The following is a 72,089-nucleotide window of genomic DNA, read 5'->3' as shown; positions in this document are numbered from 1 at the left end:
CCAGGAAATTGATTTGATTTAAAATATCTCATCTATCTTACCAATATGTATTAGTGTCAATATGCTTGGCCCTATAGGGCTTTGGCCCTACTTTATAGGGCCAAAAGAACAAATGGCCGTATACTGAATATGGCCAAATTTTCAAAAAACCTTGCAAGGCCAAAAGCCCTCATGGGCCAAACATCGTAGGGCCAGCTCATGGATAATCCTCTTTTTTGTTGCTTTTTTAATTTCTATTTCAACAATCTCTATCCTATTTAAACAATCAAACTCCATTAACAAGGTCCACAAAATAAACTCTATTTACAAAGTCAAAAATAAAATAATATTCAAAATCAAATTTTCTAAATATTGACACTTTTACTAAACTGGTTTATTCTTCAAAAACTAAAATGATATTCCAAATCAAATTTTCCAAACAATCAAATTTTTACTAAACTGGTTTATTCTAATTTCCTATTATATTGACAAAGATGGCTTAAAATATCGGGTACAAGATGCTATCCTAAACTGAACTATATCACCCAAACGATAAAAGATACCTAACTAAATCAAGACTTCGATAGCCTTACTGTTGATCAAACCCTTACATACCTAACTAAATCAAGACTTCGATAGCCTTACTGTTGATCAAACCCTTACTGTTGTTCTCTCTGCCTCCCATTTTCCACATCAGTCTAAAAATATTTGGTCCTACAGAAGCAATCAAGTAAAAGCACTATCTATAACAACTACTACAATAAAGAACCAAATATAACACCACTGTCTTCTTCCAACAAAGCTATCTACGCAGTGTCCTTTCTTGTGTGTATTGACAGAGCTTTTCTTTGATCTGCCAGTTTTCACTGTCCATTTTTTACTGGGATCAACAACACAGTCCTCTTTGACATGGTCGGTAGCACCGTACTTTTCACATTGTAAGTTTTGTGATCCATTTTTAGGTACCGCGGGAAATGGCAGTCCATTATCGTCAAGTACATAAATATTTATGGCACGTGTCCCGCCCGAATTATATTTGGCAAGATTGTAATGAACTTCTGTGTAAACCTCAAGAATACGATTATCAAGTTGATCCTCTCCGAAAAAAGGTAAGATGGTCCCTGTTGTCATAGGGTATTATTACCCCTTGTTGATTCTGATCGTACACAGACACTCTCCCGTAGAGAGGTTTATCCAAGTATTCCGATATGTTTTAAAAAAATAGAGGAAGGGAAAAGTATAGAAGGATATATAGACTTAAGAGAGCAGAGGGAGGAAGAAGAAGGGGGAATTTGGTGAGTTATATCATAAAGAGTGCGAGAGTAGAAGGGAGGAAGAAGAAGGGCGAAGTTGGTGAGTTATATCATAAAGAGTGTGAGAGTAGAAGGAGAAAGATGAAAGGGAAAACTGAAAAATTGATATGATTTAAAAGATCTCCTCTATCTTACCAATATGTATTAGTGTCAATATGCTTGGCCCTAGAGGACTTTGGCCCTACTTTATAGTGCCAAAAGAACAAAAAGCCCTATACTCAATAGGGCCAAATTTTCAAAAAACCTTACAGGGCCAAAAGTCCTCATGAGCCAAACATCATATGGCAAGCCCATGGATAATCCTCTTTTTTGTTGCTTTTTCAATCTCTATTTCAACAATCTATATCATATTTAAACAATCAAAACTCCATTGATAAGGTCCACAAAATAAACTCTATTTACAAAGTAAAAAAAATGAAACAATATTCCAAATCAAATTTTCTAAACATTCAAATTTTTACTAAACTGGTTTATTCTTCGAAAACTAAAACGATATTCCAAATCAAATTTTTCAAACAATCAAATTTTTACTAAATCGGTTTATTCTAATTTTCTATTATATTGACAAAGATTGCTTAAAATATCGGGTACAAGATGCTACCCTAAACTAAACTATATCACCCAAACGATGAAACATATTTAACCAAATCAACACTTCGATAACCTTACTGTTGATCAAATCCTTACTGTTGTTCTCTCTGCATCCCATTTTCCACATCAGTCTAAAAAATATTTGGTTCTAAAGAAGCAGTCAAGTGAAAGCACTAACTACAACAACTACTAAATCAAAGAACCAAAGAAAATAGCACCCTCTTCTTCTAACAAAGCTATCTACGCCCGTGTCCTTTTTTGTGTGTATTGACAGAGCTTTTCTTTGATCTGCCAGTTGTCACTGTCCATTTTTGACTGAGATCAACAACACAATCCTCTTTGACATGGCCGGTAGCACCGCATTTTTCACACTGTAAGTTTTGTGATCCATCTTTAGGTACCGCGGGAAATGGCATTCCATTATCGTCAAGTACATAAATATTTATGGCACGTGTCCCGCCCGAATTATCTTTGGCAAGGTTGTTCTGAACTTCTATGGAAACCTCAAGAAGACGATTATTAAGTTGATCCTCTCCGAAAAAGGGAAGATGGTCCCTGTTGTCATAGGGTATTATTACCCCTTGTTGATTCCGATCGTACACACTCACTCTCCCGTAGAGAGGTTTATCCAAGTATTCCGACATGTTTTAAGAAAATAGAGGAAGGAGAAAGTATAAAAAAGGTATATAGACTTAAGAGAGCATAGGAAGGAAGAAGAAGGGAGAAGTTGCTGAGTTATATCATAAAGAGTGCGAGAGTAGAAGGAGAAAGATGAAAGGGGAAACCGAAAAATTGATATGATTTAAAAGATCTCCTCTATCTTACCAATATGTATTAGTATCAATATGCATGGCCCTATAGGGCTTTGGCCCTACTTTATAAGGCCAAATGAACAAATAGCCCTATACTAAGTAGGGCCAAATTTTCAAAAAACCTTGCAGGGCCAAAAGCCTTCATGGGCCAAACATCGTAGGGCTAGCTCATGGATAATCCTCTTTTTTGTTGCTTTTTCAATCTCTATTTCAACAATCTCTATCCTATTTAAACAATCAAAACTCCATTGACAAGGTCCACAAAATAAACTCTATTTACAAAGTCAAAAAATAAAACAATATTCAAAATCAAATTTTCTAAACATTGAAACTTTTACTAAACTGATTTATTCTTCAAAAACTAAAATGATATTCTAAATCAAATTTTCCAAACAATCAATTTTTTACTAAACTGGTTTATTCTAATTTCCTATTATATTGACAAAGATGGCTTAAAATATCGGGTACAAGATGCTACCCTAAACTGAACTATATCACCCAAACGATGAAACATACCTAACTAAATAAAGACTTCGATAGCCTTACTGTTGATCAAACCCTCACTGTTGTTCTCTCTGCCTACCATTTTCCACATCAGTCTAAAAAATATTTGGTCCTACAGAAGCAATCAAGTGAAAGCACTAACTAGAACAACTACTACAACAAAGAACCAAAGATGACACCACCGTCTTCTTCCAACAAAGCTATCTACGCCAGTGTCCTTTCTTCTGTACATTGATAGAGCTTTTCTTTGATCTGCTAGTTGCCATTGTCTATTTTTTACTAGGATCAACAACACAGTTCTCTTTGACATTGCCGGTAGCACCACACTTTTCAAATTGTAAGTTTTGTGATCCATCTTTAGGTACCGCCGGAAATGGCAGTCCATTATCGTCAAGTACAGAAATATTTATGGCAGTGTCCCGCCCGAATTATCTTTGGCAAGGTTGTAATGAACTTCTGTGGAAACCGCAAGAATACGATTATCAAGTTGATCCTCTCCGAAAAAGGGAGGATGGTCCCTGTTGTCATAGGGTATTATTACCCCTTGTTGATTCCGATCGTACACAGTCACTCTCCCGTAGAGAGGTTTATCCAAGTATTCTGACATGTTTTAAGAAAATAGAGAAAGGAAAAAGTATAGAAAGTTATATAGACTTAAGAGAGCAGAGGAATGAAGAAGAAGGGGGAAGTTGGTTAGTTATATCATAAAGAGTGTGAGAGTAGAAGGAGAAAGATGAAAGGGAAAACCGGGAAATTGATATGATTTAAAAGATCTCCTCTATCTTACGAATATGTATTAGTGTCAATATGCATAGCCCTATAGGGCTTTGGCCCTACTTTATAGGGTCAAAAGAACAAATGACCCTATACTGAATAGGGCCAAATTTTCAAAAAATCTTGCAGGGCCAAAAGCCCTTATGAGCCAAACATCGTAGTGCTAGCTCATGGATAATCCTATTTTTTGTTGCTTTTTCAATCTCTATTTCAACAATCTCTATCCTATTTAAACAATCAAAACTCCATTGACAAGGTCCACAAAATAAACTTTATTTACAAAGTCAAAAAATAAAACAATATTCAAAATCAAATTTTCTAAACATTGACACTTTTACTAAACTGGTTTATTCTTCAAAAACTAAAATGATATTCCAAATCAAATTTTTCAAACAATTAAATTTTTACTAAACTGGTTTATTCTAACTTCTTATTATACTTACAAAGATGGCTTAAAATATCGGGTGCAAGATGCTACCCTAAACTGAACTATATCACCCAAACGATGAAACATACCTAACTAAATCAAGTCTTCGAAAGCCTTACTGTTGATCAAACCCTTACTGTTGTTTTCTCTGCCTCCTATTTTTCACATCAGTCTAAAAAATATTTGGTCCTACAGAATCAATCAAGTGAAAGCACTAACTAGAACAACTACTAAAACAAAGAACCAAAGATAACACCATCGTCTTCTTCCAACAAAGCTATCTATACCAGTGTCCTTTCTTGTGTACATTGATAGAGCTTTTCTTTGATCTGCCAGTTGTCATTGTCTATTTTTTACTGGGATCAACAACACAGTCCTCTTTGACATGGCCGGTAGCACCGCACTTTTCACATTGTAAGTTTTGTGATCCATCTTTAGGTATCGCGGGAAATGGCAGTCCGTTATCATCAAGTACATAAATATTTATGGCACGTGTCCTGCTCGAATTATCTTTGGCAAGGTTGTAATGAACTTCTGTGAAAACCGCAAGAATACGATTATCAAGTTGATCCTCTCCGAAAAAGGAAAGATGGTCCCTGTTGTCATAGGGCATTATTACACCTTGTTGATTCTGATCGTACACAGTCACTCTCCCGTAGAGAGGTTTATTCAAGTATTCCGACATGTTTTAAGAAAATAGAGGAAGGGGAAAGTATAGAAAGGTATATAGACTTAAGAGAGCAGAGAGAGGAAGAAGAAGGGGAAAGTTGGGGAGTTATATCATAAAGAGTGCGAGAGTAGAAGGAAGGAAGAAGAAGGAGGAAGTTGGTGAGTTATATCATAAAGAGTGTGAGAGTAGAAGGAGAAAGTTGAAAGGGAAAACCGAAAAATTGATATAATTTAAAAGATCTCCTCTATCTTACCAATATGTATTAGTGTCAATATGCTTGGCCCTATAGGGCTTTGGCCCTACTTTATAGGGCCAAAATAAACAAAAGGCCCTATACTCAACAGGGCCAAATTTTCAAAAAACCTTGCAGGGCCAAAAGCCCTCGTGGGTCAAACATCGTAGGGTAAGCCCATGGATAATCCTCTTTTTTTGTTGCTTTTTAAATCTCTATTTCAACAATCTCTATCATATTTAAACAATCAAAACTCCATTGACAAGGTCTACAAAATAAACTCTTTTTACAAAGTCAAAAAATAAAACAATATTCCAAATCAAATTTTCTAAACATTCAAATTTTTACTAAACTGGTTTATTCTTCGAAAACTAAAACGATATTCCAAATCAAATTTTTCAAACAATCAAAATTTTTACTAAATTGGTTTATTCTAATTTCCTATTATATTGACAAAGATGGCTTAAAATATTGGGTACAAGATGCTACCCTAAACTGAACTATATCACCCAAACGATGAAACATACTTAACCAAATTAAGACTTCGACAGCCTTACTGTTGATCAAACTCTTACTGTTGTTCTCTCTACCTCCCATTTTTCACATCAGTCTAAAAAATATTTGATCCTACAGAAGCAATCAAGTGAAAGCACTAACTAGAACAATTACTACAACAAAGAACCAAAGATAACACCACCGTCTTCTTCCAACAAAACTATCTACGATAGTGTCCTTTCTTCTGTGTATTGATAGAGCTTTTCTATGATCTGCTAGTTGCCATTGTCTATTTTTTACTAGGATCAACAACACAGTCCTCTTTGACATGGCCGGTAGCACCGCACTTTTCACATTGTAAGTTTTGTGATCCATCTTTAGGTACCGCGGGAAATGGCAGTCCATTATCGGCAAGTACATAAATATTTATGGCACGTGTCCCGCCCGAATTATCTTTGGCAAGGTTGTAATGAACTTCTGTGGAAACTGCAAGAATACGATTATCAAGTTGATCCTCACCGAAAAAGGGAAGATGGTCCCTGTTGTCATAGGGTATTATTACCCCTTGTTGATTCCGATCGTACACAGTCACTCTTCCGTAGAGAGGTTTATCCAAGTATTCTGACATGTTTTAAGAAAATAGAGGAAGGAGAAAGTATAGAAAGTTATATAGACTTAAGAGAGCAGAGGAAGGAAGAAGAAGGGGGAAGTTGGTGAGTTATATCATAAAGAGTGCGAGAGTAGAAGGAGAAAGATGAAAGGAGAAACCGGGAAATTGATATGATTTAAAAGATCTCCTCTATCTTACCAATATGTATTAGTGTCAATATGCTTGGCCCTATAGGGCTTTGTCCCTACTTTATAGGGCCAAAAGAACAATTGATCCTATACTGAATAGGGCCAAATTTTCAAAAAACCTTTCAGGGCCAAAAGCTTTCATGGGCCAAACATCGTAGGGCTAGCTCATGGATAATCCTATTTTTTATTATTTTTTCAATCTCTATTTCCACAATCTCTATCCTATTTAAACAATCAAAACTCCATTGACAAGGTCCACAAAATAAACTTTATTTACAAAGTCAAAAAATAAAACAATATTCAAAATCAAATTTTCTAAACATTGTCACTTTTACTAAATTGGTTTATTCTTCAAAAACTAAAATGATATTCCAAATCAAATTTTCCAAACAATCAAATTTTTACTAAACTGGTTTATTCTAATTTCCTATTATATTGACAAAGATGGCTTAAAATATTGGGTGCAAGATGCTACCCTAAACTGAACTATATCACCCAAACGATGAAATATACCTAACTAAATCAAGACTTCGATAGCCTTACTGTTGATCAAACCCTTACTGTTGTTCTCTCTGCCTCCCATTTTTTACATCAGTCTAAAAAATATTTGGTCTTACAGAAGCAATCAAGTGAAAGCACTAACTAGAACAACTACTACAACAAAGAACCAAAGATAACACCATCGTCTTCTTCCAACAGCTATCTATACCAGTGTCCTTTCTTGTGTGCATTGATAGAGCTTTTCTTTGATCTGCCAGTTGTCATTGTCTATTTTTTACTGGGATCAACAACACAATCCTCTTTGACATGGCCGGTAGCACCGCACTTTTCACATTGTAAGTTTTGTGATCCATCTTTAGGTACCGCGGGAAATGGCACTCTATTATCGTCAAGTACATAAATATTTATGGCACGTGTCCTGCCCGAATTATCTTTGGCAAGGTTGTAATGAACTTCTGTGGAAACCGCAAGAATACGATTATCAAGTTGATCCTCTCCGAAAAAGGGAAGATGGTCCCTGTTGTCATAGGGTATTATTACCCCTTGTTGATTCTGATCGTACACAGTCACTCTCCCGTTGAGGGGTTTATCCAAGTATTCCAAGATGTTTTAAGAAAATAGAGGAATGGGAAAGTATAGAATAGTATATAGACTTAAGAGAGCAGAGGGAGGAAGAAGAAGGAGAAAGTTGGGGAGTTATATCATAAAGAGTGCGAGAGTAGAAGGAAGGAAGAAGAAGGGGGAAGTTGGTGAGTTATATCATAAAGAGTGTCAGAGTAGAAGGAGAAAGTTGAAAGGGGAAACCGGAAAATTGATATGATTTAAAAGATCTCCTCTATCTTACCAATATGTATTAGTGTCAATATGCTTGGCCCTATAGGGCTTTGGCCCTACTTTATATGGCCAAAAGAACAAAAGGCCCTATACTCAATAGGGCCAAATTTTAAAAAACCTTGCAGGGCCAAAAGCCCTCGTGGGCCAAACATCGTAGAGCAAGCCCATGGATAATCCTCTTTTTTTGTTGTTTTTTCAATCTCTATTTCAACAATCTCTATCATATTTAAACAATCAAAACTCCATTGACAAGGTCCATAAAATAAACTCTATTTACAAAGTCAAAAAATAAAACAATATTCCAAATCAAATTTTCTAAACATTCAAATTTTTACTAAACTTGTTTATTCTTCGAAAACTAAAACGATATTCCAAATCAAATTTTTCAAACAATCAAAATTTTTACTAAACTGGTTTATTCTAATTTCCTATTATATTGACAAAGATGGCTTAAAATATCGGGTACAAGATGCTACCCTAAACTGAACTATATCACCCAAACGATGAAACATACTTAACCAAATTAAGACTTCGACAGCCTTACTGTTGATCAAACCCTTACTGTTGTTCTCTCTGCATCCCATTTTTCACATCAGTCTAAAAAATATTTGTTCCTAAAGAAGCAGTCAAGTGAAAGCACTAACTAGAACAACTACTAAATCAAAGAACCAAAGATAACACCACCATCTTCTTCCAAAAAGCTATCTATGCCCGTGTCCTTTCTTGTGTGCATTGACAGAGCTTTTCTTTGATCTGCCAGTTGCCACAGTCTATTTTTGACTGGGATCAACAACACAGTCCTCTTTGACATGGCCGGTAGCACCGCACTTTTCAAATTATAAGTTTTGTGATCCATCTTTAGGTACCGCGAAAAATGGCAGTACATTATCGTCAAGTACATAAATATTTATGGCACGTGTCCCGCCCAAAATATCTTTGGCAAGGTTGTACTGAACTTCTGTGGAAACCTCAAGAATATGATTATCAAGTTGATCCTCTCCGGAAAAGGAAAGATGGTCCCTGTTGTCATAGGGTATTATTACCCCATGTTGATTCCGATCGTACACAGTCACTCTCTCGTAGAGAGGTTTATCCAACTATTCCGGTATGTTTTAAGAAAATAGAGGAAGGAGAAAGTATAAAAAGGTATATAGACTTAAGAGAGTAGAGGAAGGAAGAAGAAGGGGGAAGTTAGTGAGTTATATCATAAAGAGTGCAAGAGTAATAAAAGGAGAAAGATGAAAGGGGAAACTGGGAAATTGATATGATTTAAAAGATCTCCTCTATCTTACCAATATGTATTAGTGTCAATATGCTTGGCCCTATAGGGCTTTGTCCCTACTTTATAGGGCCAAAAGAACAAATGACCCTATACTGAATAGGGCCAAATTTTCAAAAAACCTTGAAGGGCCAAAAGCCCTCATGGGCCAAACATCGTAGGGCTAGCTCATGGATAATCCTCTTTTTTTTTTTTGCTTTATTAATCTCTATTTCAACAATCTTTATCCTATTTAAACAATCAAAACTCCATTGACAAGGTCCACAAAATAAACTCTATTTACAAAGTCAAAAAATAAAACAATATTCAAAATCAAATTTTCTAAACATTGACACTTTTACTAAATTGGTTTATTCTTCAAAAACTAAAATGATATTCCAAATCAAAGTTTCTAAACCATCAAATTTTTACTAAAATGGTTTTTCTAATTTCCTATTATATTGACAAAGATGGCTTAAAATATCGGGTACAAGATGCTACCCTAAACTGAACTATATCACCCAAACGATAAAACATACCTAACTAAATCAAGACTTCGATAGCCTTACTGTTGATCAAATCCTTACTGTTGTTCTCTCTGCCTCCCATTTTCCACATCAGTCTAAAAAATATTTGGTCCTACAGAAGCAATCAAGTGAAAGCACTAACTAGAACAACTACTACAACAAAGAACCAAAGATAACCCCACCGTCTTCTTCCAACAAAGCTATCTACGCCAGTGTCCTTTCTTCTGTGCATTGATAGAGCTTTTCTTTGATATGCTAGTTGCCATTGTCTATTTTTTACTAGGATCAACAACACAGTCCTCTTTGACATGGCCGGTAGCAACGCACTTTTCACATTGTAAGTTTTGTGATCCATCTTTAGGTACCGCGGGAAATGGTAGTCCATTATCGTCAAGTACATAAATATTTATGGCACGTGTCCCGCCCGAATTATCTTTGGCAAGGTTGTAATGAACTTCTGTGGAAACCGCAAGAATACGATTATCAAGTTGATCCTATCCGAAAAAGGGAAGATGGCCCCTGTTGTCATAGGGTATTATTACCCCTTGTTGATTCTGATCGTACACAGTCACTCTCCCGTAGAGAGTTTTATCCATGTATTCCGACATGTTTTAAGAAAACAGAGGAAGGAAAAAGTATAGAAGGGTATATAGACTTAAGAGAGCAGAGGGAGGAAGAAGAAGGGAAAAGTTGGGGAGTTATATCATAAAGAGTGCGAGAGTAGAAGGGAGGAAGAAGAAGGGGGAAGTTGGTGAGTTATATCATAAAGAGTGTGAGAGTAGTAGGAGAAAGTTGAAAGGGGAAACAAGAAAATTGATATGATTTAAAAGATTTCCTCTATCTTACCAATATGTATTAGTGTCAATATGCTTGGCCCTATAGGGCTTTGGCCCTACTTTATAGGGCCAAAAGAACAAAAGGCCCTATACTCAATAGGACCAAATTTTCAAAAAATCTTGCAGGGCCAAAAGCCCTCGTGGGCCAAACATCGTAGGGCAAGCCCATGGATAATCCTCTTTTTTTTTGTTGCTTTTTCAATCTCTATTTCAACAATCTCTATCATATTTAAACAATCAAAACTCCATTGACAAGGTCCACAAAATAAACTCTATTTACAAAGTCAAAAAATAAAACAATATTCTAAATCAAATTTTCTAAAGATTCAAATTTTTACTAAACCGGTTTATTCTTCAAAAACTAAAATGATATTCCAAATCAAATTTTTCAAACAATCAAATTTTTACTAAACCGGTTTATTCTAATTTCCTATTATATTGACAAAGATGGCTTAAAATATCGGGTACAAGATGCTACCCTAAACTGAACTATATCACCCAAACGATCAAACATACTTAACTAAATCAAGACTTTGATAGCCTTACTGTTGATCAAACCCTTACTATTGTTCTCTCTGCATCCCATTTTCAACATCAGTCTAAAAAATATTTGGTCCTACAGAAGTAGTCAAGTGAAAGCACTAACTAGAACATCTACTAAATCAAAGAACCAAAGTTAACACCACCCTCTTCTTCCAACAAAGCTATCTATGCCCGTGTCCTTTCTTGTGTGCATTGATAGAGCTTTTCTTTGATCTGCCAGTTGCCACAGTCCATTTTTGACTAGGATCAACAACACAGTCCTCTTTGACATGGCCGGTAGCACTGCACTTTTCAAATTGTAAATTTTGTGATCCATCTTTAGGTACCGCGGGAAATGACAGTACATTATCGTCAAGTACATAAATATTTATGGCACGTGTCCCGCCCGAATTATCTTTGACAAAGTTGTACTGAACTTCCGTGGAAATCTCAAAAATACGATTATCAAGTTGATCCTCTCCGGGAAAGGGAAGATGGTCCATGTTGTCATAGGGTATTATTACCCCTTGTAGATTCCGATCGTACACAGTCACTCCCCCGTAGAGAGGTTTATCCAAGTATTCCGACATGTTTTAAGAAAATAGAGGAAGGGGAAAGTATAGAAGGGTATATAGATTTAAAAGAGTAGAGGAAGGAAGAAGAAGGGGGAAGTTGGAGAGTTATATCACAAAGAGTGCGAGAGTAGAAGGGAGAAAAAAGAAGGGGAAAGTTAGTGAGTTATATCATAAAGAGTGTGAGAGTAGAAGGAGAAAAATGAAAGGGAAAACCGAAAAATTGATATGATTTAAAAGATCTCCTCTATCTTAACAATATGTATTAGTGTCAATATGCTTGGCCCTATAGGGCTTTGGCCCTACTTTATAGGGCCAAAAGAACAAAAGGCCCTATACTCAATAGGGCCAAATTTTCAAAAAACCTTGCGGGACCAAAAGTCCTCATGGGCGAAACATCATAAGGCAAGCCCAAGGATAATTCCCTTTTTTTTGTTGTTTTTTCAATCTCTATCATATTTAAACAATCAAAACTTCATTGACAAGGTCCACAAAATAAACTCTATTTACAAAGTCAAAAAATAAAACAATATTCCAAATCAAATTTTCTAAACATTCAAATTTTTACTAAACTGGTTTATTCTTCGAAAACTAAAACGATATTCCAAATCAAATTTTCTAAACAATCAAATTTTTACTAAACCGGATTATTCTAATTTTCTATTATATTGACAAAGATGACTTAAAATATCGGGTACAAGATGCTACCCTAAACTGAACTATATCACCCAAACGATGAAACATACTTAACCAAATTAAGACTTCGACAGCCTTACTGTTGATCAAACTCTTACTGCTGTTCTCTCTGCATCCCATTTTCCACATCAGTCTAAAAAATATTTGGTCCTAAAGAAGCAGTCAGGTGAAAGCACTAACTAGAACAACTACTAAATCAAAGAACCAAAGATAACATCACTCTCTTCTTCCAACAAAGCTATCTACACCCGTGTCCTTTCTTGTGTGCGTTGACAGAGCTTTTCTTTGATCTGCCAGTTGCCACTGTCCATTTTTGACTGGAATCAATAACACAGACCTCTTTGACATGGCCGGTAGCACCGCACTTTTCACATTGTAAGTTTTGTGATCCATCTTTAGGTACCGCGGGAAATGGCATTCCATTATCGTCAAGTACATAAATATTTATGGCACGTGTCCCGCCCGAATTATCTTTGGCAAGCTTGTTCTGAACTTCTGTGGAAACCTCACGAATATGATTATCAAGTTGATCCTCTCCGAAAAAAGGGAAGATGGTCCCTGTTGTCATAGGGTATTATTACCCCTTGTTGATTCCGATCGTACACAGTCACTCTCTCGTAGAGAGGTTTATCCAAGTATTCCGGTATGTTTTAAGAAAATAGAGGAAGGAAAAAATATAGAAAGGTATATAAACTTAAGAGAGCAGAGGAAGGAAGAAGAAGGGGGAAGTTAGTGAGTTATATCATAAAGAGTGCGAGAGTAGAAGGAGAAAGATGAAAGGGGAAACCGGAAAATTGATATGATTTAAAAGATATTCTCTATCTTACCAATATGTATTAATGTCAATATGCTTGGCCCTATAGGGCTTTGTCCCTACTTTATAGGGCCAAAAGAACAAATGGCCCTATACTCAATAGGACCAAATTTTAAAAAAACCTTGCTGGGCCAAAAGCCCTCATGAGACAAACATCGTAGGGCTAGCTCATGGATAATCATCTTTTTTGTTGCTTTTTCAATCTCTATTTCAACAATCTCTATCCTATTTAAACAATCAAAACTCCATTGAAAAGATCCACAAAATAAACTCTATTTACAAAGTAAAAAAATAAAACAATATTCAAAATCAAATTTTCTAAACATTGAAACTTTTACTAAACTGGTTTATTCTACAGAAACTAAAATGATATTCCAAATCAAATTTTCCAAACAATCAAATTTGTACTAAACTGGTTTATTCTAATTTCCTATTATATTGACAAAGATGGCTTAAAATCTTGGGTACAAGATGCTACCCTAAACCGAACTATATCACCCAAACGATGAAACATACCTAACTAAATCAAGACTTCGACAGCCTTACTGTTGATCAAATCCTTACTGTTGTTCTCTCTGCCTCCCATTTTCCAAATCAGTCTAAAAAATATTTGGTCCTACAGAAGCAATCAAGTGAAAGCACTAACTAGAACAACAACTAAAACAAAGAACCAAAGATAACACCACCGTCTTCTTCCAACAAAGCTATCTATACCAGTGTCCTTTCTTGTGTGTGTTGATAGAGCTTTTCTTTGATCTGCCAGTTGCCATTGTCTATTTTTTACTGGGATCAACAACACAGTCCTCTTTGACATGGCCAGTAGCACCGCACTTTTCACATTGTAAGTTTTGTGATCCATCTTTAGGTACCGCGGAAAATGGCAGTCCATTATCGTCAAGTACATAAATATTTATGGCACTTGTCCTGCCCGAATTATCTTTGGCAAGGTTGTAATGAACTTCTGTGAAAACCGCAAGAATACGATTATCAAGTTGATCCTCTCTGAAAAAGGGAAGATGGTCCTTGTTGTCATAGGGTATTATTACCCCTTGTTGATTCTGATCGTACACAGTCACTCTCCTGTAGAGAGGTTTATCCAAGTATTCCGACATGTTTTAAGAAAATAGAGGAAGGGAAAAGTATAGGAGGGTATATAGACTTAGGAGAGCAGAGGGAGGAAGAAGAAAGGGGAAGTTGGTGAGTTATATCATAAAGAGTGCGAGAGTACAAGGGAGGAAGAAGAAAGGGGAAGTTGGTGAGTTATATCATAAAGAGTGTGAGAGTAGAAGGAGAAAGTTGAAAGGGGAAACCGGAAAATTGATATGATTTAAAAGATCTCCTCTATCTTACCAATATGTATTAGTGTCAATATGCTTGGCCCTATAGGGCTTTGGCCCTACTTTATAGGGCCAAAAGAACAAAAGGCCCTATATTCAATAGGGCCAAATTTTCAAAAAACCTTGCAGGGCCAAAAGCCCTCGTGGGCCAAACATCATAGGGCAAGTCCATGGATAATCCTCTTTTTTTGTTGCTTTTTCAATCTCTATTTCAACAATATCTATCATAGTTAAACAATCAAAACTCCATTGACAAGGTCCACAAAATAAACTCTATTTACAAAGTAAAAAAATAAAACAATATTCCAAACAAATTTTCTAAACATTCAATTTTTTACTAAACTGGTTTATTCTTCGAAAACTAAAATGACATTCTAAATCAAATTTTTCAAACAATCAAATTTTTACTAAACCGATTTATTCTAATTTCCTATTATATTGACAAAGATGGCTTAAAATATCGGGTACAAGATGCTACCCTAAACTGAACTATATCACCCAAACGATGAAACATACTTAACTAAATCAAGACGTCGATAGCCTTACTGTTGATCAAACCCTTACTGTTGTTCTCTCTGCATCCCATTTTCCACATCAGTCTAAAAAATATTTGGTCCTACAGAAGTATTCAAGTAAAAGCACTAACTAGAACAGCTACTAAATCAAAGAACCAAAGTTTACACCACCCTCTTCTTCCAACAAAGCTATCTACGGCCGTGTCCTTTCTTGTGTGCATTGACAGAGCTTTTCTTTAATATGCCAGTTGCCACAGTCCATTTTTGACTGGGATCAACAACACAGTTCTCTTTGACATGGCCGGTAGCACTGCACTTTTCAAATTGTATGTTTTGTGATCCATCTTTAGGTACCGCGGAAAATGGCAGTACATTATCGTCAAGTACATAAATATTTATGACACGTGTCCCGCCCGAATGATCTTTGGCAAGGTTGTACTGAACTTCTATAGAAACCTCAAGAATATGATTATCAAGTTGATCCTCTCCGAAAAAGGGAAGTTGGTCCCTGTTGTTATAGGGTATTATTACCCCTTGTAGATTCCGATCGTACACAGTCACTCTCTCGTAGAGAGGTTTATCCAAGTATTCCGACATATTTTAAGAAAATAGAGGAAGGAAAAAGTATAGAAGGGTATATAGACTTAAGAGAGCATAGGGAGGAAGAAAAAGGGAGAAGTTGGGGAGTTATATCATAAAGAGTGCGAGAGTAGAAGGGAGAAAAGGAAGGGAAAAGTTGGTGAGTTATATCTTAAAGAGTGTGAGAGTAGAACGAGAAAGATTAAAGGGGAAACCGGGAAAATGTTATGATTTAAAAGATCTTCTCTATCTTACCAACATGTATTAGCGTCAATATGCCGAGTCCTATAGGGCTTTGGCCCTACTTTATAGGGCCAAAAGAACAAAAGGCCCTATGCTCAATAGGACCAAATTTTCAAAAAATCTTGCAGGTCCAAAAGCCCTAATGGGCCAAACATCATAGGGCTAGCTCATGGATAATCCTTTTTTTTTGTTGCTTTTTCAATATCTATTTCAACAATCTCTATCATATTTAAACAATCAAAATTCTATTGACCAGGTCGACAAAATAAACTCTGTTTACAAAGGCAAAAAATAAAACAAAATTCCAAATCAAATTTTCTAAACATTCAAACTTTTACTAATGTGGTTTATTCTTCAAAAACTAAAATGATATTCCAAATCAAATTTTTCAAACAATCAAATTTTTACTAAACCGGTTTATTCTAATTTCCTATTATATTGACAAAGATGCCTTAAAATATCGGGTACAAGATGCTACCCTAAACTGAACTATATCACCCAAACGATGAAACATACTTAACTAAATCAAGACTTCGATAGCCTTACTGTTGATCAAACCCTTATTGTTGTTCTCTCTGCCTCCCATTTTTCACATCAGTCTAAAAAATATTTGGTCCTACAAAAGCAGTCAAGTGAAAGCACTAACTAAAACAACTACTACAACAAAGAACCAAAGATAACACCACCGTCATCTTCCAACAAAGGTATCTACGCTTGTGTCCTTTCTTGTGTGCATTGACAGAGCTTTTCTTTGATCTTCCAGTTGTCACTGTCCATTTTTGACTGGGATCAACAACACAGTCTTCTTTGACATGGCCCGTAGCACCGCACTTTTCACATTGTAAGTTTTGTGATCCATCTTTAGGTACTGCGGGAAATGGTAGTCCATTATCGTCAAGTACATAAATATTTATGGCACGTGTCCCGTCCGAATTATCTTTGGTAAGGTTATACTGAACTTCTGTGAAAATCTCAAGAATACGATTATCAAGTTGATACTCTCCGAAAAAGGAAAAATGGTCCCTGTTGTCATAGGGTATTATTACCCCTTGTTGATTTCGATTGTACACAGTCACTCTCCCGTAGAGAGGTTTATCCAAGTATTCCGACATGTTTTAAGAAAATAGAGGAAGGAAAAAGTATAGAAGGGTATATAGACTTAAGAGAGCATATGGAGGAAGAAGAAGGGAGAAGTTGGTGAGTTATATCATGAAGAGTGCGAGAGTAGAAGGGAGGAAGAAGAAGGGGGAAGTTGGTGAGTTATATCATAAAGAGTGTGAGAGTAGAAGGAGAAAAATGAAAGGAAAAACTGGAAAATTGATATGATTTAAAAGATCTCCTCTATCTTACTTGATATGATTTAAAAGATCTTTTCTATCTTACCAATATGTATTAGTGTCAATATGCTTGGCCTTATAGGGCTTTGGCCCTACTTTATAGGGCCAAAAGAACAAAATGCCCTATACTCAATAGGGCCAAATTTTCAAAAAACCTTGCAGGGCCAAAAGCCCTCATGTGCCAAACATCATAGGGCTAGCCCATGGATAATCCTCTTTTTTTTGTTACTTTTTCAATCTCTATTTCAATAATCTCTATCATATTTAAACAATCAAAACTCCATTGACTAGGTCCACAAAAGAAACTCTATTTACAAAGTCAAAAAATAAAACAATATTCCAAATCAAATTTTTCAAACAATCAAATTTTTACTAAATCGGTTTATTCTAATTTCCTATTATATTGACAAAGATAGCTTAAAATATCGGGTACAAGATGCTACCCTAAACTGAACTATATCACCCAAACGATGAAACATACTTAACTAAATCATGACTTCGATAGCCCCAATGGTTATTTTGAAAAATCAAACTTCAATTCAGAGCCAAAGGTCACCATTGAAACTTGAGATATATCAAAAGACAACCATGATATAATATAAATAAATAAACTATATACATACGTAGCCACATCCTATTACAAGTTTACAACATAATTATAATCTAACTCTGGACAAAAGGAACGAAGATGGAAACAATAAGTTTAGTAAGCATGCTCTTGGTACTAGGCATGATCAGTGATGACTTTCTAATGGATTATCTAGAAGGTCAGAACACTGCATGAACAAGTGTTGGGGTTGAGCCATTAAAGTGGAACATGCAGCCAATAGGGTTGCTCAAAGATTCTTGAGATACCCAGAAGAAGAAGCTAAAAAGAGAGAAACTCAGAAGCTAAAAGTTGGAATGAAGAAGACAACGTTAGCGTAAGAAAATTGATGGAATACATGTGGAAATGGCACTGATTCACCAAAATGAATGCTTTTTTTCTTTGCAAAATGAAAACAAAAAGCGATAGAAGAGTAGAAAACTGAAATTGCAGATAAGAAGAAGAAGAAGAAGAAGAAGAAGAAGAAGAAGAAGAAGAAGAAGAAGAAGAAGAAGAAGAAGAAGAAATTTACAGAACGACGAGAACGAGCTACAGAACAATGATGTTCAATCTGAGAAGCGAGAAGCGAGTTCTGCTTTGCACGGCGGCATCGAGAAGAGAAGAGTAGAAGACAAAGACATGTTTGGGACTTTTAGGGCTTTTAGGACTAGCCCTATTTTAATTATTTTTTTGGAACTTCATTAGGGTCAGGACTTTGTAAGATATATTTTTGTAATTTTATGGGTGTGGACTAAAATTAAATTGAAGAATTTAGGGCCAGCCCTAGAATCTTAAATTATATTAATACCATTATTTCGTTCTTCTTATTAGTACAAATTCCAACTCTCCTCAAAATGGACAACATCTCCTCTAGACTCTCCTCTTTCCACACTCAGATCTCATTTCCAATTCAGGCTCCATTTCTACTCAAACCCATCTCACATCCCACAATCACTAATAGTGCACTTTTTTTTTTTTTGTGTGGATAAAGTATAAAGTTTCGAAAACATATTCTTTAGTTTACTTTCTTTAACCCATGTGCTATGCCAGAATTGTATTATCGTTCTACTACCTACTATAATTTCTTTCTGTTGCTGAACTTGAAACATTGTTTCCTAGCTTCTGTCGATGTTGGCAATAAATGACCAAACACCTCCATTGAGAACTCAATTTTGATCCATTAATGGCTGCTATAGGAAATAAAAACTTTTCATGTAATATAATTTTGCTCCTTTAGATTTTATAAAATTTTTAGCTTTTAAAAATAATTTATTAAAGATAGCTATAACACTTAAATTTGATAAATTAAATTAAAAATAACTTTTAATTAATATAAATACCAATAGTTATATTTAGTAAAATAATTTTTAAAATTTAAAATAAACATAATAGACATAAGAATCTGACATCAATAACTTAATTAAAAATAAATCTCAATATATTAATATATAAAATAATTTTAAACCTTTAATTTTAATGAGTATGAATTAACTTTAAAAACTAAAATAACTTTTTTAGAAGTACTCGTATTTTTTCTAAACCGTATATATAAAACAAAACTTTTTTTTATTTATGTATAAAATAAAGTTCTTTAAAAAAAATTAGAGTAAAGTATATATATATATATATTTTTAAAATTTGTCAAAAATTTTAAAAATATCACTAAATTTTATTTTATTTTAATTTTATTTCAAAAGTTTTCGATTTGCATCAAATATACTCCTGACAGCTAAATTTTAAAAAAGTTTAGGAACAATCTAACAATAAGGACAATTTACCAAATTAAAATGATGGGATGTAAGCTTTACCAAATTACAACAATTGGAATTTGGTTACCATTTTGCGTTGAATCAATTTATATAGAAACCGTGGGAGCCAACCACGGATTCCAAATGCACATAAACCGTGGGAGGTAGGGAGGTTTTATGATCAAACCATTTTGTATGTAAACCATGGTAGGCAGCCACGGTTTACGTGAAGAGAATGTGAAGCATAAACCGTGGTAGGCAGCCACGGTTTATGAGTAAATGCTTTCGAACATAAACCCCTAGAGGCAGCCACGGTTTATGAGTGAGTTGTATAAATAGCAAAGCCGTGGCTGGTGAGGGCGGATCATTTGTGAGTTTTGTGAGTGAGGGGAAGGTTGGTGGGTGAGAGGGGAAAAAAAATTTTTTTTTGTTAAGTTGCTGGTTTGAGAAGTTGAACCGGTTTAGTGGAGAACCGATGGAAGAAGAAGACCGGATGTACCAGTTAAACCGCGTTGCGCATGTGGCTGGATTTATCGACCAAGAGGTTGGTTAAACCGGCTTTTTATTATTATTTTTTGTTTAATGTTCTTATCATTAATGGTAAATGTTAAATTAATATTTTAACAGTTATAATAGAATTTTTTGCTGTTATCATGATAGTGAGTATTTTATATTTATTGAATTTGTAATTTATATTGTTGGCAGAAATAATTTTTTAGGTTTACGTGTTAGTAGTATTGTTAGTGTTATTTTCTCTATTGTTGTTATGCTTAGGGTTTTTTATTGATATTACTGTAAATTGTTGCTGTTGTTGTCTGTTGAGAGTTCGCTATCTTTCTTTTTACAGCCTGTTAGGGTTATTAGTGGTGTGAGAAGACAACAGAATATGCCTTTACACGAGCGTATCATACCGTATCTAGAGACGGCAGGCTTATATCACTTGGCTAGGCTGAATAGTCAGTGGTTCTGGGTTGATGAGCCTCTACTTAGCGCATTCATTGAGAGGTGGCGTCCTGAGACCCACACATTTCACATGCCCTTTGGGGAGTGTACGGTCACCTTGGAGGACGTGGCCTATCAGCTGGGTTTACCGATTGATGGTGAGCCTGTGAGTGGGTGCCTTAGTGAGTTTGAGAATTTCATGGAAAATGGAAGACCGGCATGGGTGTGGTTCCGTGAGCTGTTTGGGGAGTTACCTCCGCAGAATAAAGTGAAGCAGATGACAGTGTGCTACACATGGTTCCATGAGCGGTTTCGGGTTTTGCCAGCAGATGCTACTGAGGACATCGTGCGTATATACGCGAGGGCCTATATTATGATGCTGTTGTCATCTCAGCTGTTTGCGGACAAGAACGCCAACCGTGTCCACCTTCGCTGGTTGCCTTATGTGGCATCGTTGGATGACTTGGGTAGATATAGCTGGGGCTCGGCCGCGCTGGCGTGGTTGTACAGATGTCTTTGTCGTGGAACAAACAGAAATGTTGTCAACTTGGCTGGGCCACTTCAGCTTCTACAGTCTTGGATCTTCTGGAGATTTCCTTGTCTGAGGCCAAGTGATTTCAACAGATTCGGGTTTCCACTTGCATCCAGGTAAAGAAATATGATGCTAGAGTTTGAAATTGTTCATTTACATGTCCCATTAGATGTTATGACATTCTTTTAATTGAACTTGTAGGTGGGCTCAGTATCTACCGAGGAACGATGCAGTAGATCAGAGAGTGGTGGCTGCACGCCTTTCTTTGGATAGATTGCGTGTGCATGATGTGAGTAATTTACTTGTAGTTCATTCAGTTTTATTTTGCCTGTTATAGAATTTGTTTTACGTAAAGTTTCATTACGTGATATAGATCGTGTGGGAGCCCTATTCCACTCCGGATGTCGCAGCTATTGTTCATCCAAAGATACTACTAGACCAGCACCGCAGGCTATGGACGGCAGTTACCAGTCTCATTTATTTTGCTGCGATTGAGTGGCACCAGGTGGATAGGGTTATGCCTCAGTTCGGCGGGGTTCAGCATCTCCCTCGTTTGCCGCTTAACATAGACTGGCTTCATGCGAAGGACGGCAGGGGTGGAGATAGGTTTTTCCCCTCATATTATCGGGAGTGGCATGAGTATTGGCAGGCTCGGCATGCCTCAGTTTTACCCGTTGACCGAGTTGCTGATCCTGGGCCATCAGCTGAGTACCTGGACTGGTGGTGTCGTGTGGCGCACCGATTTCTATCCCCAGAGGTTGCATTTCAGGATCCCAGGCCTATTGTGTTGACTGAGGAGGCTCGTCATAGAGGGTCATCGCAGGCACCTCCTATGGTGCAGGTTGTCGACAGACCGGACAACCGCCGCGTGGACAGGCGTAGGCGTATCGGCACACGTACTACGGATCGAGAGTGGCGATGGCTGGCCGACCAGTTAGATGAGGGGCAGGGTGTTGGTGGTCAGGGAGGTGATATTGATCATCGAGTTCCGAGACGTAGGGCCAGACGACATGGTCAGCGGGATGGTGGTGGACGTGCCCGTGGTAGAGCACCATCTGGAGAGTATCACAGTGGTCAGAATGTTGTTGGTGAGGACATTGGTGGTGTGGGCACAGGGATGGATCAGGGTACGTACGAGGTGGGGGGTTCTTCTCAGATGTTCGCCGACTTTACTACGGCGGCCGTCGGCATGGACATTGATGATCCTGTGAGTCAGTCAGAGTTCTTCAGAGATATAGCAGACATCTTGGGCCTCTGCTGTTTGTCCCCGGATAACGAATAGCTCAGCAAGCCTTCCGTATGTGGACTTAACCAACGACGTGACCGGGAGGTTGCGAGTTCCCTTCAAGACGGAGTTCACACATTCACTGATGTTTGTTGTCATGTGCCCGAACCGTCTACCGCTATCCTGGTGTTGCGTCCACTTCTCATACTCCATCCGGTTCGCCCAATCACACATTGCCGGATTCTCTGTACGCATGATGTCGAACCAGTAATAGAACTCCGCCTCAGTTTTTGCGTACGCAGCATTAACCAGCATTCTTCTCGCATCTTTACCTTTGAAAGAAAGGCTGAAATTTGCTGCCACATGGCGGATACAGTACGCCCGATAAGCACGTGGGGGCAGCCAACCATTCACGGGATCCTCTAGTGCAGACTTGATACCGTTGTGCCTATCCGAGATAACAAGGATACCCTCCTGTGGAGTCACGTGCCTTCTCAAGTTGGACAAGAAAAATGCCCATGACTCGGCATTTTCTCCCTCCACAAGGGCGAATGCTATGGGGAGGATGTTTGAGTTCCCATCCTGTGCAATCGCCAGCAGTAAGGTGCCTCCATATTTGCTGTACAAGTGGGTACCATCAATACTCACAAGCGGCTTGCAATGTTGGAAGGCCTCAACGCAAGGTGGAAATGTCCAGAACAGACGGTGAAAGTACACTGTTGAGTCATCAATCTGGTCCCCAACTATAACAGGAGACGTCTGCAACACAGTAACTGTCCCGGGCATCGTCAACTCCACGCCTAGCATCCAACGTGGCAATTCGGCATAAGACTCTTCCCAGTCTCCATATATTTGTGCAACTGCCTTCTGTTTTGCTTTCCAAACCTTCCGGTAACTGGGTTTGAAGCCGTAATCAGCTTCAGTCGCTTGTTGCAAGACCTTGATCGGTACTGCAGCATCCGCACTAACCAACGGAAAAATCCTCGCACAGATAACGTGGTAATCAAGCTGACGGTGATCACTGGAAACAGATGTTGCTAAGCAAGTGTGCGGACCGTTGTACCTCCTAACCTCCCAAGTTCCCTTCCGTGCACGGAGCGAAATCCGAATCAGCCAACTACAACTTTTGCCGAAATCCTTGCACCTTCCATGATACTTCAAATGGTCCGATTCCATCACTCGGTACTCAACACCTCGACGGATGCTGTAGTCCTTCACACTAAGAATAGCTTCTTCTTTACTCTGGAAGGATTGCCCAATCTGAAATTCGGTTGACGAACCACCTACTGTAGCAACTCCGGCCGTATGTTCACCCAGAGCCTCCAAGTTTAACGTCGAGAAGTGTGGAGGGTAATGCTGTGTGCCGGAACTTGGAGGACCTTCTTGTGCTTGTGGATTGGCACCGGTGTCATCGTCGCTGTCCCCAAAATACAAATTTACAGGCTCCTCGCCAGAGTCATCGTCCCGCATTGCATTCTCTACTCGATCAGGTACCCCGATTTCTTGATGTTCATCATCTGTGGCACGACCTGATTCCCCCAGAAATGCCTGTTGCAGGACCCCTTCATTAGGGGAACGTGCAGTTGGAACTGCAACCGCTGGTACCAGATCAGCCGCAAAAGAAGGAGAGGCAACCTGCGGAACAGAAAACCGGTTTGCTGGCGCCGAGCAAGACGCACCGCCAGCGGCAGTCGAGCTATGAACAGGATTCGATGCCCCAGAACTATCCAGAGTTGCCTCCAACTTCGCATACAACTCGTGTATTCTGAGCTCAGGAAAACTCCTCACGCAATGAAATAGAACCCTAATATCTTCGTCAGCCCCTAACACGAATGTATCATACATCACACCGCTGGAAACTACAGCGATGGGAATCTTGTAGAAGATCTTCTTCACAACCTTGCTCCCAAAAACTCCAAGCTTCTGCAAGATGGTGCTCTTCAAATCTGACAAACTGTTTGACGAACTAACAAATACACTCAACGGTTCTCTATCAGTGAACTTCACACCATATTTTTTGCTTTTTTTAATTTTTCCAGAGCAATGCACTAAGACAAGAACACTCTCTCCCTCACTTGACATTGTGATAATGATCTCCTCAGCAACTTCATTCTCACTCGAATATATATAGACTTTCATTATACATAAACCGTGCTAGGTTACAAGGTTTTATGATCATTGAATGCCCTTCATAAACCGTGGTTGCCAGCCACGGTTTATGCTTTTTCTTCTTCATAAACCGTGGCTACCACCAGCGGTTTCTGCTTTTCATTAATAAAGTGTAAACCGTGGCTGCCTACCACGGTTTACATTGTGCATTTCCAACTCATAAAACCTTGCTGCCTCCCACGGTTTATGTGCATTTGGAATCCGTGGTTGGCTCCCACGGTTTCTATATAAATTGATTCAACGCAAAATGGTAACCAAATTCCAAATGTTGTAATTTGGTAAAGCTTTCATCCAATCATTTTATTTTGGAAAATTGCCCTAACAATAATGTACGATAACTATGTCTGTTTTGTTTATGTTGAAAATTATTTTTATAAAATTATTGTTGAATTGGTCTTAAATTTTTGAAAAATTAGTCATCGGGATATATTTGATGCAAATCAAAAATATTTTGGACAAAATTAAAACAAAATAAAATTTAGGGACATTTTAAAAAAGGGTAAAGTATATTTTTTGTCCCTAAAATTTGACAAAAGTTTCAAAAATACCTCTAAGTTTTATTTTGTTTCAATTTTGTCCCAAAAGTTTTCGATTTACATCAAATATACCCCTGACGGCTAACTTTTTAAAAAATTTAAGACCAATTCAACAACAATTTCATAAGAACAACCCTCAATACAAGCAAATCAAGTATAATTTTCATGCATTATTGTTAAATTAGTCTTAAATTTTTTGAAAATTTAGCTGTCGACGATATATTTGATACAAATCGAAAACTTTTGAGACAAAATTGAAACAAAATAAAACTTAGGAAAATTTTTAAAACTTTTGCTAAACTTCAAGGACAAAAAATATACTTTATCCTTTAAAATTTTTTAACAAACTTTATAGATAAAAAATATATTTTGCCCAAAAAAAAATATAAACATTTCTCAAGAAAAAGTAAAGCAACAAATAAACCCTTAGAATTTATATTAGTCCTTAAAAAAATACTAATAAAGTCCTCTAGGATAACAAACATAAATAAGTTAAATTAAAACTTTTCACCTTAATCATAGAGACTAATTTAAAAATAATATATTTATATCTGCTATCCTACAAAACTTTATTAATATTTTTTTTAGAGATAAATTAATCTAAAAGATAAATCATCAAAAATTTATTTATCATTTTAATCCTAAAACAACATCTATCAAATCAAATCTTACTTCATTCTAACGATTTGGCTCAAAATAATGACAAGGGATTGGATCATCGCTGGGATTTGGTGGACCTTTCCCCTTTGTCGAGTACTAATAAAATAATATTTAACAAATATTACAGAAACAGAATACTTATCTCTTTCTTAAGTTAAAAAATTAATGTAAATAAAGTGTTTTATGTTTTCATGAGTGAAATTTTTCTTATTACTTACTACTTAGTCTATTTAGTTCAATTTATAAAAACATAAATGAATACTTGAATATTTGTCTTTTTTGTGAACGAAATATTTGAAGAATAACGAGGTCTTTGACAAAAAAAAAAAAAAAAAAAATCTAACTCGATCCCTGACAATTATTTCGAAAGAACAACGAGATCTTTGTGCCAAAAAAAATCAATGTCATTTTTTTTGGTACAGAAACTAATCAATCCCAAAAAAAATATCAGAAGCCAGATTTGATGTTTTTTTTTTTTCTTGGAGCCTCGTTATCCTTTCGAAGTAATTGTTAGGAGGCGGATGAGGTATTCACTCAAAATATAACTACCCTAGGTGTATATTAAAATTTATTATTAATATAAAATATATATTAAAAATAAATTAAATTATAAATATATTTATATATAAATATATTAATGATTAATTTTAATAATTAATTTTAATATATAAATAATATTTTTATAAAATTATTTTTTATATATTAAAATTAACTATTATATATTTATATATAAATTAATATATAATTTAATTTATTTTTAATATATTTTTATTATTTCATATTCTAGTGACTGATTTCGATAACTATAAGTTCATCAATAATTTTAGTAATACATCTTTAATAAGCAACAATTGTCATCGTGTGAATTTAGTCAATTTACTTAACTCGTTGTGTTGCGTGTTATTCATATGGTCAGGTGTAACTGCAGGGATGTCCGTGATGTGGATTGGTTAGATTATGATTTAAAAAAGCCATCCAGTTTAATTCTAACGAATATAATTATATTAGTTTGGTTTGATTTTATTTTTTTATCTGAGGTCAACTGAATCGAATTCAATTGAATTAATTTGGTTCAGTTTTTAAACTAATAAATAAAACGAAGCTATCTTAATTATATTTGGTATATTAAAAATTTGTTTAATGTTATTTTCAGTCAACAATATACAACAAAATTCAAACATATAAAAGGTAAAAATTTAAATTTCATAAACTGCAATCATATAATATGATTTGTAAGATAATTCAAACTTCAACAAGACAAATTCACATTTTAAACACAACAAATAAAAAAAAAAGTGATAATTTCCAAAAAAAAATTAAGAGTGAAAGAATTATATATGGTAAGTGTTCTTGTGAGAGTAACTTGGACGTGACCTCGACTAGAGGAGTCGACGCCGAGTTTTAGCCTTCAACATCGAGCTATAAATTGGGATGATCCGAACTCTTCGTCCAGAGAGATATCACGTCACGGAGAGTATGAACAAAGGGGGAGTGTATCTGCAAAAGGCACTCCGATACTTAAGTTAGTACTAAGAATTCAGTGTGTCTGTTAAGGATAAGATATCATACCTTTATAGGTTGAGCATAAAAGGTCGGTTACATTACCGTTGATCATCTGAATTGAAGAGTAGTTATTAGGTTTTAATAAGTGATAATGTCTGGTCGGTCGTTTTTATTCTAGGATGTAGCGTATAATGCCGAGTTATAGCGTAAAGTGTTGAGTTATGATGCATAAGTCCGAGTTATGACATCGAATTTGTAACGGCCGTATCAGTAGGTTAAAGAGTATAATGTGATTTATGATGAGATTATAAAGGTAGACTGATAGTATTGAAGATATCTTAATTCAAATAAATAAGACCCATTAGCGAAAAGAGATGCTGCAATAAGCAATTGAGCAATCAGAAATTGAGCCTAATAGAAAGAATCGCAAACAACCCAATTAGATGAAGAACTACATAGTAGGATGAAAGACATCATAGAGGATATCAATTCTACCAAGTTAGTTACGTGAAGAAATAAAAAGAAGGGATTGAATAATTTTGTAGTTAGTTAGAATGAATTTTGCAAAGTATCTTCGGACCGAGTTCTTACTCGAATAGGAATGTCATTTTTCATTCCTGCATTGTTGATTGTAATTTCTAAAATCTCTCTTCTTCTATTTCAATTCAATATATCAGTACAGTCATAATTTTTTGACTCCAACATTTGGTGCTTTCGTTAAGAGGGGTGGCCATATCCAATGAGCTCAATCGTCAAGCTGAGATTGCGGCATTACAGCAGAAACATGTTGAAGTCACAAGCCAACTTAGTAGGACGAATTCACGTATGGATGGGGTTGAGAATTCCTTACGTAAGATCCAAAGACTGTTGAAGGAAGCTCTGAAAATGAAGAAAGCGGATCTTGACTTGGAAGCAGAATCTACCCCTTGGATCTCGACCTCAATGGGGATCAAGACCTTCATACTCACATCAAAGCTTTGAAGGTTGAATTACCCTTGTTTGACGGAGAGCGTGTGGAGGAATGGGTGTTCAAGGCGAAGGAATACTTTGAATGATACACGATGCCGATTGAAATGCGGGTACATATGCTCTCTTTTCACCTCATTGGCTTGGCTTATTCATGGTACTGTTAGGTGATCAATAATAAAATCAATCATACTTGGGAGTCATTCCTGAAAGCCCTCGTAACTCGGTTCAAGCAGAACCAATTTTACGATCCTGAGGTAGCTTTTAAGGAGTTGAAGCAAACTAGTACAGTGGCAAAATATCAAAGTCATTTTGAAGACTTTTCAACTCAAGTCACTGGATTAAGTGAAGAGTGATTGATTTCTCTGTTCATAGTGGGTCTACAAAAATATCTCAAATGTGAGCTTTTATTAGCCAAGCCTACCTCCTACGTGACAGCCGTTTCCTTGGCTAAATTGCATGAACATAAATCTACAGCTTCAAAACCAAATCACAAACGGAATCCTGTTACACCACAAAACCAGCAACACCACAACTTATCATTACCATTTCAAGATAACAAAAATACACATCCTAAACTAAGCCTAACAATTGTACCTATCATCAATGCACAAGTCCATCAAACACCAACCCATTCTAACACCACATCTAATGCACCATTCAAGAAACTTATAGCATCAGAAATTAAATTAAAAAGAGAGAAGGGATTATGTTATTACTGTGAAGAGAAATGGGCATCGGGGTATAGATGCAAGACTTCATGCTATTTGTTCATTGGGGAGGAAGAAATGTTGGAAATACTGCGGGAACCAGAACCGGAGATTGTCGCTACCCCTGACTCTGATAGCCCGATTATTATTACTCCAATTCAACCTGAGATTAATTTCAACGCGATGGTGGAGCAATACCAACCCACAACCTTTCGGTTGAAAGGAACCTATCATAGGAAACCAGTTATGATTCTCATTGATGGGGGAAGCTCCCACAATTTCGTGAAAGCCAGCATAGCCGAGAAGCTGGGATTTTTTATACAAAAAACCACTCCCTTACAAGTTTTGGTGGGGGAATGGTGACGTCATTGGGTGCAAGGCATACTGTGAGGACATTCCACTGATGATGCAGTGATACCAGTTTTCAGTCAGCACTTTCGTGCTAGAGTTGCAGGGTGCTGATATTGTATTGGGAGTCCAGTAGTTGATGTGCTTGGGATACGTGACTACGCATTATGGGCTACTTACTATGGAGTTTGTGGTGAATAGAATTTCAGTGAAATTGCAGGGGGAGCATTTGTTGCATTTTGAGGCTATTAGCAACAAGATGCCACAAAAAATGGTCTTGTCGGAAGTGGTGACTACATTATATCACCTCAAAGGTGATCAAAGAAGAGGAGGAAAAGGGGATAGCCGCCGCGCCTACTGAATTGCAGCATATTCTGCAGCACCATGAGGCTGTGTTTGAGGAACCAACTTCCTTGTCGCCGGTCAGAGAGATTAACCACTATATTCATCTTTTGCCGGGCTCCCAACCAGTGAACGTTAGACCCTACAAGTACTCACATTTTCAGAAGGAAGAGATGGAATGGTTAGTGGTAGAAATGCTAGAAGTGGAAATAATACGAGAAAGTCAAATTGCCTTTTCTAGTATTGTTCTACTAGCGAAGAAGAAAGATGGTAGTTAGAGATTTTGTGTTGACTACCGAGTGCTTAATGCTATCACGGTTAAAGACAAATTTCCTATTCCCACTATTGAGAAAATCTTGGATGAGTTATTCAGGGCATAATTCTTTTCTAAGATTAATTTACGCTCAGGTTATCACCAGATCTGAATGCAAGAGGAAGTGATTCCGATGACAACCTTCCAAACTCACTAAGGTTACTACAAGTTTGTGGTGATGCCGATTGGACGTACTAATGCACCGTCCACCTTTCAAGCCACTATGAATAAGGTATTTCATCTCTACCTACGAAAATTGATAGCTATGTTCTTCGATGACATTTTGGTGTATAGTAGGACTTAGGAGGAGCATTTATGACATTTAAAGATAACTCTTGAGACTTTAGCACAACACCACATATTTGCCAAGAGGTCCAGGTGCCTATTTGGATAGTGGCAAGTTGAGTACCTTGGCCACATTGTTTGTGCTAAAGGGATTAAGGTTAGGGTTGGCAGGAGTACCCGAACCCGTGGGTACCCAAACCCGTCCTTACCCAGTTGGGGTGGGTTCTGTTCGAGCGGGATGGGGCGGGGTCGGGTTTAGGGTGTACCCACCCGCCCCTACCCACCCCAAAATATGTATATTATATATATAATTTTTAGGGATTAGGGTTTAACTCAGTGGGCTTCTTATTTATTATGGACAAAATTCTACTATAGTGGCTCGTACCACTCTTCTATCATTTTGTCTCCCCATAAGACTCTTTATGGGTATCTTATATGCACTTTTCCTGGCTATGCACTAGGTACGACAGCTGTTTTCAATGTGGATGACATGCTGCAAATCAAAGAGGCCCTGGACCACGAGTTGCGCTATTCACTCCAGCAAGCCCAAGAGAAAAAGAAGAAACAAGCAGACTTTCATAGGAGGAAGATGGAATTTAAGGTGGAAAATTGGATATTACTGAAGATTAAGCCTTATTGCCAATGCTCTCTCACAGGGGCTCACTACAACAAGCTTCTCAAATGTTTCTATGGACCATTTAAAATATTACAGAGGGTGAGAAATGTTTCTTACCAGCTGGAATTACTACCATCGTGCGCCTTGCACCTGGTGTTTTCATGTGTCTGTCTTGAAGCTGTACAGGGAAAATCCACCTTCGGTGTCTGTTTCGTTCGCTGATCTTCCCTCTTCACTTCAATCAAAGTCACTAGCAATTCTGGGAAAGTGTTGCATCTCCTCTTCATCAGGACCTTGCACACAAGTTCTGGTAAAATGGAAAGGAGTTCCACGTGAGGAGATCATTTGGATGGACATGGAAGAGCTTCAAAAGTTGTTTTCTGACACTGACCTTAAGGACAAGGTCAGTGGACGAGGGGATAATTGACAGAGTTGAGAATGTCTCAAATCCAAGTGAGCAAGGCCCATTAGCTGAGAGGGATGCTGCAATAACTGAACCAGCAATTGAGCAATCAAGAATGGAGCCCAATAGAAGGCATCGCAAAGAACTCAATTGGATGAAAGACTACATAATAGAATGAAAGGCGTCACATGGGATAACAATTCTACCAAGTTAGTTACGTGAAGGAATAAAAAGAAGAGATTGAATCATTTTGTAGTTAGTTAGAGTAAATTTTGCAAATATTTTTAGAGTGAGTTCCCACTCGAATAGAAATACCATTTTTCATTCTTACATTGTTGATTATAATTTCTAGAAACTCTCTTTTTCTATTTCAATTCAATATATAAGTATATTTATAATTTTTTTAACTCCAACATAAACACAAAATAAAAAAATACTTTTAAGTACTCTTCAATTCATTTAATTTGGTTTGATTTTATTTTATGATATGAAAACCTATAACTGAACCGTTAAAATTAGTAAATTTCAAAGTTTTGCTATGTTTTTTTCAATTTGATTTATCGGTTTAGTTTGGTTTAATTCGATTTTAGACTCCCCTAATTAAAAACTTTTATAAAAAGACATATACGAGAAATATTTCACTTTATTTGATATAAAAAGATTATCCACTTAATCTCAGATGTGATTGAGCTAAAGAGCTAAAGAACTCATCTTTTCTTAATCAAGTGTGAGAGTCTAATTCTTGTTTTGGAATGAAAAAGAAAAATTTAAAATACATCACTAATTATTTTATTTAATGATGTATCTATAAAGTATAAACCAACAAAAAAATTCAACTATACACACAAAAACACAATTCGTAAAAAAAAAGTAGCTCTGGGAGATAGGAGATGGAAGGAGGATTCGGTTCTGGGAGGACATTTGATTACAAAATAATGCTTTAAAAAAAATACTTTTTTTAGACTTTTTTCGGCTTCAAACCAACAAGGTTCTGTTATAAGAAATTGTGGTTTTTGGGATGGGTTAGAATGGATTTGAAATTTTCAATGGATCAGGGAGTTATTCCAATGGAAGATAGGGTTACTTAATCAACTCCATAAAACCTTACAGTTGGTCAAGCTAACTACTAAGAGAAAGGATCATGTCATATAGAAGTTTGATAAAAAAAAAAAAAAAAAAAGACGTTTATTCTACTAACTCTTTTGTGTAGGTTATGCAGGCAAAAATACTCCCGTAGGATATCACCAGTTATAGTTTCACTAGCACTATATGAAGAGGCAATGTTCCTCCAAGAGTTGAATTATTTGCTTGGTTTGTATTGGTAGAAAGAGTAAACACTAAAGAAATATTGTGTCGACTAGGTGTTATTGGTCAGGAAGATATTCTTTGTGTACTGTGTAAAAAAGAGGTAGAACACATATTTTACTTGTTTATTAGTTGTGAGTATTCTTGACATGTGTGGTGTGCTTGGTTGTTTGCGTCAGATAAACTGTGGACGGTCCCAGGTAATATTAAGCAGCACTTTGAGAGTTGGATTAAAGCTTCTCGAGGGAAAAAAGAACGCAAACGGTGGTTGCTTAGTTTTTTTGCTGTTATTTAGAATATTTGACTTGAAAGAAATGATAGAATTTTCAAGAACAAGCACTTGGGTGTAGAAAATATCATCAATTGAATGGTGAACAGCTACCAAGAATGGTAAGATGTTGAGTCTTATGGTTATTGATGACAATATCAAAAATATCTACCGATTATAATTTTGTTGTTGTTTATTCTTTGTTCTCACTTGCTCTATCTTATTATGTAGAGCTTTTTATTTCAAAAAAAAAATTTAAGGATAGCTCATCATGAACAACTAAACTATCTTATAGGAACATAATATATAGTTTGAATCATTTTCGATTAGACAAACTACTAGTAAAAAAAAGGTGTAAAAAGAATATGTGTACGTATATAACAATATGTGTACGTTTGGGGGTGGGGGTTGCATTATTCAGAAATGCATCGCTTCTGTTCAAGTGGTGGTAGTGCTTCTCAAAGGAGGACTACCCGTTGTGGAAGAAGGTTGTATGTTCTGGTAATCATTTGAACCCAATTTTAATGTTGTCAAAACAACATTTACCGTTAAGAGGGGGCCTATGAAAAAATATTTTTCAGCTTAATATTAAGGAGCAACAGGTGAGAGATATGATGATTAGTGTTTTGTCTATGGAGGTGGAAAATGGCAGACGTATTCATTTTTAGGAGGATGGTTGATTACAAAGTGGCTCTTTGAAAGATAGTTTTCCAAGACTTTTCTCTGTTTCAAACCAACAAGGATCTGTAATAGGGGGCTGTGGATTCTGGGATGGATTAGAGTGGGTATGAAACTTTGAATGGAGGAGAGAACTATTCCAATGGGAGTTAGAGTTGCTCAACCAACTTCATGATCGGTTACGGATTGTAAAATTATCGGTTGGTAGAGAGGATATAGTTGTATGGAAATTTGACAAAAAAGTATTTTTTTTCACTAACTCATTTGTGCAAGTGTTGCAGAAAGAGAGTCTCGTGGAGAACATCACAAGTTACAGCTTCACTAGTATCATATGGAGAGGCTTGGTTCCTCCAAGAGTTGAACTTTTTGCATGGTTCGTTTTAGTAGGCAGTGTCAACACGAAAGAGAGATTGAGTAGACTCGAGATTATTAATCATAATAATAATATCTGTGTTTTGTGTAAAAAGGATATAGAATTTGTGCATCATTTGTTTTTTTGCTGTGAGTTTACGTGACAGGTGTGATGCGCTTGGTTGACATGTGCTGATAAAATTTGGACCATGCCGGGGACTGTTAAAGAGTTTTTTGAGAGTTGGATTGGAGTACCAGATTTTAAGTCTGAGCAAAAAAAGTGACTGATAGACTTCTTTGTGGTTATTTAGAACATTTAGTTAGAATGAAATAGCAGAATATTCCAAAATTCAGGGACAGGTGTTGAAGAAATTAAGACTAAGTCGTTTTTGGTGTAGTGTTGATCTGTTTGGTTGTGCTCTTTATTCTAACATGCTCTACTTCAGTGTGTCGAGCTCCTTTTGTTGAAAAAAAAAAACAATATGTATACGTATCAATAACAATATGAAGTGACTCAATCAGTCGATTGCTAGCACAATAAGCTAAGCATGTAGAAAGAATCATGAGTTCAATTCTCACTTAAATACATGTTATAACTAAACAGGACTAATGTAGCTAGTTCTATTTTGTATCTAATTATCTAGATTTAAAAAAAAAACAAAAGAAATTGGGTTTTTGAAGCTGCTATAATCACCCTTAAATTCATAATAAATAATATAATTTATATATTTTGGTCTATAATTTGCCCTACTTGTGCAATGAATGCCACGATGACCAAATAGAACGGAAAGTGCACCACATTTATTTATTTTTATTTTTTTTAAAAATAATTTTGACATAAGAAAAGATTTACATATAGATCCAATTATGCATTGGTATATGTATATCTAACGAAAATAACTGCTGCTGTTAGTGTTTTTGAAAAAATAGATATGCCAGATTGATTATATTTTCATAATGTATCAAAATTTAAACTTGTAAAAACGTCAAAATATTTTTTAAAAGAGAAATAAAAAAAAAAAAGTAAACCTTATTTTATACCTTGGTGCGTGGCGTTTGAGTGCAGAGCATGCATTAGCAATAGCAAAAACCCCCGAGAGAGAATCCCAGGTTGTCTCTCTCGTTTTTCTCTGTTCAAATTGCTGAGAATCGAGTGCATCAATTTCAACAAAAGCAATAATGTGTTATTGTAGCGATGGCCGTTCAAATGAACACAGAAAAGCCGCAAACTCTGCACAACCGCCACTAACGGTGATGCAACTGCCGAGGCGCGTGGCGGTTCCATTTGCCATCCTGAGGAGGTTACTAATTGCCACCGGATCCTTCTTAGCGGTTACCACTCTCTTATTCGTCCATGTTCAAGTTCCATCTTCTTCTTCTTCGTCTTCCTCTGACTCTCATCGTAACTACTTCACTGACAAGTTTCCCGCGGTTTGTTTCGTTTTCTTCTCCTTCTTTTATTCCTCTGTTTAGATTTTTTCTCGCAATTCCCATCATTTTCTCTAACCGTAATTCTTCTCTGCTGTATGTTATATTTTGTTTTTTAATTTATTTGCTAGGATGAGCATACCTTGCAGTTATTATTTATTATTATTATTATTATTGAAAGGTTTTCAATTTTTCTGTGTGTTCTTGACTTGAAGATTGCCATTATTTTGTCTATATTTGGTTTATGTGGGATTTTCAAGGGAATTTATTATTTTGCTAGTTTTGTATAGTATTTGGTTTGATCCTTAGCGATCAAAATATTATTTTTAGTTTATTTCGTCCGTTTTTTTTTTTTATCAATTTCAAAAAATTTGACAGTTTCGTGATCCGCAAAGATGGACGAGAGAGCAAGCGCCGCCGTATTTATCCAAGGCTACATTTGCTGCTTCCAAGGTTTTTGTCATTACTAACCTTTCTAGCTGATTTATTATGATTTCTTTGGATGCTGAGAATGTGATCAAATTAATAACAAGAATTAGAATGCACTGTTAGAAACAAATTAAAGTTGGTTAATTTTCACTCATTCAACCTTTTAAATTTGAGTTTTTTTGAGGCTGTGAGTCTCAGCTATTTTGAGGTGTCGTGTATCTTGGTGAATATTATAAATCATGGCAACCAAAATTTTCAACTTCAGTGTTCTGACTCTTTTTTTTACAGTTGAATGATTCAAGATGGGATTCAGATTATGAGAAACTGTGGAAACCTCCACCAAATCATGGCTTTCTGCCCTGCACTAAGCCTACTCCTAATTATAGAAGTAAGAATTCTAAACTTCTGTTGCAACTTTTCAAGTATAATTTCCTTTGGTAACTCCTTGACAGGTTGAATGTTCATCCAGCTTATCCCGAATCGCGAGGTTACCTTTTAGTTCATACAAATGGAGGTCTCAACCAAATGCGTACCGGGGTCTGATTTCTATCTCTTGAGTCAGCTCTCATATACAAATATTTGATATTTGATTGTAGATAAAGTCTATATACATTGATTTTGGACTAGTTTTTAAATTTTAGTGGTAAAAGTTTGTTTCTTTCGCTGCAGATATGTGATATGGTAGTTGTAGCTCGCATCATAAACGCCACTCTTGTAATTCCGGAACTTGACAAGAAATCATTTTGGCAGGACAATAGGTAGCTGATTAACTTCTGTTATGTTTGAGTTAAAAGTTCTCTCTATTTTTTGGATTCTGGTTATAATTAGATTTTATAGTCCCCTTTTTGTTTTGCAGCAATTTCTCTGATATCTTTGATGAAGAGTGGTTCATTAATTCTTTAGCTAATGATGTAAAAATCATTAAGAAGCTACCTAAAAATCTAGTTCATGCCACCAAAATGGTGATCCAATTCAAAAGCTGGTCTGGAATGGATTACTATGAGAATGAGATTGCTTCCATGTGGGATTTTTACAAAGTATGTTTTGGTTTAAATCTATTGATACTTACTACTCACAGTTTCATGTAAATATTTTACTTACCTTAGTTCCTAACAAATTGTGCAATCAACCTGTTATTGACAAACTCATTAGGTTATTCGAGCTTCCAAAACTGATTCTCGGTTGGCAAATAACAAACTACCTTCGGATATTCAGAAGCTTCGTTGCCGAACTTGTTTTGAAGCTCTTCGTTTCTCTCCTCGAATTGAACAAATGGGGAAGGTATATAAGTAGATCCTAAACTCCAGTTGACTTTTATGTTGCTCTGTCCATTTCTTTAAAATATTTTTCGGCTTATTTGTAGATTTTGGTGGAGAGGATGAGATCATTTGGTCCTTATATCGCGTTACATTTACGCTATGAGAAGGATATGCTTGCATTCAGTGGTTGCACACATGATTTATCTACAGCCGAAGCGGAAGAGTTAAGGATTATCAGGTATGGATTCCTCATAATGCTTGTATGACATTATATAAATCTCATGTCTTTCTATGATTCGTGTTGTTTGAAGATTATAATCTTGTGTGAAACTTGTAGAGAGCACACTGCATATTGGAAGAGGAAGCACATTGATCCCATTGAAGAGAGGTTAAAAGGACTTTGCCCCTTAACTCCAAAAGAAGTTGGGATTTTTCTTACTGCTCTAGGATATCCTTCAAGTACTCCAATATACATTGCTGCTGGGGAAATATATGGGGGTGAGTCGCATATGGCTGAACTGCGATCGCGGTATCCATTGTTAATGAGCAAGGTAAAAGATTATAACACTATGTTGCTCTATGGTTGTGAAGTTTGATAATTTCTTTTTATTTTTTGAACTGATCTTTCTCTTGATATATCAAGTCTATAGTAGTTTTACAGTTTTAATATATTTATCAATATTGAGCTAGATTTTTAACTGGTAAAGTCGATAGGATACGTTTATAGGGTCAAATCCAGAATATAACCATGCTCCTCTGCCTTTGGAGACATTTTACCTCTGATTCATCTCTAGTTTCATTAAACCATTTAGATATTGTCATGATTTCAATGAGAGGATTCCACGATTTTGAATCAGAAGAGAAATCTCAAGAAATGGCAGATCTATTCACTCTATCAATAACCGAGTCGGATTTGGTGTATCATAAGTTTTTTTTTTTTTTTTTTTTATATAATTAAAAGGAATACAATACATTATTATCATGCTCTGATTTCAGGAAAAGCTTGCTTCTGTTGAGGAGCTTGAACCCTTTTCCATCCATGCATCTCAAATGGCTGCTCTTGACTATATTGTATCGGTCGAAAGTGATGTTTTTGTACACTCTTACCCGGGAAACATGGCCAGGGCTGTCGAAGGTCATCGTCGATTTCTCGGCCGTGGAAGGTCAATTTCTCCAGATAGGTAAGGTTGTCTCTTCATTAGCAGATCATGTTTTGCATTTTTGCAATTGATGTTACCCTATCTAGTTCATCCATGACAATTCTCTTCTGATTATGATCACTGCTTTTAATCAGGAAAGCCCTTGTTCGTCTCTTTGATAAACTAGCTAATGGAAAAATGACTGAGGGGATAAATCTATCAAATAAAATTATTGATCTTCATCAAAAAAGGTATAAGCATTCATACATACTTAAAGTAATCTTATGTATAGTTCTTTTGGTTGTTAGATAAGTTCCTAGTATGATTTTTCTGTTTTAGTACTTATCATTGTAAAATCTACTCTTCTATTTCCCCCACTTTTTATTGCCATACATTGTTGTTGTCCATAGGTAATACTTGAATTTAATCCCATCTGCTTAAGCTTAGCATCTATTGAGTTAATCCGTTTGTGACTAAGACAAAAACTAGTAGATCTCAAGACTCATTGGTAAGAAGTCTCCAACTTGGGGTTAGGTGGGAATATTAGCAGCTTGTCATGTATGTTGTCTAGCATCTAGAGAATTGTCTTTTTTTTTTTTTTTTTCCAGCACATGATATTTGGTTTTTTCGGCTTTTTCGGCAAGTTATGTTAGGTGTATTTGTTTTACATTGAATTCAATCGATCCAATGATAAATGAGTCATGACACTGTTTCACATACATTTCTCTCTCAAGTTATGATTATGATTATGACATGCTGATCAAGGGAATAACCTTTTGTTTGCTTGTTTGATTGATATGGTGTTGGACAGGCAAGGCTTGTTAAGGAAGAGGAAAGGGCCCATTTCAGGAACAAAAGGGTTGGACAGGTTTCGATCTGAAGAAGCATTTTATTCGAATCCTTTACCTGATTGTATATGTCAAACACCAACACCAACTGCAAATGCTTCTCACGTTGTTAGGTAGATCTAGATAGATACATACATGATACATTGTCCTTCTACCATGTTTTAGGCGTGTGGTGGCAGAGTGAGTGTATATAATCCTTATCATTAAGGAGGAAAGATGGAAAGGGAAAGAAAATTTTGAAAAAAAAAAAAAGTAGAGCCAGGTGGAAGTTTTTTTAGAATACAAAATTTAGGACGTTCTAGAATATATTGATGGTGGCATTCATTTATTCATTGATTTGTTAAGTTAAACAAATAATTTTCGATGAGAAAGATCCTTCATTCATAATTTACATCTACATTATGCATAATGCCGCACTCTCTTTATGATTATGAAACATGTTTTATTCTACCCGTGTCATATGTTTATTGCTCTTTTCGGTAGTTCCTTAATTCTTACCCTTGGAACTGTTGGTGGTGCAAGTGCCACGCGGCTAATGAATCCACCTTTTTTCTGTGCTTGATCCTCATTCGTTGGTTCGAAAGAAATTCGATAGTTTCGTCAAAGTCTAATGGTTCCTTTTGTGGAGGAACTGTGTCTAGGGATAGAAGTAAATTAAGTTGGTTTAAATTCGATTTGTTAATAGCTTTATAATCGAGTCTGAATTTGAGTTAAATTTGAGTCTAAATATTTTATATAATACGATTTCTATTTTTTTGAATTTATTTTTTTTATATAGTATTATGTGATTAGTGGATGTACAAAATTGTTTTATACTACCCTCCTTGTTAATTAAACAGATCTTAATTCTTTATTATATTTTATATCAGATTTAATGATACCGTTTGATTGATCTATGTTACCATCACACCTAATGAAATAAAACTTTGTTGTTGTGTATTATATTTTATATAAATAGTTCAAATTTAAGTTTAGAATTTAAGATATATTTTTTTTTATGGTTCCGCTACGTTACCAACAGCATATCTACCAACTTCTGCCAACTCTTATTTATAATTGTGTTTTATGGAAGTGTGTTCGTGGATGTGTCTAATAAAAATGTCTTTTTTATAGCTGTGTTTAATAGAAGTGTCTTTATAGATATATTTTCTGGATGTGTCTCTTTATATATGTATTTAAAATATATTAATTATTAGACACATCTATAAACACACTTCCATGAAACACAATTATAAATAAGAGTTTGCAGAAGTTGGCAGATAATATGTTGGTATCCTATACTTTTTCTTTTTTTTAAGTTTAATAGTAAGTTAATTTTCAGAGAGTATTCTTCTACTCCTTCCTTTCTATATTACTTATTAATATATGCATGATTTTTGCCTGCTCCTTTCCAATTCTTCAGGATCCTCTGTCCAAAGGCTATAATGTAAATGATCCAACCTTCTGAAAACACTTCTTAACCTCAACTCTTCAAGACCAAAACAAAAAGAAAAAAACCCTGAACTCTTTAAATTAAATAGAAAAAGGGGGTTAGATCAATGCATCAGGACTATTGTTGTCATTGATAATTTTTTAGTATGCAATATTGTGTTGAAATATATGTGCCTACACTAAACAAAAACTTATATTTCACAGATATATCACTAAGTTTCATACGTATCAGGAACCAACCACTTAATTTTTGCCAACTTCCATAGATAAAGTTGATTGAACTCATCTACCACCACAATCTAAAGCCGCAACAGCAAAAGTCCTTCAAATGATGCGAAGGCTCCGATCCCTTGTATCACAATTTTCTAGAGATAACACTGCGCCCACCCATGAAGGGCCTCAAAGGCTCAGGGATATGGATGGATCCATCTTCTTGCTGGTAATTCTCAAGCAAGCATATTATCATCCGTGGTACTGCGCAAGCTGTTGCATTTAGCGTGTGAACAAACTGTGGTGGAGCCAGATTGCTTTTAGACTTTTTTGGGCTTGCAACCGGTGCTTCGGACGGGCGATACCGGATTCCCAACCTACGACTCTGATAGTCTGTGCAATTTGATGCACTTGAAATCTGTCATAATATCATACAGGAGGTGTAAAAAAAGAAGGCTCAACAGATTACATCAAAAGAAACACAATGTATATCTGCTTCACTACATCATTAACATTTTCTTCACCAAAACAAGCAGTTCCCTTAGTGCAACCAACCATTGCGGCTATTTAGATAATTTTCCAATATGAAAATTGGAAAAGCAGTAACCTTAGACCAAAGAGGCAAAAAAGATTACGCAGCATGAGCCTATCAGATAGAAGATATATTTGCAGTACCTCACCAAACCGTTCTAAGCCAGGCATCCATGCCTCCACATCAAATTTACGGTAAGCAGGTGCACCTAAATCTTCGGAAGCCATATCTAAAGTTCTGCAGAAACACAGAATCATACCAAATATAGTAATCAAATCATGGTTAAAATTTAAAAAGGATGTACTTCGGCATAAGTGGTAACCCTTACTTAAAATGTAACCCAAGGGATGAGAACATGTCTTCTTCAATTTTAATAAGCTCTTCATGATAATGTTCACTCTCTTCTGGGCGGCAGAAAATAAACATTTCAACCTTGCTGAACTGGTGAACTCGATAAAGACCCCTGCTCAGTTTTAATTATAACTAGAAATTTTAGAATAAAAAGTTACTAATAATCTTTAAATTGCCTCGCTACACCCAATCAGCTCTACAATCAAAATTACCTTGTTGCACTGCCAGCGGCACCAGCCTCAGTACGGAAGCAATGAGAAAATGCTACATATTTCAGGGGTAACAAAGTTTCAGCAAGTATAGAATCCATATGAAGACCCCCAACAGGTATCTCTGCAGTGCCGATGAGGCATTGGTCACTATCTTCTATGGAATAAACCTGTATAATTTTGGCATGAAAATGAAACATCAAAAGAAGCTATGAACCTCAACCAGAAGAATATAAACATGAAAAATAGACTCTTGGGGGAAAACTCAATGGTCATTTTAAGTCTTTGCTGCATAACAAGGTTGGACCTGATTGTGATTATCATTATTACGCCAACCAAGTTATAAGTCCCATGCTTAACAAAATACAAGATAAAGATGAAATGACTAAATTAAACATGTTTTCTGAGAGCCTATAAACTGTCTGACTCTGTCAAATTGGTTGTCATTGCCATGACACATTTGTCATCAGCTGTTTTTCTTATGTCCATTCTCGTGAACTCAAACAATGCAACTATAAGAAAGAAGCAGACTTCTGTGAAGTAGACACTAACAAACCTGTGTATTTTTTCCACGAGGTTGGAAGCCACATTTTTCAACAACAGAGGACCGTACAAGTTCAGGCGTTGTTAATGGAGTAAAGCCTTTCTTCATCACTTCTGAGAGTGTCCAATTCACAAGGGCCATCTCTAACAAAACTGCATCATTTTTCAAGTAGTAGAACTTTGACCCACTGACCTGTGAAACAGCATATTAGATGCATCTCACATACAACTGAAGTCAGAATATATTTGTTTCTTGTTTTTCCAAGACCCAAACTTCCATGTCAATGCGAAGTTTACAATAGAAGATAAGAAATAAACTATCATAGAGGAGCACTTGAAATGAGGTCTTCTAACAATCACATAGAATAACTAGTATGGAAAAAACTAAGGTGGTCTTCTAAAATCATATATGGAATCACCTCTGGTTACTTTCCCATGAGATAATATGTAGCCTCAAAGGCATGCCTGCATTTCCTAGAAAAACAAGTGTACTAAGGTCCAAGTAAATAGATTCCAACACCTAATCGTGTCCGCTATGTAAGGTTTCACCTTCACCTGTTGCAAATAATAGCTAACGAAATGCCTTATGTTAACCAAGGCATACCTCTGCAGCTGTGTCGAAATCGAAAAGGCAAAGTTCCTTTCCTAGTTCAAGATGATCCTTGACAGGGAAACTAAATTCTGGAGCACTGCCAACCTAAGAAGTAAGATGATCCATTAACATTTTGAGAAAAATTGATCCACTAACAAGCTAAGTTTTTAGGAACTGTAGTAACCAAATACCAGCTTCCTTGTCATAGAACTATCCTCTCCACCTATTGGAACATTTGGATGAGTCATGTTTGGTATACGCTGCGCTTCGAGTTGAAGTTTGTCATTAAGCTTGAGCAGGTCTTCTTCCAAAGCAATGAGTCCTTCCTTCAAATTCTTTCCTGCATGCAAAATGCGAGTGTCTTAAGGAATTGACCTAAAAGGCAGAGCAAAGGTAGTTGGGTGCCAAGAGCACCTTCCTCAATTAGTCTTTGACGCTCAGATTGTTCCATTTTCCCTTTCATCTTGTTTGCTACCGCATTTCTTTCTCCGCGCACTCTCTCAACTTCCTGCTTTCTGGAAACCAATTAGCTGAGCAATTGGGAACATAAAGTCCTTTTTTCTTCCCCCTTCCTATGTATTTGCATTAATCTAATTAGATGACACTATAACATGATTAAGCATGGTAAATCTTGGAAATAACAGGCATTTCAAAACACATGAATTTGGGGAAATTATTATAATGGAGAATGAAGAAATAAGAGTGACCTTCTGAAGATTAAAGAAGTGGTCATAGAGTTGAAGGACAAGTTCCAAATCAGCATCGGAGTTACGGTTGCGAATGTTGGCAGCAACAGCTTCCTTGTTATCCTTTATCCACTTGAAGTCTATTGCGGCCTTCCAGTGAGACCTCGCACCTTGGTCCTCGGCCTTGGTGGTTGATGGTGAAGTGGCGGGAGATGTTTGGAGTGCAGCGGAGAGAGGCTTGATGGTGCGGCAAAATGGAAGGTTCTGGAAGGAAGAAGAGTAAGAAGGGAAAGCGAGTTTGAGGCATGAGAGTGAGATGGTTGTCCCGTTCAAACAACTCATCTTCATCGAGTCTTGTGTCTGGGTCAGAAGCTCCCACCCAATTTTATCCAACCAAAAATGTTAGTTGTTTGTCGCACTGATAACAAGGAAAAAGATGTGAGAAGAATTGTAAATAATAAGTTAATTATCATTAAATTTATAATTTTTATTATATGTAATTTTTTATTATTTTAATTTGAGAGTAACTAAATTGTTATTTGTTTTTATTTTATTAACTTTCTTATTTCAGAAGAACTTGATTTTTATAATAAATTTTGTCGTTAGCCTAACTGTCGTCGGGTAAAAAATTTTGATAGGAAATAAAATGAGTGATATACTTTAACATGGTAATTTTTGGTGTTTTTTAAAATTGTGGGAGTACACAAATTGGACCCTCCGATTTGTGTTTAAAAAGTTAAAAAAATTCAGAGTACACAAATCGGAGGGTCCGAATTGTGTTAAAAAATTTTGAAAAAATTCAGAGTACACAAATCGGACCATGCGAGTTGTTTGATTTTAAAATTTTGCTTAATAAATCGCATGGTCCGACTTGTGGTTAGGCAAATATGAATTTCGGAAGCTAGAAAACGGACCCTCCGAGTTGTTTATTGTTATCAATTTTTTTATGAAAGGAAGAACTCACATGGTCCGAGTTCTATTCACTGACACCACATGACTGTGAAGTACCTGTATTCCCCACATCTGAGTCCAACACCATTTTTTCTTCCATATTCAAATTAAAAAGTGACCTCGTCTCCATTCTTAGCTGGTTAAATTTAAAAAAAAACAAAAATAAAACATATAGTCAACACTTATATCAGGTGTAAAATATAATGATTTGTATATGTATATTTGATTATTTTGTTCTGTTAATCAATTATTGGCCAAAGGTCATTAGTCTTTTGAAATTTCTGTGGGAAATCCTAAAAGAATTTACTAATATCAAAACTCATAAATAATTAAGTGTATTTGGAAATAAATTAATGAAGCTCATTTTTATTAATTGAAAAATGTTAGAGGACTAACAGAAGTTATTTTTTGCCAATAGATTATTAGAACCGAAACAGTTAATGAATCAATCCAGATGATTAGTTTAATGATTTAATAGTCTAATCAAAATCGAATCATAGTTGAACCGATTTAATTAAATATAAAATAAAAATATTAAAAATTCAATATAAAATTTCAAAATGCATAATGCATCTTTAAAATAAAAATTTTTTAATTAGTTTCTAATCAACAAACCAACAACTAAGAAATTATCTCATAATCAGAACAATATTACAAAATTAATTAAGAAAGTTAACAACAATTAACAATAATTGAAGTAGAGCAAAAACAACAATCAACCCCTGGTTTTTTTCGATAGTTACATATAGTGATATAAATGCATGTATTTTGAAAAACTCTCTTCATTGTTCCAGTAACAAAAAAGCTTAAGGTGGTTAGAGTCTAGAATTGAACAACTATATCTCAGGCTTGAGGTGTTAGACAACCCAATAAAAAAAGTGAGATTGCAGAAATAAAAACACTTCTATTCTGATCTATCACAAGCATAAATATCTTCATCAAAGCACACGCACATTCAATTATATAAAATATATCTTCTATTACAGGACCCGTAGATTTAATAAACAAAAGATATATTCTGATGTAGCAATTCAAAAATGGAATAAACATTTAGAAGGATAATATAAATATTAGCCTTTAACAAATATGAAAGAGCAAAAGCTAACTTCTAACACGTAATATTCCATTATCGTTGTTTACAAAGTCAAAATGTTGGAGCCCTAAAATGAAAGATTTGTTGTGCTTCAGAAAAAAAAAGGAATACAAATAAAATTTTATCTCAGTGAATCACAAATTCAACAAAGTTAAAAAGCAACAATCTTAATAATTGTGTATCATTTAAGTATCAAGAAAAGTTCAATAGAATCATTCAATTTAATCATTATTTCAGAAAATCAGTAATTCAGAACAAGCAAAAATTAACAAAATTAGTATTAACTATTATTAACTCAGCAATTCAGAATCAGACAATCAGTAAATCCAGTATTATTAACAAAGTCAGTAAATCCAGTATTATTAACAAAGTCAGCAACTCAGTATTATTAACAAAAGTACAAAACAAGTAAAAAAATTTTCAAGCAGCAGTGCTTACCGGCGGCGAGGGAGAAAGGGAAGTAACGACGACGGAAGAATGGGAACTGACGGCGACGGAGGAACCGAAGTGAGCTCGGACAGAGAGCGAGAGAGAGCGAGAAGAGGGACGTTGAGAGAGAGAGAGAGAGAGAGAGAGAGAGAGAGAGAGAGAGAGAGAGAGAGAGAGAGAGAGAGAGAGAGAGAGAGAGAGAGAGAGCTTCCACACGCGACGCGGCACCAACGGTCTGTCTCTGCCGGCGGCGATAGCACCCTCTACCGGAGAAGAAGAGTTCGGCGATGACTTTGAAGAGGGATGGTGGCTGCGGGCTGCGATCGAACTTCGAAGGAGGTTCGAGGACTAGCCGACTAGGGTTCTTTGATCTTCATTCTTCGGAGGAGGTAAATACCAAATCGGTACTCGAAAAATTCTGACGCTGATAAAATGGTACCTGATCTTTGTTATTGACAAAATGATCCCTGAAAGATTTCAAAATTTGACGAAAATGACCAACCTTCAATTAAGTTACCTTGAGTTAAGGTTTAAAGGTGACGTGTCAATTAACAATTTTCATAATTACAAAATTTACAAATTTTAATTTTTATCATTTTAAAAATACCCCAATTTTGATTTTTAAAAAATCCTAATTCCCTTCCTCTGAAACTCTCATCTCTTCTTCTCAATCATCATCATTTTTAAAAAATTCTAATATCTTTTTTTCTTCTCTTTTTTTACTGGAGAGACATCAAGTAAGACAGCTAAGAAGGATACATCAAATATTTTAGACAAGATGCTTATGAAAATTGAGAGTGCAGGCAAGTTGACAATGAAAATCTGATTTCTTTTGGGGTGGATCAAGAGATTGAAAGTGAGTTGAACTACGCTATCAAGACATCAATTTTTTTGGATGATAATGATAATGAAAATGCGAACATTCTGAGTGAAGAATTGATGGGATTTTGTTAGTTTTGCTGCTACTATTTTTGCTAAAAATATCTTACTGAATATATGTAAAATTGTCTTGATTGACAAAGAATAAGAAGAAGTGTTAAAGTGTTGGGGCTGAGTCTGAGAGAGATGCCACTTCTTGGACGGCGTTATCTTCAGCCTTGGAAGTGGCGAATCCGTTGCTGTTGCTGTCGTTTCTATAACCACCCATCATGAGCTCAACAACCATAGTAGCATCACAACCACTGGGTCAAGAAAAAAAAAGAGAAATGAAAAAGAGGTTGAGTCTTGAGAAGAAGGGGTTGAGTCTCAGATAAGCATCTTTGGTTAGAAGAGAGAGAAGAAGGAGGAAGGAGGAGGGCGGCGCTGTTGTAGTAAGGCAGAGTCGGAGGTTGGTCGGAGGAAGAAGGAGGAGGAAGGTAGAGGCGGTGATGAACGAAAATGAAGAGGAGTTTATTAGGGAAGAAGAAGAAAATTTGAGGAGGATGCTGAGGAAGAGACGAGGGTTTCAGAAGAAAGGGATTAGGGTTTTAAAAAATTGAAATTGGGGTGTTTTTAAAATTATAAAATTTAAAAGTGGTAAATTTTATAATTATGAAAATTGTTAACTGACACGTCATCCTTAAATCTTAACTCCAGGTAACTCAATTGAAAGTTGGTCACTTCTATCAAATTTTAAAATCTTTTGGGGATCATTTTGTCAAAAATAAAAGATTAGGTATCATTTTGTCGACGTCAGAATCTTTCGGGTACTAATTTGGTATTTACCTCTTCTTCGGAGAGAAAGAGGGGTGTGGGATGGGTACTGGGCATTTCTGTTTTTTTTTTTTTCTTAATTCAAAACGATGCTATTTTGAGGGTATACCACCGAACCAATAACCTAAAAAATACCCGGTCAATTCTGACTATTAACTATTGGTTCATCTGGTTCTTAGACCGATTTTTTTGCTAAGTGATTTTCATCATAGTTGTTAAAATCGAACCGATAATTAACCCGATCAAGCTACTGGGTTATCGGGTCACTGATTCAACCGTTGGGTTACAGATTGAACCAATTGATCCGGTAATAATTAAATAATTATATAAAAAATTAATTTATTTTTATAATAATTTTTTTATATTAAATTAACTTATTTTAAGATTTTAATAATTTATTAATTAATTATATTAATAAAATATATGTTGCAAAAAGTTAATATTAATAAATATTATATAATTATCAATAATAAAAATATGATATGATTAATAAAATTTTTTTGTTTATCATTTAATTTAGAGATATTTAACAATATTTAATGTTTTCTTTTAATAATTATGTAAAATTAAAAAATTAATTAATTTAAGTGAGTAAATATAAAATAAAAAATTCAATTAAATTAAATATAAAACTACTTATTAGAATAAAAAGACAAAAGGATAAAGAGATTTTAAATTTTACATGACTAAAAAGAGTTAATAAGATAAAATTATTAATTAGAATATATCTAATAAATTATAATATATTTATAAAAAGGCACGTATACTAACTAAAGAACATCTTAGCCTGCTGGTTGGAGTCCTTGCAACTCTAGTGACGCCAATTTTTTGAAATTGGTACGGGCAGTCCGGTTTAGTTTGCACTTTAAATCGGTTTACGTTATTTTAAATTGGTTAAAAATTTGGTTTATTGAATTTTTTATTGAACCGACCAATTCGGTCCGAATTTAATAACTATCATTTTCATTGTCATTCGGACTAATCGAATGATCGGTTCTCGATTAACCTGATTAAATTGGTCAGTTCAATTCGATTTTTAAAATTATAAATGTAGTTAGTTATTAATATTTAAAAACATAGACTAAAAATATATTCTTAAGTTATTAAATTGAAAAAATTAACTAATAACTAAAAATAATAAATTTTGTTTACTCGAATTTTTTTTCAACTAATAATCCACTTTTGATATACAAAAAGAGTTATATTTTGTGTTCAAATTCTAGAAATATAAAAAAGTTTTTTTAATGAAGAAACCCAAATATAACTGATGATATATTATAAAATGATAGAAATGTGTTGAATATAAAATGACAGAGATGTGTTTTATATACAACTTTTAGTAGTAAATTATAGATGGACAACGTCACAAAAAAACAATTATTGATGGCCGTAAGTTTTAATTAGTCATATTTTTTTTTACCAAAAATAGGAGACTCAAATTCACAATCTTTTAATTGAGTATAGGGAGACTGTGCCATTTGAACTATAATTCATTAGCTAATTAGTCACATTTGTTTGTATTCAAATACAATACCGCCTTGTGCATGCAGCAACCCGTTGGCCAGCGACAGACTTTTAAATGAAGCTCCGATCCGCGATGGATTAGTTCTTGACCTGTCGGGTTGGGGATACCGTGGACAACTAAAAAAAAATACAATGCCGTATTTTATAATAAAACTTTTGTAAGAATACATCATTTACTAAAGTCATAAAATGTACTTTTTAGTTAGTTAATATCTCAGATTTAATCCTTAAGCAGTGAAGAGTAATAATAGACTGTGCTTGAAATAATGTATTATTTCAAAGTTAAAAAATATATTTTAAAAGGTTATATTATCATGAATATTATGTCTAAGAATATTATACTCAAATATTATATAAAATTTCTTTTTTTAGTACAATAAATAGTTAGAAATTGTTTTTCACATCTCAAAGAATAAATTAAGATACATTTATTTTATTATACAATCTTTGGTTATAAAATAATCCCAATATCAATAAAAGAAGGGGTGATCAATTCTTTAACAAAATATATAATAGTTAGAATATATAATAATTGTATATACTAACTTTCATTCACTTAACCTGAAAATATCAAATACTCACTTTTTAATAGAAAAAATTAATACTATATATAAAAAAAATTATTCCTAAAATTTAAATTTAAAAAAAAATTAATTATTTTATTGATCTTTATAATTTTACTAAATTTGTAATTAGGTTTATTTACTTTTTTTTTCTTTTAATCGAGTCCTTACACTACTTTTAATTTTGTAGTGTGATTCTTAGTAAAAAATATTAGAGATAATTAAATATTTATCCGCAAATTGAAAGTATCCATAATAAAAAATCTAACTAGATCTTTGACTACATATTTTTTGGAAGAAATATTCTGTTAAATATTAATATTTTTCACATAAAAAAATCTAATTACAAGATTAAAAGCAATGTAAAGACCTAATTAAAAAAAATATAAAAATCTAATTATAAATTTAATAAAACTATAAGAATAAATACAGTAATTAAGCTTTTAAAAAATTCAAACAAATATAAAAGTAATACATTTCAATAAATAATTTTTAAAAATAAATTAAAATTCCTTAAACCAATCGCACTAAAACATTGCACAAGAAACCAATTGCATAGGATACATTTATCAAATATGTCAATCATGCATCATATTGTTATTCCGATAAATACTTTTAAGAGAATACGATAATTTTTTAGGGATATGAAATAGAATTACAATGAAATGTAGCAGTAGAAGTAGTAGTTAAGGATCCATCTTTATAATGCAGCGGAGGCTCTTTCCTTGGTGGAGATAGTCAAAAGCTTTGTTAATGTCCTTGAAGGCCACCTCGTGCGTTATGAATCCCTCCAAGCTAAATTCCTATAATCACAGAATATGCCACCATAAAAAACATTTTGCTAATATACCCATATGATATTTTAGTATTAATATATTCAGAAAACTTTAGAGCGAACCATTTTTAATAATCTTAGTCAGTAATTAGTTATAGAAAAAGTCTAGGGCGAGCAACTTTTATGTTTTCTAGCCATTACTTAACCATCAAAACAAAAATAAATGATTTTTCACTATTAGATATAATCTCACACCATTAAAAACACTATTGATGGATGGTTACAAAACACCAAAATTGCTGGCCCTCTAACATTTCTCGTAGTTAATATACTAATTTATGTGTAAAAATTATAGTAAATATAGATATAAATTATATTGATTCTTATGTATAAATTTTAGTAAATATAAGTACAAATTATGAATAAATTATCATTTGTACCCATAAAAGATACAAATACTGACAGATACAGATACCCATAACTTCTGTGTGCCAAAAGTATCCGGATGTTGGTTATACAATTGGTCCGTTAGGGTATTTTTGACACACGAAAGCTATCTTTTTAGGTACAATTGTCGTTTATTTTTATATGGATACATTTGTCAACGTTTATATCTTTCATGGATACAAATAATAATTTATTCTACAAACTATATATTTTATATATATAAATTCTTATAAATATAAATATAAACTACTACTATTTAAGTGTTAATCCAAAATAATAAATTTTTTTGGTCATATAACTGCACTTACTCTGTCCAAGTACTTGTTAGCAAGGAGGGGGATATCAGATTTGGGTTTGAGACCTCCAAACATTGATCCTGTGATTGTTCTGCCGCTCGACAACAGATAAGGATTCAATGTCACTTGCGAACCATGCATTTCCACCCCTAATATCACGGTTTTCCCCCAACCCTGACATCATACACAAATATAATTAAAAAAAACTCTAAAAGTCCCTCTCTTTCTCTTCTCAATGAATACTCCAAGATCAGATAAACGTATATACATTCCGGCTACTGTTAAAAGCCTCTGCCATCAGTGAAGCCAACCCTATGCACTCGAAGCAGTAATCAGCACCTCCATCTGTCATTTCGTTAATCACCTAACAAAAAATGTCAGACACAGCATACAAAGTTCAATAATTTTTGTATGCATAGTTCAAATTGCTACGAAATATATGGTGATTATTGTTAGTATACACTTAACATTCTTTTATAGTAACATCATGATACCTCGCTCACTGACTTGTCTTCACAAGTGGAGGGATTCACAAAATCAGTAATTCCAAATCTTTTTCCTGTATAAACAACACACAGTAATGGTATTAATCAAAATAATGTGTATTATTTAAAGTTGAAACAAAATTAAAGACCAGCCTAGCTAGCTAATAATACACATGAGATATATCCCAAACCTATTTCAAATTTTTCATGATTAATATCCACGCCTATGATCTTTGTTGCTCCTCGTTGCTTTGCTCCTACAGCAACCTGTTGCCATCCAAAAGCCGCGAGTTAAAGTTTAGAGACCAAAAGAAATTAGACTAACAGATAGAAAATGATAAATCTTTTTTTTTTTTTTACTTGGAGAAATAACGTAGTATAAAAATATTAATATAGGAAAAGTATAGGGTACCAACATATTATCTACCAACTTCTGCCAACTCTTATTTATAATTGTGTTTCATGGAAGTGTGTTTATAGATGTGTCTAATAATTAATATATTTTAAATACATATATAAAGAGACACATCCAGAAAATATATCTATAAAGACACTTCTATTAAACACAGCTATAAAAAAGACATTTTTATTAGACACATCCACAAACATACTTCTATGAAATACAATTATAAATAAGAGTTGGTAGAAGTTGGCAGATATGATGTTGGTAACGTAGCGGAACCGATTAATATATAATTATTCTTCACTAGAAGAAACATTATGAAAGGCTCTCTATATAAAGGGATGCCAAAAGTTTAAGTCACTAAAATTGATCTGATATTAAAAAATTTTGATAGTTTATATGAAAATTAATTTTTAGTCTTGTACTTTTATTATCATCTATGCATAGGGGAAAAAAACAAAAAAAATTTCTATATTTTAAAGGATAATTTTTTTTTGCAAACATATTATATACATACTAAAAACTAATGCTCAGTTATTATATATTTAAATATAACTATATATATTATTTAATTTATTTTTAATATATATTTTATATAAATAATTAATTTAAAAACCGATGTCTTTTTTTAATATGTAATTTAATATTTTTTTATTATCTATGGTATCTCTCTATTCATTTAAGAATTTGTTTTTAACTAATAAATTAGTACATGTACAAGGTGATATTCGAACTCTAATAAATAAACTAGTAAACTAATAACTAGAGCCATAAGTATTAAAATTGGACTAAATTGATCTATTTAACCGAAAAACTGATAAATTAGTGGTCCAACCGATTCGATTTGCTAGCTAGATCGTTTTTGTAATTAATCCGATTAATAATAATCAAACTCGCTAAAAACCAAACGGTTCGTATCAAACCAAATGTAGTCAAACACTAGACCTGCGCCTCCATCAATAGACCTCCAACTTGTGGATCACCTTAGGAGTACCAACAATAAAATAATTAATCTTTCAAAAAGGCTTTTACCATGTGATTTTGTCACCAAACCAAATAACTATTTGATGTATATAGCATTTATAATGATATACATGATATAAACGCATTTGATTGCCACAGAAACATTTTTATTTGTTATATACTTTATATATATATTCATAGTTATTATAAATATCTTATATATTACATATATATAAAAATATAGATTATATTATAATTTATACATAATTTAATTAAATTAAATATAAATGAAGGCTTATTTTTTGTTTTTTATATTTATATTTAATTATAATTAAATCAATTAGTTTAATTTATAATTTATCAGTTGAATTAGTAATCTAATAATTTAATTGTATAATCAAATTAATTAGGAAAATAGATTCTTTTTTATTTATTTCTAGTTTCATTTATAAAATTAAAAATAAGATATGTATTCTATTAATTATTAAAAAAATAAAAATAAAAATCTTTTTTATTAATTAGTGATTCGGTCATGATAACTATAGTTAGAGAAACTCAAATTGGTTTAAACAATTAAACTAACGTTATTTCTGGTAACTTACCGCAAGGCCTACAGCTCCTAGCCCAAAAATAGCCACTGTCGACCCTTCTTCCACGTCGGCCACTTTCCATGCCGCTCCCAACCCTGCAACAAAATTTCATTTTTTCTTCTTCTATGAATTGTCTTTATTTTTATATTTTTTACTCTTAGATGTGACAATGAATTTACAACAACAGAAGTAAAATCTTATCCCATTAAATAAGATTATCTACATAAATCAAACAATATTAAAAGTGAATATGAAGAAAAAAATCAATAAATATACACTATTTAAAAAAAATCATACTTTAAAATATATTAAAAAAATACAAGTACCGTATATATTTTTCAAAGACTAAAGTAAGAGATAAGTTTAATTTATTCTAAAAAAAAGTCTAGGAGGTCAGTAATTTTTATATTTTGTGGTCAGTACTTAATCATAAAAAAAAGGTGAGTGATCTCTCACTATTAGATGTAATCTCACACCATTAAAAACATTATTGATGGTCAATTAATGGTTACAAAACACAAAAGTTACTAACTCCTAACATTCCTCTTATTCTAATAGTTTGCTTTCAGAAAAAAAAAACAAAAAAACAAAAAATCTGAGTTTGTTACCGAAACAGATATTATTGCATTGACATGGAGATGGAATAAACTAATATAGTAAAAGAGTATTGAAATTTCTTCTTTTATGTTATGTCTCTTTTTCTCTCTGAGAAATCACTGACCATCATGATGATCCATCGTCATCCCCTCCAACTCCAAACCTCTCCAACTGTAGCCCTCCTCAGTCCTCTATGACCTCCCATTACCTTATCTATTTATTTATTATTATTATTATTAACTTTCTATAATATTTATATCTCAGTATCTAATTTTTTTAATTTATTTTTTATAATAAGTTTTAAATATCTAAAATTTATTTATTTTTATATTTTTAAATTAAATATTAATTTTTTATTTTATTTAGTAAGTTAAGCATCACCATTTAAACACAATGTCAAATACTAAATTAAAAACCAGAAATCATATATATATATATATATGAAAACACTTTAACCCCAACTTTTTATATACTTAATAGGATATAACAAATGAAAAATTAATGTCTCTAATTGAGTTTTAAATTGTAACCTGTTGAAACACCGCAACTGAGCAAGCAAGCCTCGTGAGGAGGAAGGTGATAATGGCTAATGTTGACCAAATGAGCCACATCCACAACTGTGTACTCTGAGAAGCTCGAAACACACAAGGTATGGTGCACCGTTTCTCCATTCATATCCCTGAATCTGCTCGTTCCATCTCTCGGCATTACACTGAAAAGCTCCTTCCTGAATTTGGAGCACTCGTTGCTCTTAGAACTCTTGCAGTCCCTGCATTCCTCGCAGTTCGCGAGGAACACAGGGACTACTCTGTCTCCTTCTTTCATTTCTTTCACGTGTTCCCCCACGCTCTCCACAACTCTTAAGTATCCGTTACAAAAAGCGGTATAATATAATTAAAATTTAATACACTGACAAAAAAATGACAGCAAAAAAAAAATAAAGGTATCAAAATTTTAAAGCGACTTGCAATTTCAATTTATCAGACGTTACCCTACGGCTTCATGACCGAAAATTCTTGGAAATTTTGCTGCACTGACCTGGGAAGGAAAATTACAGATATGTATGGGATACTCATTGGAAGTTATTTAGTGACGGTAGAAACTCAGGTGCAGTCAACTTCACGTGAAGTGGATAACTGAGAGTCGTTAGATGATTTGATTGATTTGATTAAATTTTTATCTAATGGCTCTCAACTATCAACTTCACGTGAAATCGACTGCACCTGATTTTTCACCTTTAGTGATTTAACGAAAATCTTATGAAAATAGATATGCTTACGTTGTCTATTTTCCAGATGGTTACATCAGTGTGACACAGAGAAGTGAGTAGAATCTTGATCCGAACCTCCCAAGCTTTTGGTGGGTCAACCTCAATTTCCTCTATAACAAGAGGTTCACCTGCTTTTCTGCATATTGCAGCTGTTCCAAAAATAACAAACAAGGACATGTTAAATTAGATATTTAGATTGATCATAAGTAGTCTGCATAGAAATATTTCATAAACATAAATTTAACCTTTGCATCTGATTGGTTTGCCAATATTTTCACTGCTATTGCATGCCATAGCTGAAGATCAGAGAAGTCCTGATATGTGGGTAGTTGGGGGCACAGGTTCAAACTCTTAAATAAACCAAACTTTTGAAAATCGGATCAATTATTAAGTCAGTAAAAATTAGTGATTCAAAGATTTAGAAGTTTGTTCTAGTTTGGTCAAAGTTGAATCAAATATTATAATAAAAAGAATATCATTATTTATAAAATATAATTTTTTCTTGAAAAAAATTAAAATAGTTAATTATAAAATTTATTATTGGTTCAATTAATTTGCCAAATTATTGGTTTAATTAACCTGTCCAATAATGAGAAAGAAAAATAAAATAAATAAATACCTTCCTTCTACTAAACAAACTAATTGGAAACTAGTGAAAGTAATAATAATAATAATTTAAGGATTTAACTAAAGAGTACTTAAAAAAATTGTTTTAAGAGTATAAAAGAAAAAGATTTTTATTTTTTCTAATATATATATATATATAAAACTTAAAAAATTAAAATCTAATTTATGTTTTCTATTAGCATGTTTTATTTGTAATATAACAACTCTGAAAGGACTTCTTAACAAACACCTATAGTTTAATTCAACACGCGACATGCGTTAAGATTTTAGTATATAGCTATTAATGAAAAAATTTAGGGTCAACAATTTTATTAAATTTTAGTTAGTATGTAATTAGTAAAAAAAAAGTGAATAATCCTGTATCATTGAATAAAATTTTACACAATTAAAAATATTATTAATAACTATTTAATAACTATAAATCATAAAAATTATTGGCCTGCTAACGCTACTCATTATTAATTCCACGTCCCTCCAATATGAAAGAAGCATGCATAGGCCTTAAGTAATGTTAATCTTGGCATTCTTGGGTGCGGCAGTCACCATCAATAAGTTATACTAGGAATTAATAATCTTTTTGAACAATATAAATAATAAATTTTAAAATTGATCTAATTTAATTAAAATACATTACGTTATAGATTATTTTTTTAAATTTTAAAATTAGAATAATTATTTATACATTTAATAAACTGAACATTCGATATATTTATTATTTATATTATTTAATATTTTTATTGTCTATCTATATTTTTTTTTTAAAAATCTTTTTATATATAACATAATAGCATCAGAGATAGATGAGGAAATATAATCTTCCATTACATCCGTAATTATTAGTATTTTTTTTTTTTATCAAAGATAGAAAACTCGAATCCGCAACTTCTTAATTGAGTATGAAGAGACTAATTATTAGTGTTTCTTTATTTACTGCCTTCCATCAACATCGAATCACATCCCACCTTTTAATCTTTTGCTTTTATTTCAAATTTTCTTATATATATATATAAATTTAAATTAATCGAACGATAAGTTTATTTATTTATTTAAAGGAATTTGAATTATATCTTAATCCTTATATATATAATAACTCATTGAAATATATGTATATTATCATGAACTTTGAGTAGTTGATGAGTATGAAATTAATTATATTTTTTCAAGTATTCATACATTTATCAACGTGATCCACAAATGACAGATAAAGTAGACTATAAGATTTGGTATCTCCAACGAGGACTTTTATAAAAGTAGGCAGCTATATATTGTACCAAATTGTGGCTAAAATTTTTATATATGAATAATTTTAATGTGAAATATAAAAATATTTAATATTTTAATATTTTATATAGCTATAGTGATAACACAAAATATTATTGATATTTTATAATAAAAAAATAATTATAAAAAAATAAAATGTTATTAATATTTTATAATAAAAAATATTATTTTAATTATTAAAATACAAAATATTATTGATGTTTTGTTAAAAATATTATTTTAATAGTAAAAATACAAAATATTAATAATGTTTTGTAAATGATCATTACAGTATTTAATATATAGTTTAGTTTATCATAAAAGATTTCACATTTAATAATATAATATAAAAAATAAAAAATAAAAAATTTTATGTGTTTAGAGAGTGAACGATGAAATTAATATTTTAACTACTATATATACTTGTGTCCTACACAAAATAATATATGAAAATATATGAAAAAATTTTGAATGTTTTAAATAAAAGTACACATAGTAGTTATTATAATAAAAATTTTATGAAATTAATTAAATATAATGATTAATTTGATAATTTTAATATTAAAAATATTAAAAATAATGAATAATTATTTTATTTGCTTTATCTGAGATCGTCTTAAAAATTGGTTATGCAAAAATTTTAAGAAAATCTCTAGTAGCAGTCCTCTTCGAATAGAATTATGAGTTATATGATGTAGTTTGATTTTGGCAAGGGATTAGCAAATTACTCAGGTTGTATGTAAAACAGATTTTAGTAAATTCTTTTTTTTTTTGTGAATAATTGAAAAATAACTGATCTCATGCAAATTTGGATTTAATTAAAAGTGTATTTGAGCTGAAATTGCAGCAGAGTTAGTGTGCTAGGTTCTGCTTGATTCAAAAGGAGGCAAATAAGCCACCAGATTAACTAGCTAAACATGGATCCTTGAAAGTTGTAGAGTTGGTCGGTGGATTTTTCTAGCACCTTTCCAGTTGTGTTTGCTGGAGATGGACCTTTTTTTGGAGTTATTTTTTCCCCTTATTCTTTTGCCTATTCTTTTTTCTTTGTCTTTTAGGAGCCAAAACAAGAAGAATAATTACTCATCGATAATAAGACATAATTTGTGATTAAATTAAAATACTTACATTAGAATCCTATCGTTCTAAAGACTTCTCTTTAAACAATATTAGTAGTTAAATTTGCAGGTATTTCATCATAATTCATGAGTAAAATTTTTAAGTCTTCTAACTCTTATGTTAAAACCGATTTAAGTAAGTACGATCTAACATGCGATAAAGTTTGCTTGAACCTTCTTTATTATCATGTCTAGGAATGGCAATAGATATTTATAGAGCGGATACCTTTCTCCCTCCTTCCATTCCTGTTTATATATGAAAATGTTCTTTCTGGTCTCATCTCTGTTATAGGTCCCTGTTTAATTGTTTTCATAGGAATGGCGAATACTCGTAGATATTCATAGGTATTTTCTTTAAATTTTTTTAAATAAATTTAACATAACACATAAGGTATAGGGGTGGCAGTGGGGCGGGTAGGGGCGGGTTTTTGCCCTACCCGACCCCGCCCCACCGTCCTGTTATGCATATACTACCCGCCCCCATCACTACCAGCAGGTAGTAAATAGCAGAACCCGAACCCGCCCCTGCGGGTACCCGCCCCACCCCGACCCGCCCCTGTAAAAATTAAATATTTTAATTTTTACCTATTCATATATAAATTAAGACAAAAAATTAAAATTCATAGATAAATTAAAATACAAACATAAAATTCATACAATGTCATTAGCTAAAATAACTTGAAATTAAAAAAAAATATTGTTATATCACTACAAATTTAACACCATAATAAAGAAATTACAATATTAGATATAAAATGATCTTCAATCCTTATTCTTGATCACTTTCAACATCTTCATCATCATTAAAAGTTTGCAAATCAAGATTTAAACCTGAAAATTAAAAGAGATAACACCTATATCAATAAAATTAAAATACATGAGGGTATAAAATTAACATAAATCATATCATAAATGCATAATTACAAAATTAGAATAAACCAAATCAGAATGCACAATTAAGGTAGTCGAGCCAAATGTATGCATTCACTTCCTTTAAAATCCTATAATAGGTACATTACAAATTCAATATTACAAATAGCAAATTATGGTAACTGTGTAACTAATCATGACAAATAGCAAGTGACTAAATTAGATTGAAGAATAAAGCATATTACAGTTCGCATTTACAAGTTAATCATCAAATTTGCAGTACTGTGTACACCATCTAATTTCAGCAGCCACTCCCAGAATAAACCATCATTAAAGATAACAGTTACATTATTTTTGAAACAACATAAATTTGTCCAAAGTATGTAAGAGTACAAGAATGGAAGAGAATAGGCACACAGGTCAGACAAACTTTGACAACTACATGCACCATCACACCTCCTTACAACCAAATCAGCAATATATGTCAAAAATGTATATTAGCTAACAACATTACCTGAAGTCCCAGAATAAACCATCATTAAAGATAACAGTTACATTATTCTTCAATCTAATTTGGTCGCCTCAATTCACAAAACTTATCAACATTACAAATTCTAAAATTTTAAGTTAGAGTATTTGCTCCTCTTGTAAATTAAAGTTCGTTATTTTACTAGTTTGTTATCAAACCAAACTCTGGAAGTTGTTCACAGACACATTCAATTTTTCAAGCTTTATTCCAAGTAACTGCATATTTTGTTAACAAAGCAAACAGAACAGTTTGTGATTTAACCCAAACAAGCTGTTTCAACATATCAAATCATTCAAAAAGAAAAGAAAGGCTGGAAAACTCAGGAAACTCAGTTACAAACTTAGTTACAACCTCAGGAAACTACCCAAACAATTATGGTGTTTTTTACAGAAACACTGAAATCTCCTCCTTTTTCTTCCCTTGTTTTTTACGGTTATAGTAGCATTACTTTTCGAAAATTGAAATTCAACAACTAAAGACTTATCCCACTTGACGAAATCAGCTACAGAATCCAACGATACAATATCATAAATCAAGTAATTTTCACTTGAGTGAACAATTCTATTACGAAGCAGGAAAGTATAATTTTTTCTTTCACACCATTATCTGAAATCTGAGTACCAACATTGCGTATGAAGCCTCGGTTTGGAAAACGAGGAGGAGGGCCAGGGTGGGTGCGGTAAGCTGGTAAGGCAGAGAAGAAGCACTGAGAACCGGGAAATACTTCGGGAGCAGGAAGTGTGCGGAGACGGCGGATTTGTAGGCGGCGATAGCGGTGGCGAAGGTTGTGAACGCGAGGACTGGAGGGAGCAAAGAGAGGACGACACGGGAGGAGAGGGTCGAGAGGAGGTGGCGGAGGTGGCGGAGGGAGGAGCGGTGCTGAGACGAATTAGACGATTCGACGAGTTGCGAACTTGCGATGGCAGAGACGAGTTGAGCGGAGGAGGAGCGACAGGCACATGCGGCTTGAAGGAGACGCGGAACTGGAGCAGATTTGACGGTAAGCACTGGGTTGAACTGAACCGAGGCGGCGAGGCTATGGTCTTGGAGAGGAGAAGAGCTGAGGAACAGAGGAAGGGGTTGCTAACCCTAAATCCCTAATCGAGTGAGTGAGTGACTGAGTGGCGGTGAGAACTGAACCTAATCACTAAAAAATTATATATATATATATATATGCACTCCGGGGCGGGTTTAGCCTGAACCCGATCCTGCCCCGCCCCGCTCATCAACCCGCCACGATTCAGACCCGCCCCGCTCCGGGTCGGGTTCAAACCCGCCCCAACCGGGTAGGGGCGAGGCGGGTACCCGCAGGTACGGGTACTGCTGCCATCCTTAATAAGGTAACACAAAATATATAACATATAAGGTAACACAATCTAAAATTTTAAACACAATTTAACATAATTCAATACAAATATTAAATATCCAACATGACAACTTGGAATTTTTATATATAAGTGAGAATATTGTAGTAAATTTTTTTTGGCATGGATTTTGTGGTCCTTGTGGGACGGGTATATCCACTTCTATCTCTATCTCTATTTATTCATGAGGATGTGTCTCCGTTTCCATGAGAGTTTGCAAGTCCCCATTTAACTCCGTCGTAAATAATCCCTGCAGCTACTCACTTTTACAGGTATTTTTATCATCCTTAATTATGGTAACAGATATTATATATTATATATAGAAATGTCATTGCTGAAATCTAATTGAGACATGATTATTTGTTAGTACCATATTCATTTCTAGAAATAAAATAATATGACTAATGTTGTTACTTGTTGAAACTTACTAATTTATTTTGTTTCTTCTTTAGTTGAAGTATGTATCAAGAGAAAATTTTATGTTTTTTATTGTTAGTTTAAACACTTAAACAAAATTGCTAAACATAATAGGAATACACAATTGAATGCACAAATATTTTGTCTTGAGTCTCGTGGAATAATAGAAAATAATTTGTCTCAAGCTAGCTAGTACAACTATGAAGAAATTTCTATCAATACAATTAATAAAACTCACCTTTCATATTTAGAATTTTCTCATTGATATAAAATATTATCTGAAAGTTCATACCAACAATTATCCTATATGTGTTTTGATATTGAGATATCGTTGAAAGTTAGTAAAATAATAAACAACTTCTTGACATATGATATTGAAGTCTATGGACTTACTTTTTAATGATATATATAAATTTTCTATCATCTTGTAAGAATTCAAGAGTGAAATATACGTTCTTATAAGTAGCATGGAGTATTTACATCTTCTTTAGGTATTCAAAAGGAATTATGTGTAATAATTTTTAGAATTTTTAAAAAAAATATTGTTTAAAACTCTTCTTCCAAGACATTTATAAGATAACTACATATGCATAGAATTTTTTTTTCTAATAAAATGGACGACAATGATAAAATTTTGTAGTCTATATAGCACTAAATTATAATAGCTAAAGGTCATTTTTTTTATAGTATCAACTATCAACAAACCAATGCAAATAGAATGAATGCGAAGTACATGTTGTTAAGACTTTAAATTTAAATTGTTACACATATATAGAAACAAAATTGAATATAAATTTATTATTACTTGCAAGCACATATGTCAACTGTTTAATTGTGAAATATTTTCTTTTAAACAAATTTTATTAGAAACATAAGTTAAATTTCAAGTATGAGGATATGACCTCTTAATTGTCACTTAATCCAAAAACATAGACTTGTGATATTTTGTCTTTTTATCAATATCATGCATATAAGAAGACTTCATGTAACGTAAATCATAGAATAAAAGTCTAATCACAAATAATTCTTTTTCTTAGATATCATAACCATATAATTGTCATGTTGAACCACATGCCGAAATGTATCTACAATTGTTGAACTAATTCCTAATTTTATTAACGGCTTATTTTTTTTGTAATGAGTCATTAATATTGTATATAGTGATTGTTACATGACATTGTGCTTGTATATATATTATTGAATGATTTAGTTTTAAGTAACTCGTTTAATTTTGAAGTCGTGTATTCAATTTTTATAATTTTTATTTTTCTTCATTTTAATAAAAAATTTAAAATTATTTTTGTAATCTTTGATCTATGAATTTTGTACTATTATACATAGATAATTTTTTTTTGAATACTCGAAAAGTATTCAATATAAATTTTTCTCATTGAATATCCTTAATTTGTCATCTTATTAGAAATAAAATAATTACTAAAATGCTTGAGCTAATACTTAAATTAGTCCACAAAATTTCACCTGCACCTCAAACTAGTATTTTTTTATTGTTAAGTTACAACCTCGACCCAAACGGAGATAAGAGTTTTAAGAGTGACTTATGGATGATTATTGATTACATAATCTCTTCGATATTGCCATCGAGGTTACATAAACACCCCCCATAAGCCTCCATTATACAAAAAGATAAAGTGTTACAATGCAAATATCAAAACAAAACAAAGAAATCAAAATATAACACCAATTAATATATAATCTTCAACATGTTGAAAATTCCTTTCAAAAATCACCTCTATCCTTAATTTTTTTTGTGACATTGAAACCAAACCTTAATGTTCAGTATATAGCCAAAGAAATCTTCTTACACCTAAGTTGACAATGACTCCCACATGAATGCAGCAAATACTTTTAGCTACGATAATTTCATCACTTTATAACTCATTAGTACATTTCGATATAAGTCACGTTATTTAATAATTATTTTCACTCCTAAAATTCACACACAGACTATTGATTGTTGTATCAAGTAATTTTTCTATTTTCATTACCTTTTGGAATGATCCTCCATTTTATTAATGTATCTAAAATTCTTTTTGGTTACATGATGAAATTCTAGCATCCCAGAATTCTTTATCAAATTTACTAATTTGTTTCCTTTAAAATTGAGATTTCAATTTTTGATATATTTGTTTGTTGTTCATTGTATCAAATTTTGGCTCTTCCTAACAATGATCAGCTCTTTCATTGTTATTATTGCTTAGCTTCTTCAAGTATAAATTAGATGTCTATTTTCACTCTTTTAACTTCTGTTGTCACACTATTACCTGTATTTGAAAATTCACAAAAGAATAGGAGAGGACAATAATTTGTATTTAAAAGATATCTTCCTACTACCGTCAGTTGTTTTTCCTAAATATACTCCACACAAAGTCATCATTGAATTTTTCTATCTCTTTTTTTCATGAAAAGTCTTCTCTCTAAACCTCTCCCTGTACTTTCTGTCTTTCTATAACAGCCAACATTATTAAGATTATCCCATTCAAACCAATGACATAATATTTCTTTCCGAACCTCTTTTCCATTGACTTCTTTATTCTAAAATATTCTTTCCTTACAATTTTAACCACCTTTTGATTGCACTATCCATCAAAAAAGACTTTAAGGTCATTCAGTCTATCTCAATTTATTCCACCTATTTGCATAGTTTTTGTCCACATCAAATCCACATAATTACAATAGATAAAGAGGGGATTTCTTCCTCAATAGCCTGCACATGTAACATAATGCTAGTCTCATTATGATTTATATATAGTATTCAAACTTACTAACCTTCATCTTCCAAGGATTGTACTCCAAACCATGATCAAAGATGTGTTTCAATTCAGCTACTTCCAGATTTTTCTCCAACGCCACATTAATAAGGGACTTAATTGAAAAGTTTTCATCTTTCGAAAAACACCATATCGCTTCATCCTAGATACCTGAAATTAAGAAAATATTTTGTAACAAGTAATACAATTTCTCACAGTGTTTATACTCCCACTCAAAAAGATGTCTTCACCGTTGTAAATTTCAACACCAAGATAAACCGTTTCAGAAACCACAATTTGCTATTATTTCAGTTTTGTTTGATGAAATTGCATAAAGTCTAGAAAATTTGTTTTTGATGCATAGTTCTCCCACCCATGTATCCTTCCAAAATCTTGTTTTACATCCATCCCCCACATACATTCTAACCCCTTTCCATGCAATATCCTTCAACCAGTTACATATTTTGAAACCTTTAACTATGTCACTCCAAGGCCTATTTGATTTAGGTTCTTCATTTTTTATGACAGAATTTGATATATCACTATCATTACACGATGCCACAATGCGCTTTCAAAGAGGCTTGTCCTCCGCTGAAAATCTCAACCACATTTGTATAGCAAATACGAGGGTGTGCTACTCACTGCTGTCGTCCAAGATGGTAATAACAACATTCTGCCTATAGCGTTTGCATTCATAGAGTATGAGTCTACCAAGTCATGATTATTTTCTCTCACAAATTTGAGATAGCACGTGACTCCCCAACATGGCCTTTTTATCATATCTGATAAATATCAAGCCATAGGTGTTGCCCTTAATGTATTCAATAGTGGTTGGCATCCTCCAACAACTCATTACGCTTATTATATTCATCACATGGCTTTCAACTTCCTGATCCGGTTTAAATCGGTAGAGGACAAGAGGTATCTTATCAATGCAGCGTATAGTTCAAACAAGGAGGAATACGAGTTGTATTTGGATGCCTTGAAAAGGTTATCAAAAAATATGTTGAAGACTTCGAGTGGGCTATGAAGTTTAGGAATGACCTATGACTCCAGCATTGTGCTAGAGGTCATAGGTATAGTCACATAAGCTTTCAAAACTTGAAAGAATTTAAAAAATGTGCAAACAAACTCTCCTAATTATTCAAATTCTTTCCAAATAAAATAAGAAGCATATCTCAACTTTACCTATATATATATAGGTGCGAACATATTGATCTCGGATGTTGAAAGTAGAAAATTTTCTGTACCACATCTCAAGTGTATACCACCTGAATACATGTTTATTATATATCTCGGATGCACCCATAATCCCTTAAAAAAATTATGTTTCTTATTCTGAGTGCATACCACCCGAATCTAGCTTTAATAAAAGCATAATTCCGGTGTCTAAAATGTAACACAATACACATAACAATAAGAATCCTGCTAGGGAGACAATGAGAAATCTTGACAATGTGTACAATGTACTAGTTATTTAGTCCAATAGGAATAAATAATAAAAATTCCTCCACAGATTATGCTAAATTCAAAAACTCGCATTCAATATTTCACATCAAATTTTAAATTTCAAATTTTCTAATTTTAAATTTTAAATTTTTAAAAAATCTAATTAATTATTTCAAAAAAATAACCATCCAAAATTCTAATTTACCAAAATATTTCACTCCAATTCCCTCTTCTTTTTCAACCGGCGGCCACCCCCACCTTCATCAATAATCATCCCACTTCATCTTCGCTGCTTGGCTTGCCACACGCCACTCACCTTTAGTAAAATAACCATCCACTTAAGAATAAAAATAATCATCTGCCTACCTAATGAATTGAACATAAAACATATTTTAATTATATATAACTAAACTCAATCCAGTCAAAATAATCATCTACATAAAATTTAAAATAACCATCCGCATACCTACTAAAATGAGCATCTTAAAACAGAAGAAGAAGGAGATGAATAAACAGAAGAAGAAACTATGATCATCCAACAATTTAATTTTTATTAAAAAAATGTATAAATTGACATATAAGTCTTATGATTTGATGTAACCATAAAATGAAAAAATGAAAAAGAAAGGAAAAAAAAGCTTGAACAGATGAGGAGAAGACGATGATAGTAGGTGTGAGGGGCCGTAACATCAATGCGACTGTGACCCGCCCAACGATCACAACTGGCTGACGAAGGAGGCAGGAGCCAGGCGGACACAAGGTGCGCACACCGCGCAAGTTACTGACGCGAAGACAGGCTAGCGCCGAAAGATTAGCACGCGCAATAGGTGAGCAGTGTAGGATCGGGGGCGACTGAAGCAGCTGCTGCCAGCGGGGGGAAGACGCGTGAGAAGGAGGTTGTACGCTGCAATTCTGAATGGCGCTGATGAAGGCTTCAGGTCACGCGGCCCGCGGCGGTGGATGTTGAGGGCTACAGTGGCTGGTGTCTGTGGCAGCGCGACAGATGAGAGAGGATGGAGAGGGAGAGAGAGAGAGGAAGAGGGAGACCGATTGGAGGTGTTCGTGACAGTTTGGAATTCTTATTTGCTTTGTATTTAAAATTGGAAATAATTTTATAATTAATTAATTTAATTATCATTTAATGTTAATTTCAAAAATACTCTCATTGTACACATTGTACATTAATTGTATTGGTTCCTCATACTTTCTCTAACAATAAATATTTTACATGTTGCACATTTCTATAAATAAAATATTTAATTAATTTAAATAAAAAAATTCTGATACAAAATCAATAATTAGAGATATGACGCATTGACGCCTATTGGTTCCAGACTATTCATTGAGAAGGCACACATACGTCAATCGTCATCAACTTCTTTTAATGCTTATACCGAAGTCCTGGGCAACTCACAAGCTAGTTGAAACAATAGGAAAGTTTTCACATGTACTAGCCACTTTATTGGTACTTCGGTAAACCAAGTACGGATTCGGTGAGCAGAAGATTTTTTGTCCTGTTCTGCTATGTGAAATGGCAAAAAAGTACATGGAAGGACATGATAAAAACGGCTGAGGGTAGTTCTTTTTGCAAGGCATGTGTGGGTATACAATGGGTGTAGAGCTAAGCCAGCCATATAAGTACGTGAAAACTTTTCTTTGTTGGATCCTCGACTTGATGGGCTTTTACAAAAGTATCTTTACAACGTTAAAGAAAAAAACATGAACGAATAAGCTTCTTAACTTAATTATACAAGGCTAGTGAATAAGGAATTGTCAAAAAAAAAATGCAATAAACAACAAACAGAATAATCAAACAACACACAAAAAATAAAATAAAAGATATTGTAAATTTTTAAACGGTGTCGTTTTCAGGTAAAACAACCCCCTAAAACCAGAAACCAGCCTGCCGTCCCCACTGTGTGCCCTAATGTAATGGTGATTAATCAAACCCAAGCCAAACCTAGTCGCTCGTATCTTTCCCGCGACTCTCTCCGTGAAGCACAGTTTCTGTCGGTGGCCATCATAACCAATCTTTGTGGTCTCAGTGTCGCGGTCTTGTAATTGGTTGTGTGCAGTGTTGCCACCGTATCGCACGCGGCATCGCTCTTTCCCCGCGGTCGTCGTAGCCGCGGGCGGAATAATCCAGTCCTAGAGCTGGTCCTCGTCGCCGATGTATGTGTTGCCACTGTTCGCACTCACACGGACGCCTTCGATGTGGTCGTCCTCGCCAGCAGATGAGGTAGCAGGTCCCTGTGCCGGTCGTCGTTGTCGTCTTCCTACTTGGAGCCTGGCCGTTTGAGAAGCTGGTACCTGATTTGGTGAGTTGCAACAAATTTTTCTGTTTTTGAAATTTGTTGCCGTAATTCATATTACATAACTGTAGTTTGTTTTTGTGGCTGAAAGTTGAATTTGCTAGTGAATGTTAAATTTGTTGAAGAAATTTGTTTCTGATTAATGATCGTCACTAAACATTGTATTTGGTGCTGTATTGCTGCAATTATCACTTAGGGTACTTGTGAATTTGTTGCTGTGTTACTAAGTAATGAGTTGGATAAATTTTTTTTCTGAAAATCATCACTAACTTGAAGTTTTTATGATAATTGCACCTTGAATTTGGGAATCTATCTTGCTGAAAGAATCACGTTGCTAAATTATTTTTGCTGATAAAAACTATCAAAGTTAAATTTGTTGTTGAAAATAATCAATGAGATGAATTTGTTGCTTAACAATAGATTTGAATTTGGTTTTTAGTCAGTTTGTTCGGGTGTGTTTAGTTTAGCATGGGGAAGAGAGAAGCGCGTTTGAATCTCATGAAAGCGTCATCGTTATATTTGGTAATTCTTCTTTTGCGGAAGTGATTAGCTTCTGCGTTCACGTTCACGTTAGCTTGTTACTGTTGGGAAATTAGGTGAGAAAATTACATTTTCTACCAGGGTAGTGGTAGATCTTGGAAAATTTTGTTTAGGGAGCCTAAAATTTTAACATAAATTAGAACAACATCTTTTGTTTAGAACAACATCGTTTAGTATTTTTTTAATATAAATAATTAAATTATCCATAAAAAAGTTTTTTTTTCATCTTATTCCTTAAAAATTTCATGAAACATAAAATAAAATTTAAAAAGTAAATCGATTATTGTAATAATTATGATGATGATGAACTGTTCTAGTTAGTGCAATAGTCCATCATGTTAAATTTGAAAAATTATTCAGTGAATGATTGAAGAGTTGAATGTAGGTGCCTTTAAATTGTAATCTACGACTTTTTGGCAAACGAGCTTGTTATATTATCTGTAGTACTTTTTAATAAGATTTTGTAAGAGACGTGTATGCGGGCAAAAGGTATGAATAGAGGTAGAAGAGGAATGGCATGTTGCAGAGACGATGTACAGGAATGAGGCGAGTGGATGGTGACCAACAGGGATCATTGGACTGACCTCGAGGCTATGGGTTTCGAAGAACAGGTACTTAGTTTGTGGTTCAAGGAAATTTTTTTTCTCAGCTCCCCTTCTCCTGTAAACACTCTGTCTTTCCAGCTCATCTGTCTTATACTTTCAAGTATGATAGACATGCATGCATTTAATTAATGTGCTAATTACAAATAATAGATAAAATAAAAGATATATATTAAAATCAAATCCATGGAATACATGGCACATGATAAATATATATAACAAAGATAAGATAATCATAATAAGTAGTGAATTAATACTCGCCAATGTATTTATTAATGTAAAGTTACGTTTATTAAATATATAAATAGTAATACACGGGAATGGTTGTGGAGTTAAGTTTGTTGCTGTGGGCTATGGGCTGTAGGATTCATTGGTTATGCTTGTTTTGGGTGCATTTGCAGGAAGGTGTGTATGACACGAGGATTGAAGCTGAAGAAACTATAGCTGAATATGAAGGCAAGGAAGATCCGATTTTTCATGAATTGAAAGGGATGGAAGGTCTCCAAGTAGAAGATATCCTTCAAATGGAGTTTTGTACTCCTGAAGAAGCACGGTATTTTTATAACAGCTATAGCCGATTGAAGGGATTTTTCACGAGGCAGGGGAAAAAGGTAACGAACAAGGCAGGAGAGATCATTAGGTATACATTCGTGTGCAACAGGCAAGGGTTTCGTGATAAGAAATAGTTGGAGATGGCTGATCGAAAGAGGGAGCACAAGGTAGTGACTCGTTGTGGCTGCTTAGCTGAGATGAGAATTAAGCGAAAAGATGGTAGTGACAAGTGGTACGTCTCTCGGTTTTTGGACAACCATAACCATGAGCTTGTAGCTGGGAAGTATGTCGACTATTTGAGGTCGCACAGGGGGCTATCTGATGTTGAAATTTCTCATCTGACTAGCTTGAGGGAGGTGGGTATAAGCATACCAAAAATATATCAGTCATTTGCAGCACAGGTTGGCAGTTTTAACCTTGTCAGGTTCACTAAGCAAGACATGTATAACGAGGTTTGAAAGCAAAGAAGCTTGCAGAATGGGGATGTTAATGCAGCAGTTCGCTGTTTGGAAGGTGTAGCTCATGTGGATAACAGGATGTACTGGAGGTATAGGCTGGGGGAGGACAACAATATGTGCGACCTGTTCTGGAGCGATGGCTGTAGTCAGCTGGATTATGGAATTTTTGGTGATGTTCTTGCATTTAATGCCACATATGGTCGAAACAAGTATAATCTCCCTGTGGTTGTGTTTTCAAGAGTGAACCACCACAATCAAACCTGTGTTTTGGGGCGGCAATAGTATCGTGCAAAACACAAGACTCCTACATTTGGGTGTTAGAAAAGTTTCTGGAAAGCATGGAAGGAAAACCCCTAAATGAGGATGAGCTTGATTTTCGTTCCTCGTATGGGACCCCAATGTTACAAACTGAATTTGTCGAGCTTGAGAAGTCGGGTTGGACAAAGTACACCCGTGAAATATTCTTTAGATATCGGGGATCTCTTAGGAGATGTGTTTGGGTTAAGATTCGCCACTGCGATATTAGTGACAGCGGGGAACTGTACATCCTTCAAAAATATAAAAGGCCCGAGCGAACCTAGGAGGTTAGGTGGGAGAGGGCAAGTAATAAATTCAGTTGTGATTGCATGCGAATGGAATCATTTGGTCTACCATGTGTGCACATTGTAGCTGTTTTGGTTCGGATGGACATCACATCCCTTGCCGACACGCTGGTTCTCCGTAGATGGTCGAAGACCGCAAAGTTGCATTATGGAATTGTGGGAAGTTTGGCTGACCCGAACAACTACACAACTACATACAGAACAAGATTAGGCACATTTGCTCAGTTATGCACAAGACTTGGTCGGGTAGCATGTTTCAGCGATGAGGACTTCAAGGATTACTCAAAGAATATACTCAATGATGCCCTCCGGCTAGAGATGAAGCACCGGCTAAGAACAGCGGAGGAAATCGTTGTTTTCGTGTCTGATGTTGGCATGAAGGACCCCATTCGTGTGAGAACTAAGGGCACCGAAGGATGACTTGGTCACCGAAGGACTCGATGCCCAAATGGGACGCCTCAGGGTACGCAGCGAGGGCAGCAATGCTCAAGTGGCCGAAGAAAACATCAACGCGTTGAGGTTAGACTGACTTTACAGCTCCGTTTCAATTATTTGTAGTATTTTTTGTTGCCATATAATATACTCGCACCATGTAAGCCTGTCATGCAACCATTCAATAACAAAAAATCACATGTGGCTTTATATACTTGTGCCCTTTACGGTTGTCTGGGTCTGATTTACTTATTTTGTTCCTTTTTACCTACAGCAGGCCGAGCAGAGCCATCCGGATGGCGAAGATGCCTCCCCCCTGAGTCAGTTTTGATGGAATCGGGAAATCATGTGGTCCCCCAAGCAGATCAATGCGCTTTGATATGGATTCTGGCAACTACGCATGTGGTCTTGTGTGATTTTATATTTTGTCTTGCAGCTAGAGCTAATCTTATTCTAAGAGATATTGATGTCTGTGTTATATGTACATATATTAGTATTTTGAGTTTAATTCCTTTTTATGGTTGAAAGTGGAGTTTTTGTTACAAGACATTTCAATTAATGTTGCCAAGGTGTGTGTGAAGTGTGTTTCTTTATTTTTGTTGTGATTCTTTTTTCCGTTGCAGCCATAGTGTTTTATTTTTGTCATGCATCCATGGTGTTTATTCATGACACGTTTATTTTTGTTGATGAGGTTTGTGGGTCTGAATCAATTTTTCTATGATAGTCCATGTTAACAGTGGCCCATTGCCATGAGATTTTTTGCATTCCACTAATTTTAGAAAAAATTGTTATTAGTCCACGACCA

At 34.3% G+C, this 72,089-nt stretch overlaps 5 protein-coding genes across 5 annotated transcripts; 2 read left to right on the top strand and 3 right to left on the bottom strand.

The window, feature by feature from the left end:
- The first annotated feature begins 20,518 nt into the window (after window positions 1-20,518).
- LOC148554318 (serine/threonine-protein phosphatase 7 long form homolog) lies at window positions 20,519-22,256 on the top strand. Its single transcript, XM_088495100.1, has 3 exons — window positions 20,519-21,090; window positions 21,176-21,263; window positions 21,348-22,256. The coding sequence occupies exons 1-3, from the start codon at window positions 20,534-20,536 to the stop codon at window positions 22,254-22,256; spliced, it is 1,554 nt and encodes a 517-aa protein (XP_088351226.1). The 5' UTR covers window positions 20,519-20,533.
- A 25-nt stretch (window positions 22,257-22,281) lies between these two features.
- On the bottom strand, window positions 22,282-24,338 carry LOC148554317 (uncharacterized). Its single transcript, XM_088495099.1, has 2 exons — window positions 22,376-24,338; window positions 22,282-22,316 (listed from the first exon to the last, which is right to left on the bottom strand). Exons 1-2 carry the CDS (start codon window positions 24,336-24,338, stop codon window positions 22,282-22,284), a joined length of 1,998 nt encoding a protein of 665 aa, XP_088351225.1.
- A 10,390-nt stretch (window positions 24,339-34,728) lies between these two features.
- Window positions 34,729-39,012, top strand: LOC107608450 (O-fucosyltransferase 7-like). Its single transcript, XM_016310240.3, has 12 exons — window positions 34,729-35,083; window positions 35,459-35,533; window positions 35,798-35,897; window positions 35,979-36,046; window positions 36,179-36,267; window positions 36,366-36,546; window positions 36,662-36,790; window positions 36,873-37,006; window positions 37,106-37,319; window positions 37,765-37,949; window positions 38,063-38,158; window positions 38,719-39,012. Exons 1-12 carry the CDS (start codon window positions 34,832-34,834, stop codon window positions 38,870-38,872), a joined length of 1,677 nt encoding a protein of 558 aa, XP_016165726.1. The 5' UTR covers window positions 34,729-34,831; the 3' UTR covers window positions 38,873-39,012.
- Window positions 39,013-40,285: 1,273 nt separating this feature from the next.
- On the bottom strand, window positions 40,286-43,764 carry LOC107606166 (serine--tRNA ligase, chloroplastic/mitochondrial). The gene is made up of 9 exons (XM_016308167.3): window positions 43,331-43,764; window positions 43,038-43,131; window positions 42,815-42,963; window positions 42,636-42,728; window positions 42,045-42,224; window positions 41,492-41,658; window positions 41,257-41,391; window positions 41,072-41,165; window positions 40,286-40,814 (listed from the first exon to the last, which is right to left on the bottom strand). The coding sequence occupies exons 1-9, from the start codon at window positions 43,655-43,657 to the stop codon at window positions 40,542-40,544; spliced, it is 1,512 nt and encodes a 503-aa protein (XP_016163653.1). The 5' UTR covers window positions 43,658-43,764; the 3' UTR covers window positions 40,286-40,541.
- A 6,332-nt stretch (window positions 43,765-50,096) lies between these two features.
- LOC107606167 (alcohol dehydrogenase-like 2) lies at window positions 50,097-55,769 on the bottom strand. The gene is made up of 10 exons (XM_016308169.3): window positions 55,633-55,769; window positions 55,397-55,536; window positions 55,109-55,155; window positions 54,648-54,976; window positions 53,533-53,615; window positions 51,756-51,831; window positions 51,574-51,638; window positions 51,348-51,443; window positions 51,092-51,253; window positions 50,097-50,364 (listed from the first exon to the last, which is right to left on the bottom strand). The coding sequence occupies exons 1-10, from the start codon at window positions 55,679-55,681 to the stop codon at window positions 50,248-50,250; spliced, it is 1,164 nt and encodes a 387-aa protein (XP_016163655.1). The 5' UTR covers window positions 55,682-55,769; the 3' UTR covers window positions 50,097-50,247.
- Window positions 55,770-72,089: the final 16,320 nt, after the last annotated feature.

This window comes from Arachis ipaensis, chromosome B7, assembly GCF_059453495.1.
Source record: "Arachis ipaensis isolate K30076 ecotype BB chromosome B7, ASM5945349v1, whole genome shotgun sequence".
Lineage (NCBI taxonomy): Eukaryota > Viridiplantae > Streptophyta > Magnoliopsida > Fabales > Fabaceae > Arachis > Arachis ipaensis.
This window is presented reverse-complemented; position numbering and strand designations above follow the sequence as displayed.

Excerpts from the sequence above, each read along its gene's own strand:
- LOC148554318 (XM_088495100.1), top strand. The coding sequence starts at position 20,534 with ATGCCCTTTGGGGAGTGTACGGTCACCTTGGAGGACGTGGCCTATCAG. Across the intron at positions 21,091-21,175 it reads GGGTTTCCACTTGCATCCAG|GTGGGCTCAGTATCTACCGA; the intron begins GTAAAGAAATAT and ends TTGAACTTGTAG. Across the intron at positions 21,264-21,347 it reads ATAGATTGCGTGTGCATGAT|ATCGTGTGGGAGCCCTATTC; the intron begins GTGAGTAATTTA and ends TACGTGATATAG.
- LOC148554317 (XM_088495099.1), bottom strand. The coding sequence starts at position 24,338 with ATGAAAGTCTATATATATTCGAGTGAGAATGAAGTTGCTGAGGAGATC. Across the intron at positions 22,317-22,375 it reads GACGCAACACCAGGATAGCG|GGAACTCGCAACCTCCCGGT; the intron begins GTAGACGGTTCG and ends TCCGTCTTGAAG.
- LOC107608450 (XM_016310240.3), top strand. The coding sequence starts at position 34,832 with ATGTGTTATTGTAGCGATGGCCGTTCAAATGAACACAGAAAAGCCGCA. Across the intron at positions 35,084-35,458 it reads TCACTGACAAGTTTCCCGCG|TTTCGTGATCCGCAAAGATG; the intron begins GTTTGTTTCGTT and ends AAAATTTGACAG. Across the intron at positions 36,791-36,872 it reads GAATTGAACAAATGGGGAAG|ATTTTGGTGGAGAGGATGAG; the intron begins GTATATAAGTAG and ends GCTTATTTGTAG.
- LOC107606166 (XM_016308167.3), bottom strand. The coding sequence starts at position 43,657 with ATGAAGATGAGTTGTTTGAACGGGACAACCATCTCACTCTCATGCCTC. Across the intron at positions 43,132-43,330 it reads ACTTCTTTAATCTTCAGAAG|GAAGTTGAGAGAGTGCGCGG; the intron begins GTCACTCTTATT and ends TCCAGAAAGCAG. Across the intron at positions 40,815-41,071 it reads GCTTAGAACGGTTTGGTGAG|ATTTCAAGTGCATCAAATTG; the intron begins GTACTGCAAATA and ends ATATTATGACAG.
- LOC107606167 (XM_016308169.3), bottom strand. The coding sequence starts at position 55,681 with ATGGCATGCAATAGCAGTGAAAATATTGGCAAACCAATCAGATGCAAA. Across the intron at positions 55,537-55,632 it reads CAAACCAATCAGATGCAAAG|CTGCAATATGCAGAAAAGCA; the intron begins GTTAAATTTATG and ends TTTTTGGAACAG. Across the intron at positions 51,254-51,347 it reads CTTTTAACAGTAGCCGGAAT|GGTTGGGGGAAAACCGTGAT; the intron begins GTATATACGTTT and ends GTATGATGTCAG.